The sequence below is a fragment of the Paramisgurnus dabryanus genome, chromosome 3 (genome assembly GCF_030506205.2).
Source record: "Paramisgurnus dabryanus chromosome 3, PD_genome_1.1, whole genome shotgun sequence".
NCBI lineage: Eukaryota > Metazoa > Chordata > Actinopteri > Cypriniformes > Cobitidae > Paramisgurnus > Paramisgurnus dabryanus.
The window spans coordinates 22233002-22305090 of NC_133339.1; the positions used below are offsets into that span (position 1 = coordinate 22233002).

The 72089-nt window shown below is 37.2% G+C and overlaps 1 protein-coding gene and 1 long non-coding RNA gene across 2 annotated transcripts; one reads left to right on the forward strand and one right to left on the reverse strand.

Moving 5' to 3' along the window:
* The first annotated feature begins 1752 nt into the window (after positions 1–1752).
* On the forward strand, positions 1753–3104 carry LOC135733768 (uncharacterized). The gene is made up of 3 exons (XR_010527004.2): positions 1753–1894; positions 2383–2462; positions 2714–3104. It is a non-coding gene; the product is annotated as an uncharacterized lncRNA (long non-coding RNA).
* Positions 3105–20144: 17040 nt separating this feature from the next.
* ngfra (nerve growth factor receptor a (TNFR superfamily, member 16)) lies at positions 20145–56803 on the reverse strand. The gene is made up of 6 exons (XM_065277719.2): positions 56525–56803; positions 51628–51790; positions 42259–42621; positions 32724–32955; positions 32160–32356; positions 20145–23886 (listed from the first exon to the last, which is right to left on the reverse strand). The coding sequence occupies exons 1-6, from the start codon at positions 56558–56560 to the stop codon at positions 23834–23836; spliced, it is 1044 nt and encodes a 347-aa protein (XP_065133791.2). The 5' UTR covers positions 56561–56803; the 3' UTR covers positions 20145–23833.
* Between the last annotated feature and the right edge of the window lie 15286 nt (positions 56804–72089).

Genomic DNA, 72089 nt, shown 5'->3' on the forward strand with positions numbered 1-72089 from the left:
TTTAAATGTGAAAAATATCGAAACTCTTTGTTTATTTTTGAGCACAATGCTAATGGTCTAATCAGATTCAATGGATTATGCTAAGCTACACTCTAAAAAAAAAAGGTTCCTTGAGGTTCTATATAAAACCATGGGGTTCTATACTTGGCCAATAGAACCTTTTACCAAAAAAAGGGTTCCATTTAGAGCCCTTGGAGGGCAAAGAACCATTTTTATTAAAATGGTTCTATAATTCACGTTTGTGACTGAAGTGTAAACTAAAGATTACACAATAATTACAGACCTACACAACTCATTCACAAACCTTTTTGTTTCAATAGGCTGTGGTCAAATAAAGTGAGAGTCAACAAATAGGCTATTCATATTTATTGTATGATTTATTTCCTGTGAGCTTTTTTATGCAAGTTTGTACATTAGCATAAAACTTACAGTGCAGTTTGCGTTTTTGGTGAATAACCAGGTGTTTTCTTTATATTTGTACATTCTATATTGTCAATGTTTAATTTAACCTGAAGGGGCATTTAAAACAAATAATGGCAAAAGTGCCCTCTGGTGGCGTATATATGCGTTGCACCATAAGCGAAGATGAGCCTCCAGACGTGACAGTTTTTTTTTTTTCAAACTGAGGAGTTCGGACTCCGGACCGGCATTTCTGCTTGTTGGTACCCTGAGGTAAGTAAACTTTCCACATTTTTGAAACGATATTACTGAAATATTTAGTATAATTAGTTAATATTTATTTTGTAAGAGGTCTTGTGCTAAATAGTGATAGAAGCTACATTTATAATATTTACCTCAGTTAAAAAATACTGTTGGTAACGTTAAAGCACGACGGGCTTCGTCAACTGTCAGTTATAAAAGCGCTTTTAAATACATTTTGTTCCGGGTTTTAATGAATTACGTTACAGTCCTGCTTTATTTCTTTGTCATTTTAGATTAAATTGCCAATCACAATAAGACAGCTGTGTGTTGTAAGGAGACGAATGAAGCGCGTGGTCAAGGGAACCGGGTGGAAGGGAAATTATATGTAAATGTTTGTCGCAGTTTTACACACATTCCGTGAGTATTTTTCGTTTGTTCTCTGAAGAAAAAAGTAAACTGGTGGCCACAGTTGGGAAATTTCCGCCGGTCTTTATTATAAATGCACGATTGCAGTGCAGCGTTCGTATCCGCAACAAGTCTAGATATGCATGTTTTCTGTGATGCACACAATGAATTAATGTGATGGTAGCTGTTAAGACACTTACATTTAACATTCAAATGTTTTAAAAACCAAACGTGTTCAGGTTTTTATGCGTATTTGGTTTGTGAAGTGTAATTTATGCTTTTTTCCTTCCCCTCACAGATAACCATGGTTAATAAATGGTCCGTTATGACACGTACTGGCTTTAAAATATAAACCCCATTGATGCAAAAAGGTAAGGTGCTTAAAGGGACCTCGTAAACCTGACTTCTGTCACTAATGTTCATCAAAGAGCAAAATAAAAGAAATCTGTGTTTTGTAGCTTTAATGATAATTCTTATGTATTTCATTTAGAATTTAGCATTAAAGACTGTAAAGTGTTTGAGGACTTAATTTAAATTCTGTATATTTCACACTATATTTTATTGAACATTGTGTTTTGAAAAATACATCACTAGTCAATTGCAACCTCAAGTTAATGTAGACTTTAAGGAACTTGTTTGTCTGAAAGTATATATGAATATGAATATATAAAGATTTTGTATTTTAAGATGCTGCATGGAATGACAATGAGGTTTGGAACAGACTTTGTGAAGAACATGGAAACATCTCTAAATAACATGGCCCCAACCATCATCAGGAGTGCAAAAGAATGAAGTAAAAAACATCTCTACGCCAATCTCATTGGAACAGCAGCGGAAACCACAGAAGGTAACTACATCATATGCTTGTTCTTTGCCCAGTGTAAAGTAGCCTTATTTGCATTGTCAATGTAAAGGTTCCAGCACCTATAAATTGTATAAGTAAAAATATGAAAATAATGTTAGTATAAACTTTTTCCTTGCCATTGAAGAGTTAACTTGTTAATAAAGAGACGCTGGCTGAGAAAGATTTAAAGTTTACCCACAAATAAAAATTGTCGTCACTTTCTTCAGCAGAACACAACAGAAGATATTTAAAAGAAGTATGGTAATCGAACAACAATGGTGCCCATTGACCTGCATTGGTTTTGTGTCCATTAAATTGCTACCAGCGTTGTTCGGTTACAGACATTCTTCAAAATCTTTTTGTGTTCTGCTGAAGAAAGAAAGCCGTGAACGTTTGAAATAACGAGTGAGTGAATGAGTTTTCTTTTTTGAGTAAAATGTCCCTGTAATTGATTTCTGTACCTAATGTACAATAATTTTTATCTTTTGTAGGTCTGGTGAGGAATGCTGCACTTATGTTATTGCAAGCATTATTTTAAGAAAATCCCAGCTTCCTTTGCTGTGTAAATAGTGTAAGTATAGTCTTCTGTAGCATTTGAGGCACTTCATTTAAAGTAACATTCAATGCAAATATAAAAATATTACTCTGTTTACCCTTAAATAGCATACAGCTCCACATCAATTATGAGTCTTGTTGGTTCTTGAGTGTCGCTTGCCTAGTTGTCATACTTTATTTGTGTTATTATGGGGTAATTTTAAGTCTATTTGATGGCTTCTGTTAATTGGTAAAAAGCACTTAAAAGGTGAAATGTTTGTTTTACAGGAACCCAAAGGTCCCACACCAACCATAGTGTTCAACGGCTCTCCTGATCCTCTCAAATCTCAAAGTATCAACTTTATAATGGACAATGTGAACATAATATGTGGAAGACATTGACATCACAGGCTGTGGAATGACTGTTTGCGGGTTTTTTTCTCTTCAATGTTCAATACCCTTTTGCCATTAAGCACACAGTGACTTTAATTTATAAAATATATGCTTAAATTTAAATACCTGTACAAAACAAATGTACAATCAACTTGTGTAAATTGTCATTCTATTTAATAGATTGTTCATGAATTGTCTTTAAATGCATTGTGATTTCTTTTCATCATTTCAGACACATAACTTAAAATTGCATATACTGTACAGTATCTTTGTTTATAAAAACAGAAAATGCGTAAGGGAAATAACTTGAACAAAATTTTTGAATGTATAGTGTAATTAACAGTTTAGCTGTTTAATACAGAGATGCAATTTTTTTATATATATCTATATATATATATATATATATATATATATATATATATATATATATATATATATATATATATATATATATATATATATATATATATATATATAAAAATTGCATCTTTTGCAAAAATTGCAAAAATTGCAAAAACTAAATGTTTTGCTGTCTAATACAGAATAAAGAGATGTGATTTTAAGTAATTTTTATAGATTTATATTTCTGTATAATACAATTAATAAATAGTAAACTTTTATAATTTTCTGGATCGGTTATAATTTCTTATCAATAATAAATTCCTCATAATTATAAAGAACCTTTAATGGTTCTAAATAGAACCATCTAACTTTGTTTCAAAGAACCATTTGGGGTTCTTTTTAATGAACCCATTAAAGTGGTTCTATATTGACCCATTTGGGGGTTCCATATATGAAGCGGGTGATAGAACCATTTCTGGTTTGATATAGAACCATTTTTTTTAAGAGTGTATGCTAAAAGTTGTACCGCCAGACCCAGAAATCAGCTGAATGGATTCCAAAACGGTAAAAATCAAATGTTTAACTCTAGGAGAGCTGGAAAATTAGTATTTTTTTAAAAAGTGTAGTGTCCCTTTAAAGCTTTAACTATAGTAGTTAGAAATGTTTCTTTTGTGTTTCAAAATGGGTTTATTATCATTCTTATAAACAATATAAGAATTTTCCTTTGGGGTGAAAATTTCTGTTAAAACTAAACATAGATCGCATTTACAGTATGTTGCTTTTATAACACAACTTGTTAATGAGCAAACATCTTACTGCTGTACAGTGTTTCTTTTTCGAGACAATAAAAGCTTATTGTGGTTGTCATTCTGAGCTGCAGTGTATGCAGAATTAAGCTGTAAACATGTGTGGCTTTAATTATCTACAGACCCTCACTGATGATGACACAGGGGCAGGACTGTTAGTTAGAGGCGCACTGATGACATTAAGAAGGACTGTGGTCTGTGATGTTTCATTAAAGCTATAGCGTGCTAATGGATTCTGATCCATACAGAGCACTCACACAGAGGATCAGGGGTTCAGCAGGTAGATGTGTTTTCCTCATTGAAATCCATTCAAAAGTAGTCATGTATTTGAACAAAATTACTTTTTAACAGATTTTTCAACAGATGGCAAGGACCGAATGGAATTCAGTACTTTTTAGATTGTAGCATTGTATCATTCTTATCCTCTGATCACAGATTTTTCATGACAGCATTTTTGTAACTTTGCGCATGGCTCCACATCTAAAAATGACTGAAAGTTCGTCAAGTATAATCAGGCTTAAATGAGGGGTCAGAGTCGCAATGAAGTGACTGACGCCATTGGTGTTTGTACAGTGTGAGGGAGAGGTAGTGAAAAACATTTACATTTTGTGTTGGGCATTTTCAAGTTACTCGTCCAGTCGGGTAATTAAAATTCTCTCTCACTTGCCCATCCAAACATTCACTTGTCCCGGACAAGTGGACAAGTGTTAATGTCGAGCCCTAGAAATATTAAAGCTGTGGTACAGTGGGAGCTGATATCCATGGCACTGTTGCAAGAATGTCCATGTGCCATTTATTCCAATAATGCCCTGCCTCTCCTTTTGTGTTTTCTGTGAAAGTGGATATACACAATTAATTTAAAATACAAGCATCAAACTGTGAATCAGATTCTGATCTTGGCATTTAATGAATTATCTAATGCACTTCATTCAAAATACCCTATTGATATTCAGCTGTCCCTGTAGCACTTATGAATTGCCACCAATTTGGTCTCAATATGTTGGCTCATGGAGTTTTAAAATTTGTTTAATGGCACTTGTACAGTAAATGTCGCTGCTCTTTTATGAGTCTGTGTCACAGACAGAACGGGAGATGTTTTTGTCTTCCGTGAGAGCTCAAGGACCCAAGGGAGCGCCTTTTTAACTATTCATAAAACAATACACACTGAGCCCTCGGCAATCAGAGAGCACTTAATAGACTTCAGTAGCACTTACAGGGTCACGGCTTCACTCTAAAGAGAGCAAATCACACGGCTCCTCTGTGTTTATTGTTCATGTTTCATTTTTTTAAATGTCATCTATAAATAATGCGGACATTTAACTGAAGGCGCATCATCATAAGGGCCCCATTATTTTAATTTCAGCTGTGGTTGTCTTGTCTTCCAAGCTTTCTTGCATGATATATAATGTCTAAAACATTCATTAGGGTTTGTCCTTGTTTGAAAATCTTCCACTTTGTATATTTACATAATGGTAATTAAATTAACTTAAAATTCATTGTAATTAAAAAAGAGACTTAAAAAGAGATTTTTAAACTTTGGGGGTTTGATAAGCAATTTTGAGCGTCGCATAGTTGTTGGTGCCAGACGGGCCGGTCTAAGTATTTCACAATCTGCTCAGTTACTGGGATTTCAAGCACAATCATTTCTAGGGTTTACAAAGATTGATGTGAAAAGGGAAAAACATCCAGTATGTGGCAGTCCTGTGAGCGAAAATGCCTTGTTGATGCTAGAGGTCAGAGGAGAATGGGACGACTGATCAGTGGCGGTTCTACACGGAGGCCAAGGGTGGCCCGTGTCTCTGTAGACATGTCCCAGGGGTGGCCACCCCGTGCTGACCAAATAAAAAAGTATACATTTATTTTGATTTTACACGCGAGCGCCAAAAGCGGAACTAATGCGACGCAACGTTCTACACGGGCAAATTAGAGCGGCGCACCCAATCACTGTAGCCGCCCTGCGGGTGCTGCTCGGCGAGTGTCTCAATTCGTTCCCAACCTCCCGATGTTGAGAATGTGTATGCAGGTTTGGGCACTGGTAAGGACTCTAGCTCACTTCACATTGGGACACTGTTCACTTGTTCTCCTGTGGCTTGGCTGCTTAAGCGCGTTGTGGGCATTCACAGCTGTTACTCATTAACAACCGGCAAAACCATCATCTCTAACTTTTTAAAGTTTACACATTGTAAAAAGCGCTGTAATTATGCTCTTACATATACGTGCATAAAATTGGAGAAATATAATTAAATGTTACATATAAAAATGTTTACAATTTAAAATAAATATTATTTATATTGATTAGATTGTGGTCCCTAACTGTCTAGCAATGTGTGTTTATATGTAAACTAAAACAAACGTTTGTCTTTATAAAAGTTTGCATTTCATAAAGTTTATTGAGTAGGCTCGCATGCTTTTCGGTTGGGATCTTAAGAAAAGAGCCCAGTCCCCCTTTTGCACCTGAACTCACTCTTGTATTAAATAAATATTTATATGATTGTAAAGTAAAATAAAGTTTACGGTTCCCGGAAAGGGATTAGACTAGTCCTAGACTAAAATAAATGTAAGAGCTGTCCAAACTGAAAACAACTTGCAATGCCATATCTTAAAATACACCAGTGCCCTTTGTTTTGCTTCAAAATGCACACAAGTATGTATAATGTATGTTAAAACTAGTTATATTTCCTAATCAAACTAAGGCCTAGTCCTATCTTAAACTAATTCCTGTAACCACCCCTATAATCTTTAAATATAATTTCTTGCCATTTTTATGTGCCCCTCTGGTAAAACACTGGCCCCTCCTTGGCCTCCCTAGTGAAATTTGTCTAGAACCGCCACTGCGACTGATTCAAGCTGATAGAAGAGCAACTTTGACTGAAATAACCACTCGTTACAACCAAGGTATGGAGCAAAGCATTTTGTGAAGCCACAACACGCACAACCTTGAGGCGGATGGGCTACAACAGCAAAAGACTCCACCGGGTCCCACTCATCTCTAAAACAAATAGGAAAAAGAGGCTAGAAAAATTGGACAGCTGAAGACTGGAAAAATGTTGCCTGGTCTGATGAGTCTCGATTTCTGTTGAGACATTCAGATGGTAGAGTCAGAATTTGGCATAAACAGAATGAGAACATGGATCCATCATTTATTGTAACCACTGTGCAGGCTGCTGGTGATGGTGTAATGGTGTGGGGGGTGTTTTCTTGGCACACTTTAGGCAATTGGGCATTGTTTAAATGCCAAGGGCTACCTGAGCATTGTTTCTGACCATGTCCATCCCTTTATGACCACCATGTATCCATCCTCTGATGGTCTTGAATCTTTTCAAATTGGTTTCCTGAACATGACAATGAGTTCACTGTACTAAAATGGCCCCCACAGTCACCAGATCTCAACCCAATAGAGAATCTTTGGGATGTGGTGGAACGGAAGCTTCGTGCCCTGGATTTGCATCCCACAAATCTCCATCAACTGCAAGATGCTATCCTATCAATATGGGCCAACATTTCTAAAGAATGCTTTCAGCACCTTGTTGAATCAATGCCACATAGAATTAAGGCAGTTCTGAAGGCAAAAGAGTGTCAAACACAATATTAGTATGGTGTTCCTAATAATTCTAAATATTTATATATTCATTTGCTTTGCTCTTAGTAGATCGCGTTGGTCATTATGGAATCAGCTGTTGCACCTGCATTATTTACGTTGCGCTTTTTTAATAAATAACATGCAGATATTACCATACACATCTGTGCTTTTTTGGAATTGCGCAAACCATTATTTTGTCATTAAAATAATGAATGTATGGATTTACTAAGGCATGCAGTAGATAATAGTGTTGAAAAGGTGTGGTCTAGTTATTTTTGCGACTGACCTTATTGCATTATGCATTTCTAGAAGATTCCCGTTCATACACAACATTTTTGGGAGGAGAGAATTTTAATGATTTACGCAACGCGATTTACTACTGAGCCCCTAAGGTGACATTGGAGTAAAAAAAGTCTAAAGTTTAGTTTCATGTGCTCACGCATGAAACTATCGCGTGCTCGCGTGAAACTAAACATGAGCACATGAAACTAAACTTTATTTAATTTTTGCTCCATGTCCCCTTAGTGGCTCCGTAATTTACTTATGTTTGTTCATGTGATATTATTGGTATTTGTGCCAGTATTAACACAGAAAAAAGCATGTCTTAAATCATTTTGCGCTTTCAATAGCTGCAATTGTTGCTGATAAGAGGAAGCATCGCAGAGATCAGAGAGCGCATGGTACAAGGCAGAGGATTTTTTAACATGTGACTGTTTCTTTGTTATGCCAGAGGAACATATAATTCAAAAATATTGTTTGCCAAGCCATGTTTTTTTCTTAGCTTGAGGAAATAAAAAGGAGTCACTAGGAGAAGTCACACAATAGCAAGTGTTTCAAAACCTCTTGTAAACCTTCATTTTTTTGTCCCCCAGAGTTTCATATGGCTTCGTTAGCTGGGATTTCACACCCTGCATTTTCAGCCGCAATATCTGCACCTGCAGAAGCATCGGCTCTGCTTATTTGTGACCCTGAACTAATTTGCTCTGCTCTTGGTAGATTGCGGTGGTCATTTTGTAATCAGCTGTTGCGCCTGTGTTATTTAATTTGCGTCTTTTTAGTAAATAACCCACAGATATTACCACTCCCAGCTGTGCATTTTGTAATTGCGCTCTCAAGCTAATTTGCCCCGTTTAGTAAATCTGGTCCATATTAGGGTAATGATTGATTTTTGGGGCATTTTACCATTATTCAGAAAGGACAGTGAATAATGAGTGGAAGCATTTTTTAAAGTGGAGATTTTTGCATATATTCAGAGGGTTTTGCATTGAAACACAGACAAATTTGTTAAATACCAATGAAATGACTAGAAGTGACATTTCTGAAGAGTCATTTCCTTTAATGCCTAATAACCTTTTCATTGCCATTAAAGTGAAATTACTAAACCTAACAACAGATTAATAAAATAGATTGAAGTAAGTGGCTCCATAATATGCTGATATATCTATATCCATATATCAATGTCTTGATATATCTATATTTGTGTTTATGCATGAATATCAGTCATGTGACCTTTTACGTCATTCCAGTTGCCTACTGCCATCTTGATTACCTACGGAGTACCAGTAGGCTAGATACATTGGCTAGCTTGCTACGACTTACGGATTACTTATCTTTTACTGTCTATGATTTTTACGAATATGGGAAATGGCTACGAAAGACAACATTTCTCACCTCGACTGTCATGAAAAGAAACGCTACTTAAAAAAATATATCTTGGTTAGGGTGTGATGTCTACTCGATCCCTGATGCGTTCTTCCAGCCGCTGTCCGCTGCTTCCGAACAACCACTATTTTACAACACTAAGAAGGAACGACACAACATGAAACTTTGCTCGAAGTATCACCTGGATCTCTACACATGAACGTGAGCATTGAGAACATTGTTTGTGTGCTAAAAAGAAAGGTTTTGAACAACTGACTTTGGCTGTTAGGGTATCTTCTCTCCGTCTTTGCCAGACATAAAGAATCCATCTCTGAATGCAAATGAGTAAATCTCATATGAGGCTCCTTTTTCAACTAGAAGGTCAATATTGTTTTTCACTTGCGACAAAACAACGAATTATCCATGCATTTATATGGAACTATGCTTTGGGAGCTTTCCATCTTCACTCTCCTCCCTCCTTACGTCGCATTCGCAGATCGATACATCTTGACTGGGTAGATGGAGGCGAGTGGACGCCTAAACAACCAAGTCAGTTGTTCAAAACCATATTTTGGTAAACTCTGTGTACACAAACAATGTTCTCAATGCTCGAGTTCACGTGTAGAGACACAGGTGATACTTCGAGTAAAGTATCATGTTGTGTCGAGCCTTCTTAGTGTTGTAAAAATAGCGATTTTGATGCTTACAACATATTGAAGGAATAGCTTCTAGTTCTTTTGCGACCACTTCAGGTACTCAAAATGGCGGAAGACAAGTTTGAGATGTGAGTGACGTCAGCTGATATACATGAATAGAGAGTTTGGATGGATTCAAAATCTAGCTGATGATGTCATAATAGTAAATTGCTCAGAATTTTCAGAATGCCTAAATGTAGAAAGTAAATAATGGTCTGTCTGCTTCTTTGTCAGTTGGGTTTTTTTTCGGATTAAATGCAAATCTAGTTTTTGGTTTGTGTTGTGCACTGTTGTACAAAGACAGATTAAGCAAAGATCATGAAATGAATATAAATGTGCCATGTCTTGTACTGCATGTCTGCATATCTAGTTGCTTGTGTGTGTGCGCGCGTGTGTTTGTTTGTGTGCGCATCGACCAATGGGGCTGTGAATACTACATCTGTTGTTCTTTCTCCAGCCACACTATTCATCAATATGAAGTGAATGGAATTTTTAAACCCTTTAAAAACAAACAAACAAATAAAGCTGAAGAAAAGATGATTTACACCCTTCCATTTTCATTCGCTTCACTTCAATGGGCCTCTCTCTCAAACAGCTGCAGCCAATGATAGGCACAACCAAAAGTATAATGAGATGAATAATAACTTTCCAGGAATTTCCATATCTCATATGAATATTGGTTATGTCAGCAGAGACAATGCATAGATTAACTCGAGCTGAATAGAAAGGCACATCATAAACAGCAAATTGTATGTGGACCATCAATGGGGTGAATCTGATGTTAGTCTCTCTCTCTCTCTCTCTCTCTCTCTCTCTCTCTCTCTCTCTCTCTCTCTCTCTCTCTCTCTCTCTCTCTCTCTCTCTCTCTCTCTCTCTCTCTCTCTCTCTCTCTCTCTCTCTCTCTCTCTCTCTCTCTCTCTCTCTCTCTCTCTCTCTCTTTAGAAATGGGGGCAGGCTGGTGACTCATTCGAGCGAATGGTGTTTTGGTATATGTGGCATGTAGCCAAATTAGAAAACTGCAGAAACATCACAAACAGACTCACACACTGTAGTCGAACACTGTTGTCCTGCACATATAACCTGTTAAAAGGGGTATTTGAACAGCAAAATTTAACGTCACAATATAAAATGATATTGCATTCGAGAAGAAAATATCAAACCAAGTGAATTTATTTTGAAAATAGAATGTGTTGCTATATCTACACAGTACAGTATGTTAATCAGACAGTATACAGTACTGTGTATATATACAGTATTTATGTCTCTGTGCTCTCAGGAAGAGAGTCGGGTTGTGCTCATTCATGAACAGATGGTGGAATCATGTTATGGCAGTCAGTGTTTAAATGTGTGCCAGTGAAATGCTCTGACTGAGACAATGATAGAGTAATAGCCTGCTGTGTATACGTGTGGGTGTGCAGAATTGCATGTGTGTGTATGTGACACTGCTGTCATGAATGTGTTGAACGGGAGAGGAACAGTGGTGCACCTCCTACTGTATTGAGTTGTGGTGTGCTTCCATCTGCCTATCTTTATTCTCCATCTCCTCCCTCTCTCCCTTAATTTTGTCTCTTATTCCACTCTGTCTTCAGTTGGTGGTCCTGTCCCATTTCTCCTGAGGGGCAGCAGGTGGTATATGGTGTGGGGTCTGTGATTGAATGTATTGATTTGTAGACTTGCGTTAATGGTTGCGGTAAGTAGGATTTCTTCCGTCTGCTCCAAAGAATTTCCAGAATATTCCCACTTCGGTTAAGATAAGAAGCTAATGTGTAATAATTGCACTTAATTAATTTAATGTTACACACTCTCTTTCACTAGTTTAATACATTTCAGAGACCATTATACTCCACACTTCAGTATTAAAAAATATTTTATCGACCCTAATAATCTATGCATTCATCAGTTTATTGTAGGTGCATATAAATTAATCTTCCTCTTAGAGTTATTACTTGACCTCAGTGGTGTGTGATTTCACAGCTACATAAAATTCAAAGCAAATTAATTTATGGAGTCATTATGACGTCACAGAGATGAGATTACAGAGCACTATGACCTCAGAAATGATTCGTTTAATGTGTCCCTAAGATATGACATTAAAGAATAAAACTGTGACTTCACAGAGCAATGATGTCATAGGACACAGCTTTGACCTCGTAATTAGTACAGCTTATGGTTATTATCAAATGCCTCCTTTAAGTGTTTCATTCAGTTTAAGATTAAAAGATTAAAAAAATTAGTAACATGGCTTGTATGAAAGTGGTACAGGGGAGGTTGTGGTGTGTAGTTACACATTTGATATCATTGTGTGTAACTCTTTGGTTGTTTTGTGTTAAGGGAATGTTCTTCAAAGTTAAGACACATACCTGTATTTATACATAAATACATTTAGATATCTATAGTATTTTAGAATTCTATTATTATTTTAATTTTGTTCAGGAATGTTTTGTGGTAATGAAATGTAAGGTTTCACAATAATTGTCATTTCCCAACATCACACTTTTTTATTTAAATTATTCTGAACAGATGAAAAACTTTGGAACAGCAAATAAATACTTCAAGCTTAAAAAAAAATAACAGACTGTTTGTTATTGTGTGTGTGTGTGTGGGGGGGGGTGGCTGTGTGGGGGTGTGTGTGGGTGTGTGCATTTACACTATCCACTCTTCATCATTGTGGTATATATGAAAGTATAGATGCCACATTTTGTTAAGTTTTATAATAGATTATCTAAAAACATACCAAATCAAATGAGTATTACCCAGGTGTGAAATTTTACTTTACCACCCCAAAATTGTTTTTGTCCTTCAAGTCTCTTAGTATATTTACACAATATCTCACACCTCTTTCGTACTTCATTCCTCATTCTGTCGCTTTACAGTAGTATGGGCGCCAGTCTTCACTAATACGCAGTATTATGACTTTTATTATGACTCGCTCACATTGTTTGGAGTGAAAACGGATGTCTGACACATCTGTGTAAAATCACATTTTTGTCCACATCTTCCTGTTTCTCTTTCTATCATTAATAATGGCGATAGTTTGTTTACTTCAGGACATCTTGTCCACAGGCAGAAATTTAACATTCCACACTCTTCGTGCCCATGCTTGTCAAAATGAATGTAATTCAATATCAGCAATCTCACTTTTTATGACAACATTAAATGTTTACCGTTTTTTAACTCCTGCAGTTTCGGCTGAATCATTATCTGGTCCCTATTAAGTTTATGGGGGTGAAGGAAAGGGAAGGGGGTGATTTATTCGACTACGGTATACTGTGGTAGCTGCTTTGACTGGCTAATCTAATTGAAAGTGAATGCTGTGAATTTGGAGCTTATCTCTTCCACCCTGCTGCACATCAATGTCTACAATCTTTCTGACAACCATCGGTGTGTAAACCCTTTGATGGATGTGTAAAATAGTCTTGCGCAAGCTTGTTCCACTAAACCACCGGTTATGTGAGTGAGTACAGTATATTAGATGTTGTGCATTTAAGTGTAAGTGCTTCCGCAACCAGTCAAAGGTTTAGACACACTTGTTTCCCATGATGATGTGTACTCAGAGTACCCCTGTCGTGAAAATCAAGTTTTTCTTGTAGTTTATATGTCTATGTGGTGTTTTTAATATGCTTTAAGAGAAAACTATTGCAAAGTCATTATTCAAAACCATTGCTAAGTATTTTCTCCATAAAATTTGAGGCTTATTCAGGCAATTTGTAATCACCTTGGATGTAACCAATCACATCATCAAAGTTTAATGAGTGGATAAGTAGTTTGAGCCATAGATTTTATGAATTCCACATAGAATCGCCTATGAATCGATTGCAGCACATCAGCTTCAGCTGTTAAAATAAGCGCTAAAATGCGCAGTTTGCATATGCATTATGTATAACCGTAATTAGCATTTATGGGCCCTATCATACATCCGGCGCAATGGAACGCAATGTAAATACGAAATCGGCGGAACTGGCTTTTAAAGGGGATAAGAGCTGAGACGGTCATCGGTTAATGGCACGTTACGCCCCAAAACTCACCCATTACTCATTAAGAGACATTGGCGCACAAACCATTTTTCCTGTCGTTAAATTAGCAAAAGTGGATTCAGACACGCCCATGTGTGCTTCAGACAATGCGCTTAGATCATAAAAATAGGGCCCTATGTGTCTGAAATCTATTTACATCTATGTTCGAGGTGGTGAAAAAGAGTGGAGGTGGAGATTAATTTGCTAATTGATATCAATGGTCCAGGATGTGTGATTGAGTAGAGGTGGGGACTGATTTGCATATTTATAGCGTTGCATATACTAAATGAGGCAAGGGTGTAGAGTTAAATTCAAGCTGTTTTAAAGTGTGAAGAAATTACTTTGACAGGTAAATCTTTCATATATGCTATTATGATGCTCAAAGATGAGTTTTAAGTGATAAAATAGTCGACTATAGGGGGACTTTAAGTCTTAAATCCTTGAAATTAGTTATGTAAATGAGTATAAGTTGCGATCACATTTGACTTCTTCGTAAAACTTGTATTTTAAAGAGCACAAATGGTGCGATTCACGATTTTACATTTCCTTTGGTGTTTAAGTGTGTATTAGTATATTAACGATATGCAAAAGGTACAAACCCCAAAGTAAACAATGACGCAAGATATCGTCTCCAACATAAATCTTTTTTCTTGGACAAACAAAAAACACACAGATTGTAGGCAACAGTTTACTTCCTGGGATTGGTGATGTAGAGAAGACCGACATTATCATAATTCCTCCCGCTTTGGACTCACAGCCTGTAAGTTAACTTCTGTTAGCATTGCATTGTGAGCGAAACTTTTAAACATGGTAAAGAGCGTCACATATCAGGCTGATGTCAGAGGTATTCAGGCCAATCACAACGTACAAATTAGCTGACCAATCAGGGACACATAGCTTTTCAAAATCTACAGTATGTGAAAATAATGTGTTTTATCCATAAACCACGCAAACACATTAGCCCTATTCGGACGGGATTAGTTTTACAGGGGGACCTCTGAGAGAATCGTGTTTCTTAGAGGTCTTCTGTGTTTTAAACCTGTCCGAATCGGCCATGCCTGTGTTTTTCGCTGAAGACCTCCGTAAGAATTCCAGAGCAATTTACCTACTGTTTTTCGCCGAACTCAGAGGTCCTCTGAGAAATTGAATCCCGTCCGGATGCAAATGTCTGTGTTTGCCGGCAATATCTTTTGAAAACGTGGTTAATTTCGTGTTTTGGCCAACGTGATCTGCCGTAAGGTCTTACTTATGTGCGTATATTGTATTTCCTTAGTCCCATTCATTCAGATATGGAGGTTTTTTCGCATTCGACAAAATAAAATAATTAAATCAAGACGAGCTGAATATCAAACACCGTTAAGACTGGCCACTGTAATATCATTAACGTTATAAGAAACTCTGTTCAAAGTTGTTCAACTCCGGAATGGTAATGTTAATTAATAAAGATAATAAATTGTTATTTATCATTATTTCTTCATTTCTTTGGGTTTATTATAAGCAGACAGTAATATAAAACACGTAGGCTAACGTTACTTTAGTAGGATTTGTATATTTTATTTTGATTTGTTCAAATTAAATTAATAAATTACATTTTCTGTAATAATTTTACATTTAAAGCAAAATAATAAACATTACAAACACGCGTATCCAGAGCACGTGCTCTTCTGCAACGCCCAAATGCATGAAACAGACACTCCCATCTCTGGAATAGCCTGCATCATTTTAATCCCGTCCGAATCAGTACATAAAATCACAGATGTCCTGGGGTACAAGTTGAAACTCAAACGTTGTTTGGAAAACTAATCCCGTCCGAATAGTGCTATTGTATTATACCAAATACACAAAATAACAGTGTTATTTATCAATGACAAGTGCTCTTTAATAAAAATAAACATGTTTTTTGAAACTGCTTAGTTGGATACAAGGGAACAAGTGGTTTGCATGCTTCTTTAATATTGTTTGAAAAGCATCTCATGAATACCTCATGATGTTGGTTAAGAGAAAAGAAACCAGTGTGCAGAGTTAGGATCTAGCCAAAGGGTAGCCGCTTTGAAGAAAAAAAATATGTCATTTTGATTTACTTGACATTTGCTGGGCACTGCATAATTCACACATTTCAATTTGTTATGTTTGTTATGTTTAAAAAAAAAAAGGAAAATAGTTAACATATAGAACGAGTAGGTGTGATCAGCATTTGATTGACAATGTCAATGTTCCTGTGTGAGTGTGTGTAGCTTCCCACAGTTGACGAAACTGACAGAGTGTTTTGAAATGCCTCGTAATAAAAGTGAGCTTTCATTGGGTAACAGCATGAATACCGCTGTATGGTTGCAGTGGGTCAGGGTCTGGTTCTAATGAAGCATATGGATGTGTTTTAGCGTTGTGGTTTGGCAATCACTTGGTCCAAACATATTTTGTGGTCTCTCTTTTTCTGCCCACTCTCAAGCTTTCTGTTATTTTTTTACTTAAAACAGTTCTAACTTAACGTTTTTTGTCAGACGTTCTTGAAAATGACTGGCCAGTCAATAGTTTAATGATCAAAAATCTGGCATAGTTTTTTCCCAAAGACGAATAAACATACTAAATGTGTGTAGTGTTACTTTTCATCCTTAAATTCACAGCCCAGCAAATTTCATATCGTTGTGCACACTGAATTTCATGCACTGTTCTCATCATTACTGGAATGTAGATCTAAGGAAGGTTGTTCTGGTTCATGTATAATGGCAGAGTCTGGATTTGAGGCTAATATTAGTGGCAAAGCTTTTTAGGACCATAGAGAGGTTGAACTACTAAAGACGTATGGTGCATGTCTGCTTCCCAGGGTATTCACATGACAAATCAAAACATGGTTTGTAAAAATGTAATTTTAGATATTTTGTTCTTGAGAAAAAGCATACTCAGTATGCATCAGAACAGGCAGTGCAACATGTTTCTTCCCAGTATGACCCCACTAAACCCATAAGCAATTAAAAGGGACAAGATGTGAAATAGGGGTTTGCGGGGCAAAAACTAAAACGGTGTTAGTTGTAACACGGACTGTTTACATTGTTGCACAAGGTTGAGCGTTTTGTTGAGAGTTATTGATGAAGGAGTGTTTTGGTGGCATGTAAGTAATTTTTTTCATCATATGTTTTTTTTTTCTAAGTTGGGTGTGTAAGATACCAAATCCAATGCTAAGTCATATTAATCAGTGTCTTGTTGACTAAAACATAGCATCGTTTTGAAATATGTCTGCAGCTCTTAACAACTTTTTTGTTGGGCTTGAAAATATTTTGACCCAGCGTGGTTAATTGAAACTAACCCCTCAGCACTTACGATATGAAAACCGCTAACGTTAGCGTAATTCTTGCCATTGTTTTAAGAAACACACAAATGATTGATGGCTGGCTGCCAACAAAATAAATGTGCATGTCTTATCAAAAATCGTATGTCAAATTTATTTTTGTTCATATCTTTAAAGGGGCCATGGTGTGAAAATCTGACTTTTTCCATGTTTAAGTGTTATGATTGGGTCCCCAGTGCTTTTAGCAATCTAGAAAATGTGAAAAAGATCAACCCAGTAACTTAACCCAGTAAACCATTCTCTACAAGCACATGAAAAAATAGGTCGTTGAAATATGGCTCTCCTTATGACGTCATAAGGAGCTCTTATTATAATAATACCACCCCTTAATCTGCACCATCCAACCACAGCACTGCCATTTAGTGCAGAGAGAAAGAGAGAGAGAAAATAATTTACATCACAATTGAGTTTCAATTTCAGCAAACCACCATCATTGTGATCAGTGTTTGAATTTCATCAGCTCATTTGCATTTTTGCTCACACCTACAAAGTGGCAATTTGAATATGTAATAATAAATTATTTATATGGTATTTTGAGCTAAAACTTCACATATGTGCTCTGGGGACACCAAAGATTTATTTGACATCTTAAAGTCTTGTGACATGGCCCCTTTAATATTGATTGAATAATAGGGCTGTGAATCTTTGGGTAGACTGCGAATCGATTCGATTCACGATTCAAAGGTTTCCGATTCGATTCAAAAACGATTTTTGCTAACCAGAACGATTCAATTCGATTCGATTAGCAATAAAATTTGATTTGATTCGAATATTAACGATTCTGTTCTATAAATTAGTATACATCTGCATCTGAGCAAATAAAAGAAATATTTGGGAAATTCATGACCATTTAATAGATTTTCATTAACTAGATTCAGGACTTTAGTTTAATCGCTTAACTTCTTAGGACTCAAAATACATTAAAGCAAGTAAACCAAGAAAAATAATACTACTTCTACATATTCAATGCACCATAAACGTTTATTGTAAACATTGCATACATTTCCTGAACATTTAGGAAATACAGCAAAGTGTGTAAATACAGCAAAGTGTGTAAAGGAGTAGCACTTCTCACGTCTGACCCTAAAATACTAGCTGCTTTAAGTGCAGGTATGTCTATCTTAATGGCATGGCATCTGCGGAGATGGTTGCTAATAAGGTTCGTTGTATTTCCAATGTATTTTAACTCAGATTTACAATGTCTGCAAACTGCAACGGACTTCGGACAGTCTTTCAATTTACTTCGTGAAAACTGAAGTAATCCCAAACCTTTGATCTCATGTTGGCTGGTGCGTTGTTCTCCTTCGTGTCCCTCCATTTGTGCACTGTCTGCTGCGTTTATTCAAATGACAGCAAACAGGCGCGCCGCAAATTGAAGAGTAGTGACGTAATCCACTGCTCATTTTACGTCGCAGATGTAACTAATTTAAAATTTATTTATATATTTTTTATTATCCATCATATTCGTTATATAATCACGATTCATTCGATTGTTAAATATAAAATCGAAACAAACGATTCACGATTCAAAAATCCAGGTTTCAAGATCGATGCATATGCATCGGCAGGATTTGTAATCGATGCATCGAGAAAACGAATGAATCGTTACACCCCTATTGAATAAGGTCACGTCAAAGATTGAAATCATAATGAAATGAATGGTTAAAATCAGACTTTGATGCTCATCATCTCAGAATTTGATTTTTGAAACTGTAGTATGGTTATTACAGACTGGGTCACACAAAAAAGTTTTGTCATAATTGTGCTGTTTTTTCTTACATATTTAGACATTTGTATCCATTTATAATTGAACTATTATTAGAAAAGGGCTGGATGAATGAACAGTGTGGATACTTGTCTATTATAGACAGATATATAAACAATATCCACTTCAAGTATATAGACGAAATAGTATTGAAATATTTGCCTGCAAACTTAATTTTAAGCAAGTGTTACAACTAACCCCCTGCCTGTTACAATGAACTCCACCTATGGGGTAAGTTGTAACGTTTGCACTTCTGTAACGTTTGGCGTAATTGTCCAAGAATGGTAAGTACTAGAAACAAACTCCAAATGTTCATTTGTAGCAGAGATTGTGTGTTGCTTGTGTAAAAATATAATTAATCAAACTCAAATATTTTTTGAATGATTGAGCCAAAACCAAAAAATGTTAGGTTGTGGCCCGCTCTCCCCTACTGTATAAAACCCCAGCTATTTATTGTTTCCTACATAAAATCATCCTAAATGATGTAAAAAAACATTCTGTAAAAATATACTCTTGATATCTTCATATTGACTGAGTAAGGCCGTGTCAAATTTCTAATTAAATTTGAAATCAATGACTGAATACATCAATGCTCCTAATCTCATTATTAGATTGTGACTTTAGCCTGGATTTCACAGACAGGATCACAAATGCCTGATGCCATATTTACAGAAGTATTTTTGTGGTTTTTGTGAATGATGAAAACACAGGCCGTTTTGAAGCAGTCGTATTTGGTTTTATTTAATAGACTTCTAAATGCTTTTATTTCTTGTTTACATAAGTTTGTCATAACAACTCCAGGTAAAATGTACACAATGCATTGTACAGCATGAATCACATACACACAAGTGTCAGGTCTAGTGAGAACATGGGAGGGTGATTTCCAAAAGCATCATGTGGTGGTTCTTCATATGATATAATCTCTGTTTTAGCTAACAGTTAATGTACAATCCCTTGTCATCCATATCAACATATTTGTGAAACACAGCGCTATGAAATATTGCCACTTTTTATGATTATGCAGAACATTTTATAAATGACATTGCACTGTGACGTGAATGCATGGAATGGTCTGATGAGCACTAAAAGTAACATTATAGGACACCTTTTGTGTTTTGGGTTACAACTTTTTTTTATATAGTACAGGTGTATCATATACAGTATGTGTCTGTTTATTTTAGGCAGGACAATAGATAAAATTCACCTGGATGTATTTTACCTGGATAATGACATACTGTCATACTGTAATCTTTATCGACATGTATCGCATAACAAAACAATAAAAACGAAGGGCGAAAACTATCACATACAATAAACACAGAACATAGCTCAGAGATACCTGATATAGTCCACAGGCACTTTCTGGTGATGGACACTATTGAGTGCTATCTATTTTAAGTGCTACGAAAGTAAGCGGTCTCTATAAAATACTGCTTTCAAAGAATACATTTATTTGAAATTATACAAACGACTGTTTATAAAAAATAAAGAATTACTAAAGGCGGGTGGAGAGTTTTAGTATTGCAAATGGTACTTTCACTTTCCTCTGATACACACTTGGTGGAGATGCATAACCATTTCAGTGGATATTTTGATGCAAGGGCAGAGGCTTTTATTTATGGACGCTTTGGCACATTCCAGGGAATTGAATCAAGAATCAATCCACTTGTTTACTTTCCTTCGTTGAATTGTTTTAGATGCTCGCTGATTGATGCTTAGACGCCCTTTGGATGCCAAGCACAAATCGTCTGGGTTATATTAGAAACAGGTGATAAATGTCTTGTATTTTCAATCCATCTCTCAGAACACATCAGAAAAACAATCCATTTAGCATTCTAGGAAAATATAGCCATATTTTGAATATAATTCATATCAGTACGCAGGTGCCTGAGAAGCATCAATCACTCAGATTTTCTACGATATTGTCACCACTTGATGTTTGCTAACCTATCTGCTCTGCATTAAGATGCAAGCGTGGGATAGACACAACCGGATTGCCGAGATACAGAGATCTGATCTTGATCTTGTCAGGTTCTCTCAAGTAGGCTAATCTCAGAGAAAACATCAGTGAAGTGCCCCATGAGGAAAACTCTGAACCTATAAAGCGCATTAAACGCTAGCATGCTAGCACCTTCAGAAGCCAACGATTTTCTGCACAGTGTGATTTAATAGAAAGCACTACGTCGGGGAGATGCACGCTACTCAAGCGTTACAAAACGTGATGTCGACAACCTTCCTGCCAAAAAAGCAATGTATAGATCCACTGATCTATACATTAACCCATTGTAAATCAGTCCGTGACTGCCACAAAAGTAATGGACCTGATGGAAAGTTTTGTTGGTGACATGCTGGTCAACTTACTACTGCATCTTTAAGGTAATGCTACATTGTCAACCAGCTACCAACCACCTAAAATCCATCTGCCATTTCCAGAACATATCTACAGTATCAGTTTAGGATGGCTATTCAAACTATAGATGTAAAATTCTTATTCAATTCAAATATTTGATGAAATCAAATCAAACAGTGATTTCCTGTAGATATATCATTGATAGCAATATTACTGCATTACTGAGTGCAGTAAAGCACGGTCAGTCCCAGAATGGAAAGGAGCTCCACGGAAGGGATGCCGAGCAGAACAGAGCCCCGAGAGAGTAAGCCGACTGTGGGGAAGAGAGACTGAAACCTTCAGGGGTAATTACCAGCTGCCTGACAGGAATGTCTCACTAATGCCTCTCATGTTTATTCCAGAGCCTGGCAGTAAGCACATTAGGAATGCAACGAAAGACAGTCCATTAGGTGTTGTGTGTGTGTGTGGATTCCCTCTACGTTGGTTCCCTAATGTCTATTTACTAGCGTAATATCCCAGTGGATGGAAAGAAAACAGGAAGAAGTGAACTATTTTTAGTACTTCTGGCTTTGGGTCGAATGTTTGCATTGTTTAGACCTCTCGTGATTTATTTTAAAAAAGTAATTCAATTGCGTTGATTGCTACAATACTTCTGTATTGAAATCACACTTCACCTTTAATGCAAGTATTTAATATGTGTCTATTTTTCTGCTGAATTGGCGACAGGTCTGCCCTGTAATTCATCTAGTCCAGGCCAAGGACAGTGGGGTGAAACGGCTCTCTTTCACATTCTTGTAACATGAATATGAGTGCTTCCAGCACTGGACTGCTGAGACGGCTGTGTGATTCAAACCACATTACAGCATCTGATGCACATGTCTGTTCCTCAGCATTTATGGAATGAATCATTTAGCAAAGAAACAGCCTGAGAAAAAAACGTGGTGACAAAAAAACAAGAGAGAGAATGAATCATTACAAACTAAAGTGGGAGTCAATGAATGAATGAATGATAAGAGGGAAAAGGTTTATAAAATGTAGTGGAGGAATCCTAATTGGCCCCACATCTGGAATTGGCCCTGTATTTATTCCTGATTGGCCAATGAGTCCCAGGAACATTTCCTATCCAGTCAGGTCTTATAAATCAGTATAATTACTGAATCATAGTTTATATGATAGCCTTTGTACTTAAAGATACACATTTGCAACAGCATTTCGTAGTAATAAGTGGTACTTTAATTTTAAGAAAAACATTAAAATATGTTATTAAAATATGTTTTTTGTTTAGTATTTTTGTTTAGTAGATCATTAGGGCAAAATTATTGGCTCAGTGATTTTGAGTATATAGGAATACTAATGTAATAGGAATACTATAAGAATTGTTAAATGGAATGTGAATTTGGAAATTCCTTATAATGGCCATCTCTATTCAGGACAAATGATCACACACTTTAACGCTTCCAGCCTGAATACCAAACGTCGGTTACCTCTGGATGGTCTGAAAATGGTTGTGGAGCTCAGTATTTTGTTCTCCTTTGTAATGATCCCAGTGTTAGTCAGCGTTTTAGTTCTCAGTTCGGTTCTTCTCTCTGTTTTTATTTTATTTTTAAAGAGCCTACACTCACGAAAAGAAACCTACACTAGCATGAGCAGAGGAAGGCATGAAACATGACACGCTATGTGCGTGTGTTTTTATAAAGAAGTGGCTGTCGCAGAGAGTGTGAAAGGGAGAAAAGGAACCAGAGCTATGTATAGATCTGAGTCATTACTTTAGTAAAGGTCAGCAAAATGTCACAGGCGCGAGATGTTGCCCATAAACGCTGACCTGAGATCAGTTGCTTTCAAACAGCAGTTCCGCGCTAACTGCATAACGCGCCCACTCTCTAAGTTTTAAAACACACATGGAAAGAGCTGAATGAAAAAGTTCTGATTAAATAAAAGGCATTGATGTTAAAGACATAATCTATTAATACTTCAAAGATAAGGCAAAAACAAAATCCTTATTAAATCAAGCAAAAGGCCCCGGGTGGAGGAATCATGGTGCAGTTGCTAAATTACGTGATATCCGTGAAACTCGTGACGGCCGTCTCTACATCCTCTCTTAAGCCAAAGAGATCCAGAGTTCGTGTCACTGGGTCACGGTGAAACATTTGCGAAACCCCGTAGACTTTAAACATTCAAGTTCGTGGTTGCTGAGGTTTGAACTGGGCTTCGGTATACATTACACTGCAAACTCGCTTTGGGGTTGCTATGTTTATGAAGTGCTAGCTACTTTAGGCCAGACTGTTGAAGACATCTCCATTGGTGCAGATGACCCGGCCTGTCAAAGAATTGTCTGTGCTGGGTTCAAAAAAGTCTTGGCCTCCCTGGCCGAACACCCATTATGGCTTCGCTCCTCCTTTCTCCTCCTGCTGTCATTTCCTCCACTCCAACCTCTCGTCCCACCTTCATCATTGGTCACGTGACTTTCTGTTCCTCACCAGTTAGGCCTGAGGTGGAGGAGTGTCAGGCTGAACCCCTCCGTCCACTCGCACCACTAGAGAAAGAAAGAGAAAGAAAATATTAGTAGCGGCATACCCATGACTGTACTTGTACTTGTTGTTTTTGGGTTCAGGGGTGGTGTTAGATGCTCCAAAATATATTTTATAAAACCATAAATGTTTATCAAAATATTTCTAGTTTTACAAAAGCAGAAAATTGAATGTGTCTAATCGGACGCATACGTCAAACAACCACATACGGTGCATTCAAGCTACAGTATATGTTTAGCAGTATTGCTCTACCATCTGAGCTACAGGAACACATGCTATCAATTTAATAAATTGATAACTATTTAATAGAATCCTTTTAATTATTTAGTCTTTGAATGGCCACATGAAGCAGGCAATATAGAAACAAGGCCTATATATTCCTGGACATATTAATTCTTAGCCGTGATGTGCATTAATCTGACAATTTAAAGAGAAATCTCTCTCTCTCTCTCTCTGCCTCTCTCTCTCTCTCTCTGTCTCTCTCTCTCTCTCTCTCTCTTTCTCTCTCTCTCCCTCTCTCTCTTCTCTCTCTCTCTCTCTCTCTCTCTCTCTCTCTCTCGAAATTAAAGGGCCAAGTCCAAATGGTCCTCTAAATACATACAGCTTTCATTTTTAGGCAGTTTGAGGCAAACAGGCTCCCACTGCGCTCCCTGATCCCCTCTGCCTGCCCTAACCATTTAACTGCAATCACTACTACATTCAGCCGGAGACACAAATGCCTCATTTTCCCACTAACCCTTCAATCTGTTGTCAATTGTGAGGTGCCATGGAAACAGTTCCGGAATGCTGCAAGTAGGCTTTGAGTTCTGAGGTACCGTTTTGTGTCTGGACCAATTCAGAGCTATGCCATTTGTGCAAAAAACAACTTCTCTGTCTTGTCAATGACATCATTGCCTATAAAGAAGATTCACTAAAGATCCTTTGGGAAAACAGAGTGTACTGCGTAATTAGCACAATTTAGTCCAAAATTGCACGTATTTGCTCGTAGAGGTCAGAGGTGCCAAGAGCAGTCAATTGAAAAGCTGGGACTTAAATCCAATGCAGTAGACTGAATTTGTCTTAATGTTAAATGCACAAAGCAGTCTTGTCTATATCTGCCTCTCTCTGCCTATCTGTCTGTCTGTCTCTATCTGTCTGTCTGTCTATCCATGTCTGTTTATGTCTGTCTGTCTGTTTGTATATGTGTACCTAGCTGGTGTGTACCCCCCAAAATTAAAACATTTTTCGCTCCTTTTCTTGTTTTCATCTTATATATATGACATTCGGAGTTGCTTTCTTTTTCTTTCACCTGTGTTTTTTTTTAAATCAATATATGTGTTTGTTAAACCTTCATATGAATAAAAATAAAGTTGTCATCCGAAGTCGGGGGGGGGGGGGGGGGGGGGGGCGGATGGTCGGTGGCTGGGCAAAAAAAAAAAGCACAAAGCACTCTAAAAATTCTGGGTTGTTTTAACCCATTGTTGGGTAGAATATAGACAAACAGACATTTAAATTTACCTATGTTGGGTTGTTTTAACCCAAAAAGCTGGGTTGTTTCAACTCATAGGGCCAGATTAACTAACAGCTTGCGCCAGCGCAAACCATATTTTTCTCGTTAAATAACGACTGTCAGGATTAATTAAAGATGTGCAGTGGTTAATTAGAGCTAAAAAGGTGTGGTCTAGTTATTTTTGCGACACCTTAATTAATACATTTAATAAAACATAAACATTTAAATAAAACATTTTTAAATCTAATTGTGATTACGTGTGATTAGGTTAATTAAAAATGTATATTAAAACGTATTTAGTTCATATGTAATTCATATTTTATGACACATATCCGGTACACGCTTAAAAAATTTGGGGTAATGAGCATAGGTAAGTATAGCTTTTGCAGGCAGCCAATAAATGTACAAAAATGAACATACAAATTTCAATACCAAGACTTCATGTTTTACACAGTGTTGTACTCGAGACCAGCTCATTCGAGTCTGAGTCAAGACCGAGTCCAGAGAGGGTCAGTCCGAGTCAAGAACAAGACCAAAAAAGGTTGAATCCGAGTCAAGGCCGAGTCCACATAAAGTTGGGTCTGAGAAAATTATGTGTAGTTCCACTCTGTGTTTTAGTGCCTTATTGTCTTATTACCACCAGTCACTGCGCACAAAAAATCACCAATCACTATTCGTGTCAATTTTACATCAGTTTAAAGAAACAGTAATATATATTTTAAAAGGGACTCATATGGACTCGAGAATAAGTCCGATTCCAAATGTATTCGAGTACTAGTCGAGACCGAGTCAAAATGCTCACGAGTCCATGACAAGACCAAGACCATTAAAATATGGTCTCGAGACCGAGTCCAAGGGTGAGTCCGAGTCTCGAGTACTACAACACTGGTTTTACGGATCAAAACAACAACAACAACAACACCTCAAATTCAAGTTTGTGAACGTTATTAACACATATGATGCGGGGTCCAAACGCAGAATTTTGCTTCATTAGGTAAGGCAATGGCTTTTTGTTATTATTGGCTGCCATGTCAAATCACCCATACACTATGTCTGCTTCACTTTCTAAACGTATAGCTTTTTCTTTTTTTAAAAAATAAATGTATGGGGAGCATTTATGCTTGAAGGTTGTTGCTACATGGCAGGAGGCACTTTGGAGGTTTTGGAAAAAAATATTTAAATTTGGTTTCACATTGTAAGATTCTGTAGGGACAGACCGCGTTACGTCATAAATGTGAGAGCACAGCCTGAATGAAAACCTGCAATGCATGTCCCGCCTCCAGGCGTTTCTCATAGGTCCACTGAACTAAAACTGACATTGATGAGCTTGACACTGCGTTTAAAGCACGATGCTGCAAAAGACGTCAATCTAACTCATGTTTATAAAGAAAAACAATGAAATTGATGCGAAGTGGAATCCAAAAAACACGTTCTGTGTCAGTGACTTCTTAGCCTTACCCTGAAGTTGATTCATCCCCTGCCTATGCTTATAGATTCCTATTAGAAGTGTCATTGTAAATATAATTTTCCTTTCTTTTATATCAGGGGTCCTTTTGGACTGGGGGGTGCTGAGGTGCTGTTTGAACAAAGTGCTGAAAATCCTCCTTTGCGAAATGTTCGCCTGCCCATTTAATCTTAATAATTAATGGTAAACGAACTTGGCTTGCTGTTCTTGAAGGCACTTCAAACCTTAGGTTGGGCCCCAAGTTTAAGTCACAGAAGAAGAAAAAATTATCAGTGGAGGAGATGAGAAGGAGGAGGGATGCCAGAAAAATTGCGGCTGGGCACGGAGGCACGAAGGCTCCAGTTTACCATACACTCTAAAAACAAACGGTGCTATATAGCACCAAAAGTGGTTCTTTGCCCGTAATCATAGAAGCACCGTTTTTAGTGTTTAGTAGCTATTACGTAGCTATACGAATTATTTTCAGGACGTTTTTGCGGTGTTTGGGGACCTCTGTTTTATATTAACCTAGGGAGTTAAACTTATTGTCTGTGGTAATCGAGAGCATCTAGCAGATGTTGTTGGTAGCTTTACAGCAAAAAAAATGCTTTTGTCTCATGAGAAGGGATTATCAGCAGGTCTGATCTCTCAGGTTCTGCTTATAAGTTTGTGGTGGCACATGTGGCATAGTGTATGTGATCCCTTTTGAGAAATAGTGCACACTGTACATGGAAACGCTACGTTCTTGTGTCCCCCGAGAAGCGTCCTACATTTAAGTATGCTTGGTGGGGTATGTGGTATTTTGAAATCACATTCTCTGGGTCTGCAGAGGATAGTTCTGATCATGCGACTGTGTTGTACTGTAGCACACAGCAGAGAGAAACAGATGGAGAAGAGAGCATGTGCGTGTAAGAAAGTGTGCGTAGGCAATAGCAAACATCATTTTAACATTATCTGCTGATACGCTTATACAGTAAGGGGTCCAACAATAATCTGCACACAATAAGGCACCCAAACAATAGACAATAGACTGTCTCTGACTCATTAATTGTTTTGTAATGTAAAAGAAACACCCACATACAGAAAGAGCTTTAACTGTACCAATGTGAATTGTAAAAAAGAAATGTATCTTAAAGGGATAGGTCACTTTAAAATAAAAATACTGTCATCATTTACTCATTCTTATGTTGTTCTAAACCTGTATGAATTTCTTTTTTCTGATGAACACAAAAGAAGATATTTTGAGAAATGATGGTAAACACACAGCAGATAGTGACCATTGACTTCCATAGTAGGAAAAAATATTTTGGAAGTATTGTGATAAATGATGAAGAAAATATTTTGATAAATGATGGTTAGCACAGTTGACGGTATTCATTAAATTCCATCATATTTTTTATTCCTACTATGGAAGTCAATGGTCACTATCTGCTGTGTGTTTACCATCATTTCTAAAAATATATTTTTTGATGAACACAAAAGAAAATAAATTCATACAGGTTTAGAACAACATGAGGATGAGTAAATAATGACGGAATAAAAAAATGTACATTTTGTTATCACCTACTGGTTGTTGTGTCAAAAAAAGTATTAATTTCCTTTAAAATGTCTTTATTTGTGTTTCATACATAAAAGTCATGGGTTTAGAATAAGGATGCGTAAATAATGAAAGCAAAAAGTTGTTTTTTTGTGACCTATTCCTTTAAGAGAAGAGCTCTTTAGCGTACAGGGCTTGAAACTAAAATGTGCTGACAGAAGAGGAAATGGGGGATTTAGATGGAAACAAATTTTGTAAAGTATATTTGTATAAGAAATAGAGCATGAAAAATTGCCATTGTTGTTTGCAGACACGCGCTTAAAAGCACGAAAAGAATCAATATTGAGTTTTAAACATGTATACACACATAGTTTAACTCATTTTTATATGATTTTTACATTTTTAACACAATTTCTGATAAACGTTAGACAGTGTGGAGAAAGAAAGAGAAACTGCCAGATGTGCAGTAAAATGTAGGCCAGTAAGACCACAAGTCCCTAAACCATAGACTATATTAAATATTAAATACCCTTCACATCCTTTAAATGTACTCATCCATTCATCCATCCATCAACCCACCCGCTAGAACTGAATCTTGTGAAGGAGAGATACCAGAAAAGGACAAAGATAGAGAAAAGAAAGAAATATTGATATTTCAGAGCTAACTGTATACTGCAATCTGCACTGGGACATTTGCAAGGCACTGACACAGCAGATTTACCCAAACTAATAGAATTCTTTGTCATTCTTAATTGACAGCATCATACACCAGAGACCAGGTTAACTAAACACAAAAAAGAAAGGAAGTGCTGATTTTACAGGCTTATATTTACTGGTCTCTTGGGTGCTCCAACAAGTTGTCCCATTAGTGGCCCAGCTATCTGTTCTTAAAGAAAACAAACACACCATTTTTTGAACACACCACATGGGTCATCTGGAAGTATTAATGGCTTCCGGCGGTAGCAGCAGCAGCGAACTTTGAGGCTGATGCTTATTAAAAGCTTGTTGGTACATCAGAAAAGCAGTCGGTGGTGCTCCTGTAGGTCTGGGCCTGCGATTCTTCCTACAACACCTGCTAATGAGCCATTCTGGCTGTCAGACTGTCCGACCAGCGCATGTTACTCATGCGGTACAGTTGCATACTGCACACAACACTGGCTGTATGAAAAATTGTTTGGCTTCTATACAGTAGATGTGGAAGTAGTTTGTGAATTAAGTTGTTTATTTAGGCACCTGAATGTTTTAATAAGCATTTGAAATAAACTAAACACTCAATTTGTCAATGCTTGTCAATGGAAGTTTCTTACTGGGACCATACAGCCCAAAAAAGTGAATTTATAACATCAGTGTTTTCTATAAAACAGACTGATCTTGTTGTGCACTTATTGATGTCAGTTGCTGTCAGTCGAGTATCGCTAAATCAACTTTTTTCAGACAAATCTGTCTCTAGATAACACATGAAAACAAAATGAACTCTGGTTAGTCACTTTACATGTTGACAGTCCTTTCTAAATCGGTATTTCTTGGCCAGAATTGGTTGCAGTTGGAACCAGACTGATGTCTTGTAATCAACTGTCTGGCTAAGTAGGACTACATAATGAGCCTTTCCTAAATGATTTGGAATTATCAATGAAAATTACATTTTACGTCATTTACTTGGAGACACATGCTGTAATGGAGAACCGAAGCACAGAGCATTGATCGGTGTGTGTGGACACCGAGGAGAGACGAGGAGAGCACTGATGTGTTTTGATCTGGCGCCTATGTGTTTACAATATCCATGTGTGAGAAAAAAGGAGAAGAGTCTGCCAGAAAGACCCGATGGAACAATAACACCTGTTCAGGCTGACATTGTTGAATTGTGTGTGTGTGTGTGTGTGTGTTTTATACTGAAAGCATCTGCTGCTACGGTCCTGTGGGACATCAAGCAGACACTGGAGAGCAAGTGAATGTTGATGAAAAAATACAGAGCGTAGAAATGGACTTTAGAGAAAAGGCATGTGGATGAATCATTGTGTTACAGTAATATGTTCTTGCATCAATGGAGTAAAAAATTTAATTGTAAAGGTATCAAGAATCTAATGAGAATTGCTATTGAGATTATAAAGAATTGTGATGATGACAGTTTGGAGCAGAAATCAGCTAAATTAGTAATTTGAAAACTGCAATGATTTGTTTCTTGCAAGGATTGTTGCTCAAACCTTTGCACATTTTAGCTTGGTTTCAGATGAGCTTTAATCTGCATTCAAGAAACCTATCCAGACAGGACTATTACAGTGAGGTAACTTAATGCCCTTGGCCCAAAGAAACATTTACAATAAATGCAAATGAAATTGCTGCTATTTATTTATTCATTAAGAATGTGCTTTTATCCAAAGTGATTCGTTTGGGCACATGCTCATTCTCCCCCTCCCCTCTCTCTATCTCTCTCAAACACAGACACACACATTTCTGACCTCTTTAATATTGGATAAATTATAGATTATATTAACCTCCATTTGTATAGTCTACGCAGGTTGCATGTTCTGTGTTTATTTTCAGTATCTGTAAGGCTCATGGTTCATCTTTGCATTATGCAGCATATTCTGCTTACTTACAGGAAGAGATCATACTGTATGACCAGCATGTAAAGCAACCAACTATAATCTGTTTTGTTTAATGTAGCATTTAGAGATTGGAAGCTTTAGATTCTCAGTGAACTGACTGTGGATGCTGCTCTGCTGCTGTGCATATACGACGTGTAGTGTACGTAAATGGCATTAGTTTGGGATTTTTTTATATAATTTTATACAAGCAGTGTTTTATACATTCAGTGCTTTTCAATCCTATACTGCATATGCGCCGTGAAGATTTTTGACATCCTGCACTCTACACCATGTTAGGTCACTTTGTTGTTCAGCTTTGGTAGCATCCTGTCTCCTCTCATAGCATCAGTCCATGCAAGGGTAGTACAGGACTATATTGACTGTCTCGTGGCTTTTAAATATTATTGAAAAGCGCACTTGTGATTTTGAAGGTTTCTCAGGAATTCGTGGTTTACATTAAGGGTTTTTGCGAGGGTGCATGTAACTTCTCGACTCGAGAGTTCGTTTTAAGATCTGAGTGATAAGACAGGTCAGCACCTAACCTTACATGGTAATGCAAAGTAAATAAGATTGAGTCGTAAAGAAAGACATGAGAGTTAATGGGAAAGGATGAGAGAGATGCCAAAGATCTAGGTGAGATATGAAATGTTTATGAGTTGGTGTGGCGAGACAAATTCTCCGCCATGTTGGCTTTTAATAAAAACTATGTACTATTAAAGAGAGGGAAATATATGGCATCGCTTTTCTTTTTTAGTGATGAGCAGTGTTGTGGGTTACGCATTACAAGTGACGTGCATTATGTAATAATATTAATTTTCTAAAGTAACGAGTAAAGTAATGTAAATGTACACATTAGTATTTGACTTACTTTTTTTTAAAGGAACAGTTTGAGTCAGATTGCAGGCCCGAGCTTGACCTTTTAGCAATGGAAATACTGTATGCAATTTCTAAATGCAGAATTTCTCAGTCATAAAAACACCTGCAAGGCCTGAAAGAGATCAAGCCTCAGCCAAGTAAGGAAAAAGTAACGCAAAAGTAACTTTAAAGTCATGTAAGTATTACTTTCCATGAAAAGTAACTAAGTAACGCAATTAGTTACTTTTTTGTGGAGTAACTTAATATTGTAATGGATTACTTTTAAAAGTAAATTTCCCCAACACTGGTGATGAGGAATTTATATATGTAGTGTTTTTGCATATACTGTATGTACTGTTTAAGGTTACCGATCTGCTCCGCCGCATGGAGCTGTGTGTGGGCCTGCGCCTGTGTCTGCGTCTGTGCCTGCTGCTCCTGCAGACTCTGGCTGTCCACTGAGATCCCGCTGTCACTGTGCAGCTTCTCTCCCTCTGGAGATGGCGTCTGATTGGCCGTCGCTGCGCGATTATTAGCCGCCTGTTTATTTTGCTTGCAGCTGTTCCACCTGTGAGGAGCACGCAGATGGATGCGCAGGCAGCGGAAATGAAAACAAAGAAAATCATCATCAGTCTCATTAACATAACCTGTCACAGAAACACATATACTGATCGAACATGAATATTTCATTATTATATTAACATTTTCTATTATTATATTATAGACGATATATAAAATCATACTGTATTAATAATATCAATCTCTGTTTCATTACAGCCCTTTTGGTATTGTAAGTCTAAATTGTGTGTGCCTGGGTGACTGTGTGTAAACAAGGCCTGAATATTTCAGCACCTCTCACAGTCCTTAAGCATTTGTGATCTCTTAAGTCTTTCAATCTTTCTATTTCTATCTTTCTAGAGTTTTTTATCACTGACCTCTTAAAAATAATGTACGCCAGCAGGCCAACCACAACCGCGGCCAGGATTGAACAGTAGATGGGGATCAGGTTCTCGTTGAGCCCTCTGCCGATGAAGTGAGGGTTGCTGGTTTTGGGTGTTGTGGTGTCCCCTCCAGGGCTGGGGCCCCATAAAATATCCAGATCAGTTAAATAGGGGTTCAGCTCACTTGAGGAAGGGGTGGGGGGAACATAGGTGGGAGTGTATGGATCTATGAAAGAGAAAGAATGGGACAGTCACATATATGTAAGGTTTTTTGTTTCTTTTAAACATTTCTTCGAGGTTCTCCAGGTTCATGAGTTTGTTTCTCAGATCCGTTTGGTCTCAGACTTTTGGTGTACATAAATCAAAAATGCAAATAGAATAATCAACTAAACCTAATGAGTCACGAAGCTTCCATTGACCAATAGCTGTCTGAAGGGTGTTATATGATATATTGCCCTCCACACCCACAAAAGGCACTATTTGTCTTTTTATCTGTCTTCCTCTCTTTATTGATTCAATGCATAATTTATACAGATGCACCCCCAAACCTGTACACACACACACACACACACACACACACACACACACACACAGACGTGCACGCAAGGACTATTGTATATTTTGGAACTCAGATAAATTCTGTGGGTTTTATAGTAACATTATGATATTTTCTGTCCACTATCCCCCACACAAATCTGTTGACATGATTGGATTTACAGCAGAACCTAATATGGGTCATTTTGAGGCTCACAAATATTGTTTTACTATAGTTTTTTGGACATATATAAGCTAAACCTCTACACACACACATGCACTCTCGAAAACATTTCACTTTTCTCAAGAAAAGGTTCCAGGGTGTTACAAAGCTTATTCAAATCTTTCATGGCTGTGAAACTGGTGGTGACAGGTTAGATCTGACTCAACAGGGGTCTTAGATTTACCGTGACTATAGAAAATTCAGCATATTCTTCTGAACTTTTCCAGAACGTGTGTGTGTGTGTGTGATCGGTCATGTTTGAATAATCAAGTCATAATGAAAGTGATTTAGGCATGAGCTATTTAATAGTTAATTAAAGAACATTGTTTTCTGTATTGGTTAGCAGATAAGCTAGATCAAATGCATGCACACACACTATCATTTATTTATCCGTCACAGTGGGCATATTCCTGTGTCTCTGTTGTTTTTCTATCGAAATTGCTATTGATATAACTATATGCTGATATCTAACACGCATACAAACCTCTCTGCATTTGTTTTATTATTCATGTAGCGTTACTATGTTTGTGGGAACATTCATCAAAATCTGTCCCACACACACACACACACACACACACACACACACACATTTACATAGATAAATAAGGACATACTAAATACTGCTGTTGCTTAGGCTATTTTTAAATGTTAGTGATTCACTTCCTAGAGGAAAATGGTATTGCTCAGTGTTTACTCTTTCATTACTCATGAGATTGGCAGAGAAATAGAAACAAATGAGACAAGTATTTACATATAAGAGTATGGATCTGTAAAATGAACATATCATACAGGTAAAATAATCTGAGTTGGGGTAAATTTGATCAGAAATGTTTAAATTCTTATTAAAACCTTCAATAATATTCTAAATTTGGATTTTGCAGAAAAGTTTCCTTTTAATCTAATTGCTGTCTGGGAGAAATTATTGAGATATTAAAGAGATCTCACCTGTAATATTTTGTTTTTAACTTTTTCACGAAGAACCATTTTTGCCTGAATAGTAAAGAACCTTTAAAGGGGATATGTCACAATCATTTTTTAAGATGTCAAATAAATCTTTGATGTCCCCAGAGTACACATGTGACGTTTTAACTCAAAATACCATACAGATAATTTCTTATAACATGTTAAAAGTGACACTTTGTAGGTGTGTGCAAAAATGTGCCATTCTGGGTTTGTCCTTTAAAGGGACAGTAAGTAGGGTTTTAAGTGTTTTATTAATCAAAATCAACGTCTTTATTCATAAATATGCCCTTACAACGGACAAGGAGATCAGTGATTACATAACGGCTACCGTAGTTGCAACACGCATTTGGAAAGGCGAGGTGCTAGAGAGCACTGTTCGTTTGAATGCAAAATACAATTTCACCACTAGATGGGGGTAAATCCTACTTATTGCCCCTTTAACATGCAAATGAACGGATGAAAGGCAAACACTGATCACAATGGTGGTTTGTTGCAATTGAAACTCAATTGTGCGGTCAATTATATCAATTCTCTCTGCACTAAATGGTTGGATAGTGCAGATTAAGGGGCGGGTATTATTATAATAAGAGCTCCTTCTGACATCATAAGGAGAGACGAATTTCAATTACCTAAATTTTGGTACTTCTGAATTTTTTTTACATAAACCATGTTTATTTATAAATCAATTTCTACATTATGACAACCCTAAATGTTTCCAAAAGAGGTTATATTTAGCTAACTTCTGGGGAGACCTTTCAAACATGTGGGCATCTAAAGACACTGCAGTTCACTCGTTCTTTCTTGCGTCTGTTTTTTTTTCTTTTTTTATCAGTCTCTTTCACTTGCTGTCTTTCCCTCAGCTCAGTAGCTGATAGTTTCCGCAAGACCTTTCCAAGCCCTATCTCTATTCGTCAATCTTTCTTCAAGAAAAACGTTTGCACTTTTTAACATTTTCTTGCACACTCTTATTTTTTCCCCTCTTTCTCTCTGCCAAAAAGAAAGCATAGATACAGATATAAGGATTTGCTTTCCTTGACTGAACTTAAAAACCTGACTAAAAAAACTAGTTTCCCATTTATTGGGCTGAGGCAGTAAAACTCAGCCAAGCTAGAGGTTAACCATTTCAAATTCTTCTTTTTCCCAACTCTTTTCTTTCTTAACTGGGCGTTTTCAGGACGAGTTGCCAAGTGTAAAGTGCTTGTTAACCCTCAGCTGGGCGCCTTCCTTAATGAGGGGTCTTTATTCTCATCCTCGCATGGTTCTGTGTCTTTGCTGGGGAATTTAATGCTTATCTGGCAACCTATTGAAGGTTTATTATAATGGTCCTCTTTATCTAAGAGTAGACAGACTCTTGAACGCCTGAATCTATCACACACATACTATCCCTTATTCTCTCCGTGTGTGTGTGTGTGTGTGTGTGTGTGTGTGTGTGTGTGTGTGTGTGTGTGTGTGTGTGTGTGTGTGTGTGTGTGTGTGTGTGTGTGTGTGTGTGTGTGTGTGTGTGTGTGTGTGTGTGTGTGCGCGCGCATGTGTGTGTGTGTGTGAACGGATGGGTGGTTAAATGAACAGAAGCTTTGCTGTTAAGTGCTCTGATTAGCTGCAGTAATTACACTAGCAGGAGGCATTAGCACACACGCAAATATGCACTCACGCAGACACTTATTAAACAAGAGCGTGCGTTGCTTTTCTGAGCATTTGTTTAAGTGTGCATATGCATGTATGTTTCTCCATGTTTACATTGTGAGTGATGAGAAAATGTGAGGTGGTGATTTCGTATGAATTCATACAGTGTGAATTGTGCAAGCATGAAGGTCCACCCATAACCCCAAACATAATAACAAAACAAGATTAGAAAAACAAATCTGTATAAATTTCCATAAAATTGTGTTCGATAATCCGGAGCAGAAGTCAAACTGAAGTCACTTCGCTTACATACTCTGATCTGCCTCCATGTGAGTGTATTAGTAAATGTGATCTTCCAGCTTCAATAGAGGTCACAGATTGAAACCCGAGCGTAAGACACTCCAGCGCTTTTATCGATCCAGCGTAGGAAAGGACTCAGCACAACTCTCGCTCACTGTCACACACATGCCACTTAAATCCGGTTGTGATTCACCATGCATCACGGACCACCAGTGTAGAGGCGGATTGGTCATTCTGTCAGATGACTACTGTATGTGTGCCTGTGGTCATTTTCATGAAAGAGCTTGTTTTTAATATGCATCCCTCATCAAAGGGCACATGGATGGCTGACCCACCGACAGATGGACATGAAAGGGTCAGAGAAACACAGACGGAGAGAGAGAGATGGGTAGAATAAAGCTGTAAAGGTCACGTATAAGGTCAATTTATGGATGGTGGTGTGTGGTCGAGGGTGGTCGTCTATACAAGGACTGATGTGTGTATGTGAGATGTGGCGGGAGAAAGCTGCTCTGTGCTAACTCACACTATGTACATAAAAAATAATCATAGCCATTCTTCAAAGCTATGTTTAGAACTGATTTGAGAAGGAAACCTAAAATTGTAGCTGCAAACTATTAGCAATTTACAACTACAGTAAACATAACATAGTTAGTCGTTGGTTTACCATCCACTATAGTAAAATATGTTCCTTGCAGAATATTTTTTTTGGCTCAGAGGATTTCTCCCCTCTCTCTCTCTTTCCTGTCCTCTTCTTCCCTCCTCTGTCTATCGTTCTCCTCTTCTCTTTCTCATCTCTATGTTTTCCACATTCATCTCCTCTCTTGTCTTGTCTGTTCATTTCTACTCTCCTTTCTCTCCTCTCTCTTCAATCCTCTCTCCCATTTACTGTCTTCTCTTCTCTCTTCTTTCCTATCCTCTCACTCTCTTCTATGCTCTCCCTTCTCTCTCATCCCAGATAAGATCAAAGGCAGATAAGTGTTGAAACTGCTGGCAGTAAAGCTGAACATGTGTGCATGTGTGTGTGTCTAACTCACAACACTTACATGAACTTTATGATTTACGGGTTCCATCTGCACATGTAGATTTCTCATCTTCTTTTGTCACACACACAGTATAGCATATCTAGTCAATAAATTACTAATCACTGTGCTAGTGTATTTACAAAATAGTAACAGATAGATGTATTATTTAAAGGAATAGTTCAATAAAAAATAAATATTATTTACTCACCGTCATGTTGTTGTAAACCTGTATAAGTTTCTTTATTCTGTTAAAAAGAAGATATTTTGATAAATAATGGTAAGCAGACAGTTGATGGTACCCATTGACTTCCATAGTAGGACAAACAAATACAATGGAAGTCAATAAGTACCGTCAACTGTTTGCTAGCCATCATTTATCAAAATATCCTCTATTGTGTTGAACAGAATAAAAAAACTCATACAGGTTTAGAATAACATTACGTTGAATTATCTTTGGGATGCCAAATGAGGCAAAATACATTGAAATACTCGAGCATTTACATTACACTTGCGCTGACATATGATACACTTGTGCTCATACAACGAAGGCTAGCTGGGGTGTGAAAGCTGTGTGGTGTATCAAGATACTTGTGCCAGACAGTACCAGTCGTGGCTTTTAGCCTCTTGGTCAGTGCGGCCGACTCTCTTGTCACACCCAAACACCGGTTTGAATCCTGCTAGAAACAGCTTCAAGTAGATTCTGATGTGTTTACTGATATTGCTTTTAGGGCTGCACGATAAATCGCATGCAATATCACGTGCATCTTGTCAGTAATGCCGGTTCCTTGATTAGTATTAAATCCCCAACAGCTGCTTTCAGATGGCGCGGCATTAACTGCACAAAGCCGTAGTTCACTGACAAGCTGGGCTATATCGCATACACAGTGTTTGGGGAAAGTTACTTTTAAAAGTAATGCATTACAATATTAAGTTACTCCCCAAAAAGGTAACTAATTGCGTTACTTAGAGGCTGTTTACACTTGGCATTAACATGCGTTTTCGTCGATCAGATCACAAGTGGACGACGTTAATGCCAGGTGTAAACGGTGTTCAAAACGTTTTGAGCTCGTCCACTTTCGACCACTTTCAACCACATCCAGAGGTAGTCGAAACCACTTTCGATCGGATCGCTTTGGAGTTGCAGTTGTGTGGTTGAATGTGTTCAGATTTCTCTAATCTGAGGTATTAAACACAAGTTTTACGTCTTTTTTTGACTTCTGGCGTGAACATATGGTGAACAGCGCTATTTTTAGCCTTTCATTGATAAACCTAAAGCGGCTGATCTCCGTAGTTTAGTTTTGAAAGCGTGTGAAAGTTGCGCGATCCTATTTCATCAATTGCGCTGAAAATTCATAGAAAGCTCTTACATACACACGTACAAAACACTGTGCAGCACGTTTACTTGATAAACAAGCAGTGGACTCCGACATAATATTAGTTTGCATCCATATAAACTCATAATTACTCCCGCTCGCGTTTGAATGACAGCAGAGAGAATCGCCCACCGTCTCACAGATCATCCCCTCACAGTATTCAGGACAGAAGCGGTAGAAAGTGGACAAAAGAGACTGAATTAAATACCAACATAATGTGTCTCTCTCGTCCACTTGTGATCCGATCGATGAAAACACATCTTAATACCAAGTGTAAACAGCCCCTTAGTTACTTTTCATGGAAAGTAATGCTTCCGTTACTTTTAACTTACTTTTGCGTTATTTTTCTTACTTGGCTGACGCTTGATCTCTTTCAGGCCTTGCAGGTGTTTTTTATGATCGCAAAAATGTAAAGCTCTGGCCTGCCATCTCTGTTTCTGTCTCAAACTGTTCCGGCTCAGGCGCACAGAGTGCGTAATTCTATGTTAATATGTTCAGTTTAATTCAATGCATTATTTTATTTTAAATTGAATTAATTAAACTGAAAAGTAACTCACATTACTTTTTTTAAAACAGTAACTCAATTAGTAATGTGTACATTTATAAAGTAATGCGTTACTTTACTCGTTACTTCAGAAAAGTAATATTATTACGTAATGCACGTTACTTGTAATGCGTTACCCCCAACACTGCGCAGACATATCGCAGGTGATACGTCCGCGATAATTAATGCGAAATTGCCCCGATTGTCAGTGAACTACGGCTCTGTGCAGTTAATGCCGCTGAAAACAGCTGTTGGCGATTTAATACTAATCAAGGAGCCGGCATTACTGACGAGATGCGCGTGACAATCACGTGCGATTTATCGTGCAGCCCTAATTGCTTTGCTTTCTTTAGATAGAACAGCCCTGCACATGTAGTTCAACCACATGTATTGGCACTAGTGTTGGGTGTAAGTAGTTACTAAGTAATTAGTTACTGTAATTCAATTACTTTTTCCTTGAAAAAGTAAAGTAAGGGATTACTTTTATTTTTCCAGTAATTTAATCAACTTACTTCTGATGTAATTGAACTAAATACAGTGTATGGACTGTAGATCAATTATAATACAATAGTGAATTTAACATCAAAATTTATAGTCTGAGGTTAAAATGCATGTTTTTATGTATCCTTCTCACTTTACATACTTTGGTGAGTTAATAAGAAGCAAAAGAAGTTAAGTTTGGTTTCCCATAACCATATTCCTTTAACTCTTTCCCCGCCATTGACGAGATTTTCCGTCTTTCCGCAATACCGCTATTATCCACCAGGTGGCGCCCTTCCGCAACTTTTTAAAACCGGAAGTATTGCCCTATGGCAAGCTGCTGCATGTCCGTTTCTGTTTTAAAGATCACTCTGAATGGGATCTCTGTGAAAAGTCCGTCACAAAAATGGAATTATCTCTGCTTTTTGCTCAAAATATGGTGTTTTTGCATAAACCTACCCATATTCAAAAGCTGATTGCAAAAGAACCACTAAAGGTAGGATGAAACGTTTTTTTTTTGTTTGAAAGCAGAGGGTCTGTTCTTTCATTTGGTATATTGTATGTTTATATATTTAAAGAAGAACATTTTCTGGAAGGCATTAAACTTTGGTGAAAATCATGAAAAACGCTGGCGCTGGCTGGCAACTTTTTTTAAAAACGCTGGCGGTGAAAGAGTTAATATATCACCAAGCCCTAAAACTACACTCTATAGGGTTGTGCACACCAAAACTTTTAAACACGGCTGAAAACGCCTGGAGGAATGCCAAATGCCAGCTGTTTTTCAGCTGAGTGCCAGCTTTCTTGAGCTGAGCGCTTTGGTAGCTGTGATACTTCAGCTGTGAGCGGGTTGGTTGTTGGTAATGTTCTGCCCCTCCTCCACTGTGATTGGACGGTCGTGTGAGAACTGACATTGATGAGCGGAGCTTTTCACCCAAAGTTAAATATTTTCAATTCTAAGCGCTCACCGCTGAGTGCGGAAAAAGTGCAATGGAAACAATTGAAAACATGCGCGGGCCGCGGGCATAAAAGCTTTGGTGAGCATGCCCCTTAAGAAAGAAAAAAAATTGTGTTATGTTTTAACACATTATGTGTCATTTTGTGTTGATTTTGTTTAAAAAAAAAAAAAAACACAAATTGTGTTAAAAGTAAGTTCAAATGATAACACAGAGATATGTGTATTCTGGGACAGCGCATTTAGTGTGTTGTCCCTAAACTAATACTGATTGTATTGTTTTAACACATCCGTTCTAAGGGTGTACTCTGCTGAACGAACCTTTAGACACTACTCTCCCAATGTCCAACACACACACATAAGCTAGATAGCTAAGACTGACACAAAAACCTAAACTAACACATTCAATTCAGTCCTCCTCAGCAGAAGACAAAATGACCCTCACACGCACAAACGCACAGCCTTACCGCCCAAGTGTTAGCACACTAATCCAATGACACGGTACATTACATGCCCTCTTCAGTCATGGTAACAGAGCCTCCTCTATATGTGTGTGTTTTAAGAGGTAGAGAAAAGGCCGTCACTTCATTTGCTGGCTACCACAGGCAGTGTTTCTGTAGTACGGTTTATCTGTTTTACAAAAAAGTGTTGAGTTTGTCTGTGATTACGACAAACTTTCATTAAACCTAAATTCCACAACAAATTGTTCAGACTTTAAATTCTGATTGGATGAGCTCCGGTTGTAAAATTATGATAAACGCACACCTGTGCACAGTTAGGTTAATGAACTATAATACTTGAAAGAATGGCGACCTGTTTATTTTATGAACTTGCAAAACATTGGCACCACAGGTGTAAGTGTGGGACGGATTACTTGTTTAACCAGCCAATAACCGGCTGGACCGTTTTAAAACATACTGTAACTTTTTGCAGTTTAGTTCTGTGCTACTATTGGCGCAGTTTTTTGTTTGCATGTGTCACTGGGATTGACCTATTTGACCGTTTTGACCTCTATAACTACGGGGCCTTACACAGAATAACTGCACGCTGACCTTGTAACTGCAAGGCCACAAGCAGACACATGTGGAAATGACCCAGAATGATCTTTAAACACACGGAGGAAAGAAAACATTATGCTTAATACTGAAGAATTAGCTGATGAGTGTGTGTGTGGGTGAGAGAGAGAGAGAGAGAGAGAGAGAGAGAGAGAGAGAGAAAGATCATATATATGCTAAAGAATATCTGGGCCAGTCTTTTCCATATAATGTCAAAGGATATCTTGTTAGTGCTTTGATGTACTGTAATGTGCCACATGCAAATGCAGGGGTGTTTTTGGAGGGTAAAAGTGTCTATTGGAGATGTTTTTATTAATAATTAAAAAATAATGGGGGGTTTTGATTACTGGGGTGGTTACTGCACCCCTGGAACTTACAGCCCTAAAATAAATTATTTCTATTGAATTGCCCCATATGTTTGTCATCCACCGGCATGTGTGCATTTATGTGATTTTCTCACCATGACACACGGCATCTGCTGTAGGTGTGCACTCTCTTATTAAAGTCTCCGTCTCCTCTTCGCAAATGGTGCAGGGCAAGCAGGGGTCCAGTGAGCTGACTTGTTCGGAGTAAGTTTCATCTGTACACTCCTCACAGATCGTGTCGTGATCGTATTCGCAGCGCATCATCACGCCCTGACCCTTCGGACACACGGTGCAGGGTTGGCACTTGCCCGACAGGCTGTCCATGAAGTAGCCGTAGTTGCACACGCACACTGCGTCGTTGGAGTCAGTGCATGGGGTCTGCATGCGCATGAGACCTGTGCATTCATTACACACCTGGCACTCCTCTGTGTGACTGTAGACTTCAGAAAATGTCTCACCTGGACAAAGACAAAATTAGAATGGCACAATAAATCATTTTGTATTTGTTATTCTTATGTTATGCCTAAAGTGAATGGTCTCTATCCAGCGTCATTGTAAAAAGCTTGGACTTAACTTTTGTGTTCCACCATGAATGAGAAGGAACAACAGAATTAGTGAAAGAAAACATAGAATATATTAATAAATATATAAGATAAGTACATTTTAGGATGAACTATATAAAAAAATTATAATCAAGAAAAGAAACTGTGCTGGGCATCTGTTAAAATGGTGACAACATTCATTTTATTGTGTTACAGAGATCTGCGTGCACTGTTTGAGTCATTGGCATTGATTTCTGTGTGCAGAAAGTTTTAGTGCAGTGGCGTTACTGTACTAAATCTACATCTATTCAAATGACTCCTGGGACAAAACAGATACTTTATAAAGTACTTAAAAATTCTGAAATACTGCAGTCCACAGGTAAGATCATTAGAGTCGAGGTTTGGTTGGTTAGTATGGCCCTATTACCTCTGCTGGTAGATGCTGTTATTGCACCTGGTTCTGGGTTTAGAAGGCAATCTTTTACATTGACGACAATTCAAGCAAACAAAATACATTTTTGCAAGTAATTTATAAATCTCTGATGCTTTTGTATAATTTAATAGATGTTTTGGTCAGTGCCTAATGCTCGGTTAGGGTTTAAGTTAAGAAAAATATTTTCCCATATGAGCGTTTGAGCTTTCATATGAAAACAATACATTAATTTTGCATGCTTCCACTGAATACAGATGGAAAATTATTGGGAATCTGTAAATTATTGAGTAGGTTTGTGTGTAGCGATGCTTCCGGTGAACTTGGGATTGGAACAAATAATGTGTGTGAGACGGGCGTTTTAGATAACACAGAGTTTGAAGGGTTTGGGATGTAATCCTAGCTGAGGGGGGATTTAAATAACCTTCCCTGGATTTTGTGTCAGTTTGATAATAGAAGGAGGAAGCAAGAATGACAATAACAATTTGTTGTTGCCTTTTTGTACAAGAAAGAAAGAGGAACCATTTTTTTTATGGTTTTTTGGTAAACCTAGTTGTTTTAAATGCGTGGTCATGACAGCTGTTGATTATACGCTGTATATGAGGTCTAACAGATGTCTCTAATAACTCATTTGTGTCAGCCAGAGAAATATATAAATTAGGGCTGTCAATAGATTAAAATATTTAATTTCATGATTTCATGAGTTAACTCGCGATTAATCGCAAACTAATCTCACATTTTTATCTGTTCCAAATTTACGTTAATTTAATAATTTTCCGTTTTTTAATACTCTAATCAGTATGGGTGTGGACAAATATAAATGCTTTATGCAAATTTATGTTACACCAGCCTGTTTACATTTTCATAAGAACCATCAGCCATTGTTTTGTATATGAATTTTCCTTTCAGAAGACCATTTTGTCTCTCCATTTCCGTTTTCTGCTGCATCATTTGTGAGCTGTGCTGACAAATTAAGTCAGATGAGCTTATTTTATAAAATTAGAGTTTTATATTTTGACATTCATTCAAAAAACTTCAAAACAATGCATGACTTGTTTGTATCTTCAACCTGTTCCCAGTGTTTGAGAAATGTCCAGATATGAAGATACCAAAGTCTGCACACAAACATAATTTGTAATAAACTTAAAGCTATCCACATTCATTTTAAAGCTCTGTATTTACTGTCATTTTTTCTTTTTATTCCTCTTTTTAGGGGAAAGTGAATGGGAACCATGAGCAACCGGGGTAAATGGGTGACCATAGCTGTCCCTATCCCTATTCCCTTTCATTTTATGTGAAACTGAAATTATACGCTTGGACATATGTTTCGTGACAGACAGAAAGTCATATGGGTTTTGTACATGAGGGTGAGCAAATTAAAGGTTGAAGTCACCTTTTAAGTAATACAATCGTCCTTTGGGTTTTCTTGTCAAAATAGAGTGTGAAACATTCAGAGTCGCTTTCGTAAATAAAATTTGAAACCTGTTCAGACTAATTTATGTCCTGCACTTAATAGATCATTACCATAAAAAGATCTGTCAAATAAATCTGGGCTGTTGTATTGAACTGTTCCACCTTTATTTTTGTAGTAGATCCAAGTTTCAAAAGAAAGCATTGTGAACAGGATGTGAAGTGGATGTCAAGCAAAGCAACAATGAATCTGTTTCAGTTCCACACAAACACTTTAAGACAGGTTCTATACATAAGATCCTTTATTGATATACAGCATAAACCCATATTATCTAACTGTGAAGCACTCGAAAATGAAAAGCTCAAATAGATATCCGCACATTTAACCAAATGTCAAAATCAGCTAAACTTATCTCTGTTTTTTAGACTGATCCAGTAAATCTGACATGGAAGCACAAGCATCAAGCCAGAATACAGAAAATACAAATAAATAAAAAGTGGTGCGTGACTCCCTTAAGGAGAAGGATTCAAATAACCCTACTTGCAACTTCTCTTTGTCTGTGTTCTTCTAATGTTTTTATTCTCATAGCGCTAAATAAACAAACGGACAATCTTTATTTGTTTGCTTGTTTGTGATACAAACAAAAACACTGAACTCGAATGAATGCAGAATAGTGTTTTTGATTCAGTATTGGGAATATTTTACTGCTTACTGTGCACTTACCCGAAGGAACACTGGGAAGCTCAAATGTAAATGCAGCTAAACGCCACCTCCGTCAAAAATTAGATAATGATGTTAACTGAATGGTCTTGGCACGTATTATACATTCATCAAATACTTTTGCATCAAATCCGCTAATCCTGGCCTCAAGCCATTTAGAAATACCAGTTTGTTGGCAGAATCCATTAAGAGCCTGATAAAAAATGCTCATTTAAAACATCAGATGCACTTAGAGGGTTTTACATCTGAGCTTTTCAATTAGAAAGGCAACGGTAAAGTTAATTATAAAACATCTGAAATCTCTAATAAAATCCTATAAACTCACTAATGAAAGGACTAACATGCCAATTGCATGTTCCTACCAGGAGAATGATTGACTGTTTTCTACATAAAATCATCCTATGTAAAGAACTGAGTAACTTAACTCTTTCCCCACCATTGACGAGTTAACTTGTCAATTAAGAGAAAACTCTTCCCAGCCAATGACGAGAATTTCCGGCTTTCTGCAATACCGCTATTATCCACCAGGTGGATAATTCCACAACTTATAAAACCTGAAAGTATCGCCCTAGGGCAGATGTCTAGGGGTATGTCCATGTAAGTTTTGAAGATCGCTCTGCATCTAATCTCTATCAAAAGTCCTTCACAAAATGGAATTATCTCAGCTTTTTGCTGAAAATTTGGTGTTTTTGAAGAAACCTACCCATACTTGAGAGGTGATAAAAAGAGAACGTCTCGGTTACTGGCACTGATGCTCGGCTTTCTCAGCAATAATATAGCTGATTTGGTGTTGTGCACCTGCTGCTTGAATGCGCGCCTGGCGAGGCGGCGCCAGCATTATGCAAATACCAGTATGCCAAGTTCATTGGCATTTTGTTAGTTTCTCGAAGTAGGAGTGGTTCCCAATTCGTCGGTTATGAAGTGACGTCGTAGTAGGATGAAACATGTTTTTTTTTAAAGCAGAGGGTCTGTTCTTTCATTTGATATATTGTATGTTTATATATTTTAAGAAGATTTTTGAAAATCATGAAAAATGCTGGCCCTTTGTGGCAACTTAAAAAAAAACGCTGGTGAGGAATAAGATTGAAATCAATGTTGAAATCAATAATAAGATTATGAGACTTTAGCATGGCTTTCACCGACACAGGGTCAAAGATTGTTTAACCAGCAAATCAGGTAATTCATAAGTTGACTTAAGGGCGAGGTGTTTCTCTACCTGTCGTATTGTGATCGGAAGCTGTTCTTGACATCTAATTAACAGTAAATAACACTTAACATTCTGTTCCTGTCATGTTTGCTCTTGTTGTGCAGGTGATGCTTGAGCTAATGACTTGGTTACCATAATCAAGGCATTAGCGACATACAAAACAACTGCTTGAACATGTTGTGCAGCTTTCTGCTGCATCTGTCTCTTGACACGTCAGCAAAAGCAAATATGCCACTGGTTTTTATTATCCACTGGAATGTACCTCCGATTCTCTGATAGTAAATAATCTTTTGTTGGTATTGTGTTTTATACTTTCACACACACACAAAGACACAACAAATGATATTATTTTTAAGAGCGTGCATGTCTCTGGTCTATATGAGGTGTTGTGGATTATGGGTAAACATATGTGTCATGTGATTAAAGCCATGGTAAGCCATAAAAGTGTCAGTTCAGTCAAATAGCCCTTTCAACCCATCTGTTTGTTCTCTCTCTCTCTCTCTCTCTCTCTCTCTCTCTCTCTCTCTCTCTCTCTCTCTCTCTCTCTCTCTCTCTCTCTCTCTCTCTCTCTCTCTCTCTCTCTCTCTCTCTCTCTCCTTTATTAATTATTAATGAATGAATATGACCTTGTTCTGCTGCGGCTATTTTAAAGATCAGTCCATTTATTTTCCATCTACTACTAGGCAATATAGAAAAAAATGATCTCATTTTGTTGGTATCTATGTCTTGCCAATTAGTTCAAAAGTCTTAAGTAAGAAATAAAATACAGTAAATATCTAGTTACTTAATATTATTCATGTTTTATTTTATGAGGGAAATAAATGGGACTGTCACTGTCAGATCTGCTTGTGAACGCTGTAAGTCGCTTTGCATAAAAGCATCGGTTAAATAAATACATGTAAATGTATCTTCACGTAATTTCATTACATTTCAGTCTGCTTTTAAGCCCCCAGGATTTTTGCACTCCTATAAGATAATTACCTTATCACACTGTGCGACATGGATAGTTTAAACTTGGGTACGACAAGCATGTAGACTTTACGAGGATGACACGGAGGCTTCGATGTCTGCGTCACACGTTAGCGCTACGTCACCAGCATGCGCTGGTGGTAAACAAATACCAGTACGCAGGTCGTAGCAGCAAACACACTGTGCATTGATCATGCTGAATTTCTGACACTGTCAGAAAACTTTCGTAGGCTAGCTTTGGACGCAAAACCGGAAAAACGGCCGTCTTTGAACCTCTTTCACTGTACGACATAGGGCCACCGATGAAGAGCCACGATCACAGAAATTGCGGCGATTGTTTCATGATGGCAATCTCTCGTCTGGGACAGGCAAAATCATGCAGTGTATCCCAGGTTTTAGAGTTTACTTTATCCTTCTCGTTTGAGTTTGCCTTTTAACATGTCCTCTTTGTAGTAAGCAAAAACTGTTGTGACAGTGATATGCAGTAGATGCATTCGCCCGTGAGGAGATCGAACCATCAGACGCATTCACCTGAATTCGTCTCTCTACTGATTATAAACAGACACATAAAGCGCAACATTAACTAAAACAACAGGAAAGAGCCCAGCCCACACAAAAGTACTAATTAGTTTATGTTTACACTAAGTACTAAACAGTTTGTTTTAGTTTGATCACAGACTATTGTTTTTGTCAGGAGAGTAAACGAAAAACCTCAAGCCGCCTCAAAGTTGATGTTGTTCAAACCCGTACGACTACCATTAAACTCAAAATGTGAAGTAAACAATTTAAAAGGGCCATGTTTAAGTGCTATGAATGGGTCCCCAGTGCTTCTATCAACCTAAAAAACATGAAAAAGATCAACCAAGTAACTTAGTTTTGGTAAACCATTCTCTGCAAACATGTGAAAAAATAGGTCATTGAAATTTGGCTCTCCTTATGATGTCATAAGGAGATCTTATTATAATAAAACCGCCCCTTAATCTGCACTATCCAACCACGGCACAGCCATTTAGTGCAGAGAGAAACAGAGAAAATAATTCACATTTCAATTGAGTTTCAATTGCAACAAACCACCATCATTGTGATAAGTGTTTGAATTTCATCAGCTCATTTGTATTTTAAAGGACACACCCAAACCGGCACATTTTTGCTCACACCTACAAAGGGTCAATTTTAATATGCTATAATAAATTATCTATAAGATATTTTGGGCTTAAATTTCACATGTGTACTCTGGGGACACCAAAGATTTATTTTACATCTTAAAAAAATGACGTGGCCACTTTAACTGTTCTAGATTATTTGTTTCTTCCCACATGGACTGGAATTGTAAAATCATTTTTGGTGAGCTTAATTCATTCTTTTAAATTGTGCTCCAGCGATCAACCGAACATCAACCTAGTGACCTCCAGCGATAAAACTTTTGATAGTGTAAACAAGGCTTTACACCATGCAGCTAGCATCTCCCTAAAGTTGTTATGCCTTCAAAATAACCCACAAACCAGCCAGGTGCATAAAATCTTTCTTTCTGAGCTCGTTTTCTGCTTGGCTGTCACTTCTTGGGAACTGTACGGATTAATGTTTTCACACTATGCATGTTTGCCAGTATTTCACTGGCACATTCTGTAAAGCATCTTAATACCAAACGAAAAAAGAACATACATCCATGCATTCTATTCATCTTTAATCATAACCATATCAGCATTTCTGCATGGTTTTCACAAGTTGATCGGTATTAAAGAAACAGTCATACTAATAAGGTAACAAATCAAAGCTGCATGGAACAGTAGAACGAGCGGTAGAAGACCAATAAAACCAGCAACGGCTCCAGTTCTGCTTAAATGTTCAGTAGCATTAACCAATCTCTTCATCTCTCTCTCTCTCTTACTCTCTCACACTCTTTAAAGGCTGTATTAGCCTCTGTCTGGATGGGTCAGATCATCTGATATCGCCTGTGCTTAAATGCATCATTATCTAATACTGGTATATCCCAAATGCCCATCAGTCATTAGTCCGCTCTGTCTAAAACAGCACTCTGACTGATTCCAGATCAGCACTGCTCCTGCAGTCCATACCGGTATATACAGTACTGTGCAAAAGTCTTAGGCCACCACCACCAGACATGTTTTTCAAAAGTTTTAATGTCCGTCCATATTTATTTTTCAATCTATTTTATTAAGATACAAACAGAAAATACAGGAAATATGTACAAAAAAACATTTATTTTCAGGACTAATGTCTTTAGGCATCATCTGTGTTTAGTGTGACCTCTCTTGGCACTTACACATCTGTTTTGAGCAGAATGGAGTAAAAAGACTAATTTCATTAAAATTAGAAATTAGGATTTCATAGGCTTAAGAGATCCTGTAGTTTTCTGCTATTGTTCAAGTAGAAGGGAAGTTTACTTTAAAAACTTGACACATCAGTTTACCTTTTATACAGTTTTTAATACTACATACACAATTCCTGTATTTTCTGTATGTATTCTATTAAAGAGACTGAAAAACAATTAAAAATGATCACTATAGCATTGCACAAACAACAAATCTAATTCTGGCATAGTGGCCTAAGACTTTTGCACAGTACTGCATAGTATAATTCACTTATATTTTCTCTTTTTTGCATTTTAGTCGGTTCCACATACTGATACCGGACTTAAACCTAATCTTAAGGGTGTATTTCATGCATTCTGACTTATTAACACTGTTTAAGTTGTGTCCTCATGCTAAACATAGGCAAAGTATCAAAAAGCAGTTGGAGAGTTCTGTGCCGAATGCACTTCGCCAGGGTTCATAAAAGTTTCTGAAAGTTTTTTCCGATTACAGGAACTGCTTAAGACTTAAGACTTTTCGGAGATATGAAGGATGTAATACTACATTATAGGTACTCCAGATAAACATCAGATATGCAGAAACAGCGTGTGTTTAGGGGCGCTTTAACTCTTACCCACATTAAGTACATGGATTTACCATGTTGCTTTAAATACACTGTATGTCGATGTACTGTAAAATAAAGTGAAACAAATTACTCTGTATATGAAATATGATTTCGATTAAGTTTCTTAAAACATGTATATGAAAGTGACCTTGGCATTGGCATATACACTCTTTTTTAAATAAATCACAGTAATCAATGAAATGATCGAGCGAGTATGTGATAGATGGTGGGCTTATTTGTTATGAAATGGAGGCTGAGATTGTTTGTGTCATTCAGCTTTGTAACACACACACTGTGATGTGTGTTTGTGTGTATATGGGTGTGTGTGTGAGGGGATAGATAAAGAAAAACGGACATCTAAATATTTCAGTGGTGCTGATGGATGCATGTGTCTAGACTGTGTAAAGGATGAGGGGACGAGCAAGGCTGTAAGAGCTTTACCACAAATAAAATGGCACAAGGATCACAAAATGGGACAAGCTCATTTTTTGTTGATTCTGTTGTTGACAACGAATGCAGGTACTGTTCTAATATTATATTCACTGTCAGTGATATTTATATCCCATGCGGTTGAAAAAAAACAAAAAAGCACCGTTTAGGTTATTGATGTAAAGTGTCCTGTCCTGAAATATAAGACGTCCTCTATTTCAGGCATGTTGTCCTAAGTGCTCCATAAAGCTCATGAAGGACTCGCTCGTTTTTCTTACTAAGAGAATAAGGATAGAGTCACTATACTTCAAAATAAGCAGCGAGAATTGTTACAGAATGAATAAAAAACTCACTTAATTCCTAAATGTGTATTCTTTTTTCTTATTTTAATAGTTAAAGGTCTAGTTAATAGAAGATCTTTGGCATCAGTACGATACTGGCCTCTGGTATCCCAGCTAGCACCTAATGTCATCCAGGTAAGGTCATACTGTGGTAAATACTTTTAAAAGTATTATACCCCTAGGGCACAGTGTGTCTCTATTGATTTGGTTTGATCCATCCTTGTCATTTCTCTCTTTTTCGTTTTCTGTCTAACATCTCACTAACTATGAATCTGATATCTAAGAACATTTGGCCTTAATTAAAGCATCAAGCACACACACAAACAGCAGCTTCTACACCGTATCCAGATAATTGTGTAATTACTCTCAGCTGTCATACAGATGAGTGTGCATATATTATTTTGTGTGCACATGCGTGTGTGTATACTGTGTATGTGTGGGTATTCCCATGGCTATGAATATGAGAGGTTGTACTTACTGTCCAGGCATTGACTGCACTCGGTCTGTTTGGCCCCACACTCTTTGATCACTCCCTCTCCTGGTGGACACTGAATACAGCACTCGCCACTCAAAGTGTACTTCCCAGATTCACACTCTTCTTCTGCAGCTCGCTCTAGTTTCGAGCCAAACACCAGCCCCAGCTATTGACAGAGAGAAATGACAGGAATGTATTACTTAATCACATGGAAGGTCAGATGTGTTTCTCGTCTGCATAATCCCATTGTTTACCCATAACAGATATTCTGATCATTCTTTAAATAGAACGCTACTGTAGTAAGAAATTGGGGAATTGTTATTCATATAGTTTGGAGTAACATAGACTCTATTTTAACTTTGCTTTATAGCTATTTTCTCAGCTTTAGGTGCATAGACGGAGTTTGGGGGGGCACTGTCCTCCAGACCAGAGTCACTTATAATTTTTATGAGCTTTTAATTAAATAAAAATATAAGAATTCATATTTTATTTGTCTAAATTCATTTAAAGGGCACCTATTTCATAACAATGTTATTTTGTGTATTTGGTTTAATACAATATGTCTGTGTGGTTTATGGTTAAAAACACATTATTTTCCACATACCGTACATTTTTACAGATTTCACTCTCTTCCTGAAACGCACTGATTCATGTAAAAAAAATCTTTAATTTGAAAAGCTCTGTGTCCCTGATTGGCCAGCTAATCTGTACGTTATGATTGCCTGAATACCTGTGACGTCAGCCGGAAATGTGACGCTGCTTACCATGTTTGAAAGATTTGGTCACAATGCAAGGCTAACAGGCTGAGTCAAAGGGGAGGAATTATGATAATGTCGGTCTTGTCTACATCACCAATCCCAGGAAGTAAACGGTTGCCTACAAACAAGTGTGTTTGTTGTAGTCCAAGAAAAAACTTTTATGTTGGAGACGATGACTCCCGGCATCGTTTACTTTGGGGTTTGTACCTTTTGCATATTGTTAACATGTACTAATACACACTTTCACACCAAAGGAAATGTAAAATCGTGAATTGGATAATTGGTGCTCTTTAAACCATATTTAAAAACCATACAGACGCACTCTATTGTTAATCTCAAATTATTGCAGTACCCTTGTTTGCCAGTAGGTGAAACTCCGCCTATGCTTAGGTGTGATTTTTGTTATTTTACTTTTTACTAGTTGCTATAATCAATTTTTTTTATGTTTTTCTTTCTTTTTTGGCATTCTCCACAACATTTGACACCACCTTTAAAGGGGACATTTCACAAGACTTTTTAAAAATGTAAAATAAATCTTTGGTGTCCCCAGAGTACATATGTGAAGTTCTAGTTCAAAATGCCACATAGATAATTTATTATAGCATGTTTAAATGTTCGCTTTGTAGGGATGAGCAAAAATGTGCCATTTTGGGTGTGTCCTTTAAAATGCAAATGAGCTCTGCACTAAATGGCAGTGCCGTGGTTGGATAGTACAGATTCTTCTGACATCACAAGGAGAGACAAATTTCAATTATCTATTTTTGTACATGTTTGCAGAGAATAGTTTACCAAAACTAAGTTACTTTTATGATCTTAATCACATTTTCTATGTTAATAAAAGTCCTGGAGACCCAATTATAGCACTTAAACATGGAAAAAGTCAGATTTTCATGATATGTCCCCTTTAAAACATTTCAGATTAAAATAGTAAAATCACAAAATTACACTGATTTTAAAAGAGACACCAAATTGGATTATATTTGCATAAAATTTGCATACCTAATTGCCCTTGCTTCAGTTTTGCATATCTAATTGCAATGGGCATTTATTCAAATTGGTATGTATTTTAATTGTTATTTCAGGAGGTGCCCATCTAAATTTAGACTAAATAATACTTAATTTACCAGTCCTGCATAAATATGGAAAATTGGAACAGATTATTTGCATAATGCATGTTACATAATGTCTCATAGCCATTGAACTGCTTCTGCATGTTTGCTGCACATGGACTACAGTCTGGTAACAGCTGCATCAGAACATATTGGGCTGATTGCATTTCACTGGTGTGTCCAAAAGCAGGGGTGTGTAAAGCAAGATGAGCTGGGAGGCTGGAGTTATACATATGTCTATTGTATGTCCAGCTGTTTCACGCATACTGTCACGGGTACGATTACACATACTTCACACGTTAACGGTCTCCGAAACCGGGATCTTACAGACCCTTTTTACACAAGACAGCCATTAGCCCTACCCTGATCTCACACACAGCCTCTTCCCATATGGGCTGCCTCATCCACGGGTCCTGTTCCGTTTGTTAAGTATTTACAATAACCCGGGGGGTTATAAACATCCTTACACAGGTGTTTATGGGAATTTCTGGGCTTGGAGGCAAGTGCGTGTGTTTAAAGGGACTTAGAGGCTCATTACTGAGGATGCACCGTTCACTTTGTGCTAATTTACTACTGCTGTTCATCTTTCTCTCTCTTGATTGGTTCAGTCACATCATGTGCTCACATTCAGTGCCGAAATGCTTTTGAAAGGTTTATGTGTGTATGGAGCACACAAAAGGCACCTCACATTTTCAGCAGCATTGGTTTCCTCTATATTTTACACGTATAGGGGTTTAAACAAATTGCTTCCATAAACCTTTAAGCCTTTATCCAGCCAACTGTGAAACGAATCAAGACATTATACACTTTGATTTGCAGCACAGTACATATGTGGAAATACTATAAACCAATCCCATGATGCATCTCGAAACTGTAAAAATGGATCAATATAAAACAATTGGCTCATAGTGTTGAATTATTACATAGATCTTTACAGGAAAATCTTTTCATTGAAGTTCACAATGGTTTTGCAAAAGTGTATCACCACTTAACAATTTCTGGGCCCATAAAGGCTTTGTTTCGAAAGATTTATGTTATCGCTAAAAAATCTGTTTCTCTGTGGAGGCAATATGTAGGATTTTTTTTTTTTCGCTTCTGTAACCCTGCTGTGCTCTACTAAGAACTGAGTGGGCCTTGTAAAACAATTTCAGTCTGATATTGCAGTGAAAAGAAGCGCAGGTTCATTCATTAACCTGTGGATTCCAGAGTCATTCAAAAGACACATTCACAAACAAGCATGCATGCACACACACATTCACACACAGGGTAATTAAACTCCCTGCACATTTTCTCCTTGCATTCATTAATGAATTAGCATACATTCTGTCTCTCTCATTCCCTCTCTCTCTCTCTCACACACACACACATCCTTAAATAGAAGCCATACAACAATTGTTAACAATTATGCATAATTCGACGACACCATCTAGAGCCACAATCAAAGTAAAGATAGGAAACCTCTCATTCATCATCTACCTTCAACACACACACCACCTTCACTCTCTTTGCCCTTCGCGGCCTCCCCATCTTACCCTCCATCTCTTAGCCACATCCTTACTCGTTCTCATTCAGAAACAGATGCACTGGTACAGCGGCCAGCTCACCCCCTTCATTTACTCTCTCTCTCTCTTTCTTTGCTTCTTCCTTCTTTTTCTCTCTCAATTTACATCCGCTTGAGTAAGCGTGCCGCTGAGTTAACTTGGCAGGCTTTAATGGACTCCCTACTATAAGCATACCCAATGCTTAACACATCTTAGGATGTGTGTGTGTACTGTGTGTGTGTGCGTGTGTGTGTGTGTGTGTGTGTGTGTGAGGTCTGGACCTTATCATTGCTGTGCTGTTGAGTGATTTGCATTGCACCTGTCTGTAAACGCACTGTTATGCACCCTATCAGGCTTACTGTCCAATTAACAACCACACACAGTTGCGAATGAGCATAATACCAGGAAATATCAAGTCTAGACAACCTATGGCCTTATTTACCATCATCTGGGTTGTTTCTGTCAGCGTCAGATCTCTTGTTACGTGCAACGGGGACGCGGATTGCGAACAGTTGCGCGTCTCCAGACGCAGCTTCTTCACTGACTCTCTGCACCTGGATGAAACTCAATTGCCGGCACCGTTTGCCATTTTCCAAATCAGATTATTGAAAAGAGGTCACGCGGTAATTGTGTTTAGTCAAGAGCGTGTGCGTGTGTAAATTGATTTGCTTCGTGTTACAAGAGACTGGAGGTGATGCGGGTCACAAAGGGCTTGAGGTAGGGGACCCGAGGGTCACATCAGTCGTCAATCAGTCGCATCCCTCATAAAAAAAATGTGCTATGGCGAGTTTACGCCAAAATACAATTTTTAAATTGTATTTTAAAAATACATTAACATTTTAAGCACTTTCATTTTTAAGAGTGATGTTATTGTTTATGATTTACTGTTTTTTTATTAACATGCCGCTAAAGTGTAACACCGCGTACATTCTTGTAAAATATTTTTGATGAGGCACAATTGCACAAATACACAACAGTAAAACAAAAATAACAGCATAGTTGTCATCTATTCTTAACGCACATTAAAACGTCATAACATACAAAAATAGGCTAAACGAAGTAAAATAAATAATATGTGAGCCATTAAACCGGTCAAAATCAACGAACCATAGGCTGATGTAGCAAAGACAACTCGCTTAACTTGGAAATTAAAGTTGGTTACAGTTAGTATGTCAAGTACTGATTGATTGATTGATTAATTGGTTTAAGTAATATGTAGAGTTGAATGTAAAATTATATTTAAAGCTTAAAATGTTAATAAAAACGAGCGTGACACCTGTTCTCCAGAAACCGTGCAGCTGAGATTAGTCATCACAACCAAAAAACTGAAAACAAGTTCAGTTGTGTCCGCAGGCGCACTTCAGATGCGCAAAAGGAGAAACGGAGCACCACGAAGGCTAAACCGGTTCGCCAGATGTCTCACCTGTATAGCCTACTGACAGAAACCCCGCGAGAACAGTGACTGATGTAGACTGAGGTATGCAACACTTACCGCTCCACAAATCAAGATCCACATCAAGGTCTCCATGTCTGATAATTTCCTTCCTTCTTAAACTGTATATCTGTAAGTGTGAGTCATGAAGTGCACATCAGCCCTCCGACAGTTCATATTAGGTCCATGCAGGTGCTGGTGTCGTGCATGACTGCTGTCGGGACTTCAGGACTATACGGAAGCGCGTCCCTTCGCTCGCGGATGCGCGCCTATGCTGTCCTGTATTCCGCACTCAGCGCTGTCCAGCAGTGCACTGCGGAGGAGAGAGTCGTGCGCGCAGAGATGAGGGGGGCACGAGTGCTTTCAACCCCCCCCCCCCCTCCACCTCCTTCTCCTCCCCAAAACACACTCTCCCTTCTTTTTCTATATCTCTATTCATTTACGAGAGGTACACAAATATATCGCATCTCTTTAAGACTTTAAGAGTGTTTTTTTTATAATATTTGCCGTCGTTGCAAAAGATTATTTTTCCATTAAAAAGCTCATATCTACATGAGCCCTGTAACGCCACATTTTCTCTCGATAAACACATTTTATTTTATTACTTATTTAATTATTTATAACTGTTTGATATAGGAATTGTAGCAATTATTTTTATAGAGTGCTTTATTTTTTATTTTTTATATTAATTATTTTTATTAGGGCCACAAAAACAAGAGGTATTACTTTTAGTAAAAATTTTAACATTAGTTTTTAGAAAACAATACTTAAATATTAGCACCTTTAAAGTATTACATGTTTTTAGAGCTTTCCTTTAAAATTATTTTTTGTAAATCATCGGAGCTGATGTCTATACTGGGCATGACGTCACGGGACGGGTGTAATCAAACATACGCCACAGGAGGGCGACTGCAACCAGTGACTCACCTACAGTATGTGAGATATGGGGCGTAATAATGCCATAGTCGGTTAAGTGCCAGCCAGGGATGAGATCTTTTTACGATTTTTTCCTTTTCACCTCCATTCTTCTAATATTTTCCCCACCTGGTCAGTGTGGAAAAACCCCTGTTGTAAATTCCATGTGTGCGTTTAAAAACCATTTATAAAAGTTTAGGGTTACTCATTCTCCATTTATTTATTTATTGTTCACATTTTAGGGTAATAGTAAACTCACCAAAACTGTGTATTTACAGAAATATATTCATGTGAATTATGTGACTAACATCCAAAAGAAGTGTTGCATCCCAAACTATTACATTCTAGCTATAGCATCTTCAGGGTAGTCACCTTTTACCTAGAAAAAATGAATTTAGAATTTTATCAAACTTTCTAAAGTCTCATTCTGAGATGCTTTTCAAACAAAGGAATTCCCTAGCCCCATACACACACACAAACACACATTCTGGTTTCCATGTTTTGTGGGGACATTCCATAGACGTAATGCATTTTATACCATACAAACTGTATATTCTATTCTCCTAATCTACCCCATTCCCTAACCCCAACCATCACAGAAACCCATCTCCTACTTCACATTTTCAAAAAACATAATTTTGTTTGATTTATAAACTTGTTTCCTCAAAATGTCCCCACAAGGTCACAAAAATACTGGTATTCCTACAACGTAGTAATTTCCAGGTAGACACACACACACACACACACACACACAGGTACATATAAATACACAGGATTCCCACGGGTCATGGAATTTCTGGAATATCATAGAATTTAAAAGGGCTTTTCCAGACATAAAAAATCTGGGAATTTGATATTTTTTGTCAAAGTCATGGAATATCAGGGACTGTTGTTTGTTGCTTTAAATTTGAGTTTCCATTTATCAAAATGTAATCCGCTTGTTAACTTGTGATGTAAGGAATACCATTTCTGGGTCCAAGCCTCCTCTGACTACAATTTAAACAGCTGTTTATTAGCACTAATTTATTCATTTCAAGCATTTAGGCTAAATTTTTATAAATGTACGGTGTACACTACATAAGTGGTTCTCAAACTTTTTCAGCGTGCGGCCCCAAAGAAAATTTATGACAAAAAACAAACAAAACAAAGTTGTAAAACATAACATTACAAAACGTTCAATTAGTGCTGTTGGTAAGTAAGTCTTTTTTAAGTTTAAATACAGAATTCATGATAAATTAATGTATTTTATAAAATGTTATAAAAATGGGGCCCCCTGGCACCATCTCACATCCCACCTGGGTTGGGAACCACTGCACTACATTATCCAGGCTCACGGCATCCTGGACATTGGTCGTGGAACTTCAGCTTTAGTCAGTGAAAGTCAGAGAAAAGTCTGGAAATTTGACATTTGACTTATGTGGAAACCTGTAAAATTCAAGCAAACACATAAAAATATTTTACATATCATTAGAAAAGTTTTAGTAGTGACCATAAATGTTTGAACAGTTGGCGCATTTTAATAAAACAACTTTGTTTTGCAAGTGAATTCAGCCTACTATTTTAAGTTTTGACTTGTGATAAGTTTAGAAACAAGTTGAAATCGTTTAACTTAATTTGTTAGGTTAAAGTAACCTAAAAATATATATGTTGATTCGAAATCATTTTTTACAGTCCATGCTATGTGTGTTGGATGACATTAACCCATCTCAAAGTCAGACATAAGTTTAATTTTAAAACAGTCTCACATCAACACACCTGCACAGCTCCTGCTTTTTCATTTATTTGAATGTTTTTCTTTTCAATAACATTCCCTTTGCTATTTTAGTCCATGTATATTTAATAATCCTGTGAATGATGATGTTAGTCTGTTAAGTTGTACACCTCTTGCAGAAAGTGCTGAGGGTGATGAGCGATGATCTTTAGTGCTGATATAGGCGTTAAAGGTAAACTAGATCTGTAACATCAGCTCACTAATCCATTAAAGCAGAGCAGGAGGTTTCTTAAAGTGGTCTGTCAATAGTAAGACATAGACTGCTGACTGGCATCAACTGACATCTTAAGATCAGATGACACTGGGATAGTGCTCGTAGAAATGAAGATGCTTTTGACAGTTGACAAAGTGTTACACAAAGATACCAACGATTCCAAATATCTCTCTATCAGTTATTGACACCTGCAGCGTTACTTTGAAATTGTACCTTGGGAAACAAGCGGGAAGGGATAGGGTTAATGCTTTTAAATTTAGAACTTACAGATCTTTTGATTTATATTATCATCTGTGCTTCTGTAGCTCAATTGGTAGCATAGCATTAGCAACTCTAAAGGTCATGGGTTTAATGCTGACAAGAATTGATAGCTTGAATAGATTGTAAGTTATTTCTGATACATGTAAACTACACTATGATGCTGTAAGTCATGTATATTCTGTATATTCAGCAACATGGGTTCATGTTGCAAATCGGAACCTGTTTGTCATTGATTTGTTCGTATATCAATAAGCCCACATCCTTTATTTTTGCACACACACACATACAGAAAGAGAGAGAGAGAGAGTGCTGAATTAACTCGCTCTGTGAAATGAAGGCATCACAGAAAGAGCTTTGTGATCGATGGATAACAGACGGGTAATCAGGAACGACAGCTTGTAAAGATCAGCCTATTTTTTCCTACTAAAGGAATTAATTCACCCTGGATAATTAATTCAGTCAGGATAAAATTAAATCTGTCAGGAGTTATCAATGCTCTATAGAGTTACATTGGTTAGAAACATAAATTAACATCTTAATACTGATCCCAGTATTATGAGCTGTAATTATATGACCAACTGGAAACTGTCTTTGTATCATTTGGCTTTTGTCTTTATGTTTCACTTTTACAATGAAACACAGGTTAAATTGCTCTGGTATTATTGCAAATGACGCACTACAGTCAGAAAAGACAAGATATATGCTTTTATATCCTCTCCAGCTGTTACTCGTGAATTGTTTTGTTGCATCTTGATCTTTAAAACACTCTTTTCTCTAAAGAGGAACATGTACGTGCAGATGAAACCCTATTACATTCATTATGGGAGATTACATAGCCTAGAAATCTAGACGCACCCTAGCGGCCGCAAAATATATTTGCTGCCAGGGTTTAGTCTAGGCACTCACAATACACTTAACAGCTCCAAAAACCAAAATTTGGTCAGGCCAATCACATCGTGTGTAGCGTCTGTGGGGCGGGCTTAACATGATGACGACAGAGCTGCGACGGTTCCTACTTGAAAACTTCGTTCTTCGTTGCTCTGATTGGTCATAGCGCTATCCTATTGCGTGCAGAGGCATTTTGAGGGACAACCTTTATCCCGCCCCTTGCATTGAGCCGTTTGTGTGAAGAGTTGATGTAGGTCTGGCTAACCAGGCTAGAGATTACATGCACCCATTGCCAAAACTGAAAATAGTACCCAACCATTACAACTGATCTCCATCAGTAATGTATAAATAAATGGTGGTATAAATATATACGAGTATAACCGTGAGAATCCAGCCATCTGCCCTGGATCAGTATCAGGGTGATTCTCACGAAACCATTGAAACACCACGACACTAATGATTTTTTTATAAAATGTGTAATATAGTAATATTAAAAAGCATCAGAATTAACACAATACTGTGTTCTACCTTGCACAATGTGTGATTTCAACATAAGAATTTATAATTTGTCAATTTTATCTCATTTTCTGCTGAAATTCTCATTACCGCAATGTTTCCGGCTGTGTTTGAACATGCGTTATGTTGTAATTTAATCAAATTAACACAAAAATATTTAGAAAAAAAATAAATGGATGTTTTGCTAGACTCCTTTAGATGACAGAAAAAATATTTACTGAATATTCATGTATAATAATAATGAAGAAAAATTTGGAAAATGATGTGTCCATGCCTGATGTTCTCATCCTCCGCAACACTTTTTGAGAACAGTTTAAGCACACATACAGAATTTTAATAAAGTTTGATTTTGAGTGACCAAGCACATGGAGCAGTTACTTCAAGATGGCTACCAGGTAAGATCATTTTTTTACAGTTAATTTGAAATATTGTCTTGTCAGAATGCTTGCACGACATTTTGATTATCATTACCGCAACAGATGCTTACTCACTAAAAACAGTTGGGTTAAAAATAACCCAATAAATAACCCAATGGTGGGTTACTATAGCACCGACCCATTGTTGGGTTATTTTAACCCAATGCATTGGGTAGAAAGTTTTACCCAATTAGTTGGGTTATGAAATAACCAATTTGTTGGGTTATTTTTGCAATGCTGTTTTAACCCCATTATTATTATTATTATTATTATTTATTACTATTATTTGCTTTATAAATAAATAATTCAAAACTTACAAATACATTTATAATGCTTTAATTTCATTTAGTCATTTGCACCTGCATTTAAATGTATAAATACATACATAGAAGCATAAATACATACACACATACATACATATATACATACATAAATAAACAAAAACATAAGAACAAAACAAATCTACTCAATCTTATCCAACTAAAAACTGCTTAAAAGCATAGTTCACACATTTTGTCATCATTTTCTCCCTCTCATGTTGTTATAAACCTGTATATAAGTCTTTACTTTGATAACCACAAAGGTATATTTCAAAGAATGTTTAAAAAATAAAACCGATCATGAGCCCCATTCATTTTCATAGTATTCTTTTTTCCTACTATGACAGTCAATGGGGCTCATGATCTGTTTGGTTTCAAACATTACTCAAAATATCTTCCTTTGTGGTCATCAGAACAAAAAAATGTGTACAGGTTTGTAACGACAGGAGAGGAAGAAAATTATGACAATTTTCATTTTTGGGGGAACTGTCCCTTTAAGCAGGTGACAGTGTGTTCAGGAAACATCACATGGTACAAAATGTATTGTGTGTTACAGAAACTACTTAACAGTAGTGAAAGGCTTGGGATACTCTGTATAAAATGTAAAAAAAATATTAAAGCACATGTCAACTGCTGGTCTTGCTCCAGGGCCATGCCTCCCCACGATAACAAAGGCTTGTGATTAGTCAAATTCATCCCATAGGAGGACATGGGGTCTTCGTCATACCTCCTCCTCCAAATACTGAATTATGTTTGTTTTCTGACCTGAAGACAGAATTTTCACAATGTAAATATGCACACATAAACAGGTTAAAAAAAACAAGTGTCATAAATGATACTTACAGGTTGCAAATTAATAAATGTTTGCTTTGCCTCTTGGTACTGTAGGAAGGCTGAACCATCTTGCTGGCCATTTTGTAAGGTTTTTAATGCAACATCTCCAAGAATGTCTACATTTAAAGAAAAGAATAATTAATTAAATCTCAAAGCAAACACATCTGGCACGCTGAATAAATACTCTACTTTGACAGTAGATGGCGCTGAATTGCAAATTCAACCGTTACCGGGGTTACAGTAAACAGTACGTGCAGGATTAAACAGCGCTTTATCAGGGATTATACTGAAGTAAAACGACAATAAAATGCCATCGAGACATTTCTTAAGACATTTACATTCAGAATCACATTTATATTACAGCTCTGTGTCTATAACACAGACCGGCTAAAAAAATATTTGGAGCAAAAAACAGCCGGTTGCATCCCTTACAAAAGTTAAAAAACGGTTTTTACTACACTTTAAACAAAACAACATTGTCTGTTACAGAAAGCATGGTTAAAGCAATATGACAATCAATACGCCATGAAACTAACGTTATACTACTAAAAAAAGAAATGATTCATTTTCGTAAGGGACCATGCTGTTGGTGCTGTTTAGTATTAAAATAAATTGCAATGTCTCTCTACGTTTATGATGGCTTAAAAACGCGTTTGGCATCGATAACAGTTAATGAATGGAACAGGTGTAACGGACAAAAACTAGACAGCAGCGTTTTTGTACACTTATTTAAACGTGACTGATAGTTTACTGTGTGTTAGAGCTTAAAGACACTTTGTAGCAAAATAAAACATTACACAGAGATATATATTTTAAAACGTACCTCTCGTGTCTGTCCGCACTCAGCAGTCAACCGTTGAAATTCAAAATGCGTGACGTGAGCCCGATTTTAACCCAACTCTCTGGGTTGTTATGGAAATAACCCAATACAAGCTAGGAATAACCCAACAGAACAACCCAATACGTTTAACCCACCTATTGGGTAAAACAAATAACCCAACGGTTTTTAGAGTGTATTAAATGTTAATTTCATTAATAGAAGCATAATACTTTGATTTTAAATGCATGTGCAGAATCTCCAAATTATGTTCTTTCAGGTTTGTCATGTCATTTTGAAAATATGTCAGTGTTGATGTTTTCTGACTGTTGCGGTAATGAGATTTTTTAGGACTAATTTTTTAAATTATGTTACAAAAAGTGTTAAATGATAAGTAAAAGTGTTTAAATTAATGTTCCCATTTACTCCAGACTTTGTTTTTCAGTGTCTGGTGGGAAAAAAAGTAAATTTAAGCAATTTTTACATTTTCATGCTTGACATTTTTAAAACCAAGTTTTCGTGAGAATCACCCATCAGTTGCTTTACCCTAAATCAGCAAAGGAAAGTAATAATGTATCATTTATGTTTTGCCAACATGTGTATTCTAATCTAATCCAAGCAAACATAATCTTAAACTGCATTCATATGCACTCTGATGTATATCTAATGTAGCATTCATGCACTTCTTTTAATACTTTCTCATCACAAATCAACCCTATCAGTGTTTCATTCCCAAGTTGCAATGTAGGTCAATTGAGAGACAATGAAAGAGCAGAATTAATTAATATAATGAGAGATGCTACTGCGCAAGGGAAACTCAAGGGAACGTATCGCAGGTGAGCAGTGTCAGCAGATTTTCCATCACCTGATGAAAAGCCCTGCAAATACCCTAAGACATTGTCATGCTTATGCACATATTGGTTTGTAAAACAGTGCATGCAGGATGGCACACATGGGTCATTTTGAAAAACATCCATTTGAACTGTCAAAGCTAATAAATCTTCACTAACATACATGCTGTTCAGTCCAGGACACGTAGAGAGGCTTCATATGCTTCACTCTGGGTTGCGAGAGATCTTTCATCTGTTCGGTGCTTCATGTTCATCATCAGTTTATAAAACGCAAGCATGTGACTTCCCCAACCCATGCTGAATCATAATGAATCTGCTGAGTATTCATCTAGTTCAAACTCTGCAAGCATCGCTATATTTGGCTTTAGAAAGGAGGTTATATTAAACAATCAGCTGACACTGTCTATAAGCAATTAAGACTGTCATGCCATGTGTACACCAGAATTTTGGAATGCTTAACACTTTCAACACGCAGAGTACAAAGAGACGAAGTAAAAAAAACACAAAAGTGGCTCCAACGTTCTCAGTGCTGCCTGTTATAAATGATCCACCATACAGATGTTGAATTTCTCTGCCCAGAATGTTATGCTTCTTTGATTTCATCCATATGACAGACAGATCTAAAACATGCTGACTCCAAGATACACTCTCAGAAAAATGGTACAAATGTTGTCACTGAGACAGTACCTTTTAAAAAGATCATAATATGTACCATATATGGCGCTTTTCCATTGCATAGTACTCCACGGGTCAGGTCGTGTCAGCTCACCTTACTTTGGCTTGGTTAGCTTTACCATTTAGAGTTTACTACCACTTCAGAGTAGGAGAGATTGTAGGCGTGTCATTATATATGCGCTGCCTACTGCTGTGACATCATATAAAGTGGGATCAAGCATCAGTGGAATGCAGTGTTTCCCATACATGTAGCCACAAACTACAAAGAAAACACTGGTGGGTCTAAATCCAGATTTAGAAGGTGTCCAGCATCAGAATTTTTTTTATTTTTTGCACATATAAGATTAAGGTCTGAACTTAATATAACCATTATTTTTAGAGGATTAAAAAAATATTTCCTATAGAATTATTTACATTTTTTTTGATTTTCATTATCAAAAATTATTATTACCGCAACATGATATTACATTAAATATATGCATTTACATACTCATGTTTGGGTAATGAGAACTAAAAAGTTGTCTAGGTACTATGACAAACAAAATTTCAACTTTTATCTGGAGAGAAAAAATAAAAACTGCTTACCTGGTAGCCATCTTGAGTGTCACAGTCAATTATGTCCCTTCCAACTATTTTTTTTTTAAATGTTAGTTCCTTGAGGGCTTAAACAATGATTGAAAATTGTTGTGGAGGATGAGAAAATTGGTCTTGGACACTTTTATATTCCTTATTATTGTCTCTACATTTACCAATGATCACCAAATACCACATGTTTCTTTACTGTAAATGTTTATAGTATAACATGCACTGAAGCTTTTTATTTATAAGATTTTTTTATTATAAATATTTCCATGTCAAAGAACCCAAATCCAGTCACGGACACGCTACGGTAATGAAAATCTTCCCCTTAAATGTGGAAAAAACAACAAAATTGGTTTGTATGATGTCATTTGAAATCATGTGCAAAATACTACGAGATGTTTGTAACTGTATGTTTCTTATTTTGATAGCATTTACTTTTTTTATCAAAATGTTTCATGACACCTCATAAGTCTAATTTCGCGAGAATCACCGGATTCTCAGCCTGTGGATGTTTTTCATCGCTAAAAGGGAGTTTGGGAACTTACAGCACAGATGACAACAGGTTTGCTCGAGACAGCACATGCACGAAGGTAAAGCTTATCTTGCATTAGCAATGATGCTGTTAGTGACCATTCTCACGAACCAATCAGTGATCTACACGTCAAGTTTTAGTATCAGCACAGCTCACTTAAAACCCCAACTGAGCTGGTACTACAAAAAATTATCAGGTACTGCGTACTGCAACCAGTGGAAAGTGTCCGCCCCAGTGACCGATTTTGTACCTTTATATTTGAGAGTGTATCGTTCACTTTATCAGTTTTTATAAACTTGCAGCACAAAAGGGTGACTAGCAGCACGCCCCTCTTTAGCATGTTACATGAGATCTGTCGTATAGATAGCACAAATAGTGCAGGGACGGGATATCTGCCAAAGTTTAATTTGCAATGTTTGTTCAGGTTCCTAACTATAATCATGACCACTAATAAAAGACTTCCGGCTGCTTTGTCCCTGCAAATCATTTTCAAAGTGAAAGAGGAGTGATGCTTTTAGTTCATGTGAATTCTCATATGTGTGCATTTAAACCTGCCACATGAGACGGAAGATCACCTGCAATTGGTTACGGAAAAAGAATTAGACTTGATGAATGTGCGGTCTTTCACAAACTATGTGTGTACGTCTACGTGAATGGAATTCGGCCAAGCTGCAGGAGAATGGGGGGGGGGTGCATCTTTAAAGCACATATATTATTGTCCCTTTTATCCACGTTGTTGATCATGCTGTCCATGCATGTCCCCTCTCACGTCTGATTCATTGTATTGCTTGCAATAAATAAGAAGTGAAGAATGAAGGGAAAGAACAAAAAGGAATGGACTAAGTGATGAGCTGATCAAAGTCACATTGAGCTATAAAATACAGGTAGATGCTCCACATGTCACACCCCTCTCTCTCTCTTTCTCGCTCTCTCTCTCTCTCTCTCAAGTTTGTCCAGTCACTGCAACTCATTACATACAGTCTGATGAATTTCTGTGCCTCTTTTGCTTTGGAAAAGAAAGCGGTGTACACAGATGTTACAATAATGAATGTCAGTGCAGGCGTGCAGCAGAAGTATTTTTAGCCGTACATGTGATTTCCTCTCGTTTTGATGAGTCTGCTTGAAAAACGAAGCCATATTTCTGACCACCTCTAAAGCTAAACAAACAAGCGTTTCAACAAAACATGATGAAGTCATACTTCAGTTTTGAGCATGCAATCTTAACTATCAGCAAAACACTTTTGTGTGGATAGGTAGTATTGCCTGTTGACAAGTCCATGTATTTTGGATATTGGTCCCCAAAATGGAAACACCAATATTTACACATCAACCAGGTTGTCAGCTGCCAGGTTCCTGAGAGTTTTTCCAAATGTCTGACAGTCTGACCCCAAAGGGTCCCTAAGGTATCTTTACATTTTTACATATATTACCCAGACTGCATTAAATACGGGTTACATTTGGTACTGCTTTTGGTCACCACTTCTGGATCTTGAAAAAAGGCCTGTTGATATTATACAGGACAACATGTTGAAAACATCACAAGCCTTTGAGTTGTGCAAATCATTATTCTGTTTCTTATGGGATTACATCAGCTACAGCATATTGGTTCAATCCATTACCTTTAAACTTGCATCCATTGTGTATCGCTAATTATTTGGCCTTTGCTTGATGATTGGATAAATGGTTTATTATATATCCTGTGGTATCTTATTGCATGACTGAAACTTCACGCATGACATGTGGTCTAGTAATATTAGTCATATCTATCGCGTTCCGGATCGTTTATTCTCAATTTGATCCATAAGGAGAATACGCACACACATTCGCAGCATATGGTACGGGGAGGTTTTTTTACTATGGTGAATTCTTGCGGCCCCTCCAAGGTCATCAATTCCGATTGTAGCGAGACGCATATTGAGAGGCAACATCAAACACACACGGGCCTCTTTACAGTGTAGCATAAATGATTATTTATGATTGCTCTTGCACAGAATCAACGTTGTGGACCTTAACACAACCATGTCAGGATAATATACCGGATAGAATTTTATTTACCATCTGTTTGCTGTATCTTTGCTTATGAACAGGAAAGGTCAGATGTTTTAAACTGTCACACACAGACCTTTGAAGATACATTAGTGAGGACCTCTTAAAGATGCAATAGTTCTAATAACAAGATAATGATATTTCCTGTAGGTATTTTACTGAATCTCACACAATCTGTTAACATTATTAGGTTTAAAGCAAAACTTAATTCAGGACCTAATGAGGACCACTTAGGACATCCTTAAAAAGTCAGTTGTTAGGCTATATTTAAGGATATTTATTGCCTATGTCAAGGGGTTTCTAAACTATTTTGTCAGCCGGACCCCTTTGACTTAAATTATTGATGTACCACGACAATGGCGGCCAGTGACAGCTCTCTTCCGAGGGGCGCGAATTAAAAATATGTGTTCGGAGTGTCATGTGTGTTGCTCATCATGTCAAAATATGTCTTTGTTGCATCATGTGAATCATGTGCATCATGCGTCTTGTCAAAATAAGTGCCTGCTGTACGCGCGTCAAAATAGTTTGTGATAAAAGAGACGCTCACGTTCCCAAAATACTCGCAAGACACTCACTTAAGACTAAACTCTGATTACGCATGAGGTTAAGGGAGTATCTGGCAAACGTGAGCGTCTCTTTTATCATAAACCCTTTGGATGTGTGTGCAGCAGGCACTTATTTTGACATCAGACATGATGCACATGGTTCACATGACGCAACAAACACATATTTTGACATGTCGAGCCACACACATGCATTGTGCACCCTCGAAAATGAAGTCACCGGGCGGCATTGCACCCTGATTTAAAGTATTAATTCATTATTTTAATAGCACATTTGCATGTTTAACTTGAAAAACTTTTATTTTTCATCTGTTTTAAAGTTTTTATCAGTAGTATTTTACATAGTTATTGTTAAAATTACCTTTTATTTGGACACATATGGTACATATCTGCCCATTTTGAGTTTACAGTTTCGGATATAATTGTAGTGTTGTGTAAAGGTCACGTGACATGCAGATTAAAAATATTATATATATTTTTGTTAGTGTTTAATACAGATTTGTATTATAAAATAATGACTTACACTTTATGATTTAATTAGAATTAATACATTTTTTCATCAACTCACGAACCTCCTGCAATTCCCCTGCAAACCACTAGGGGTTCGTGAAGCTCAGTTTGAAAAAACCCTATGAAATTAAAAAATATTTGGTCCATAGTGGTACCTGTAAACAGAAAACAGAGACATTAGGGTCCAATAAAGCTAGCAGTGGATTCGGTAAAATGCTCATCATTATCAGACCAATTAAAACACTAAAATAATTAACTTCTGTATGTCTGTGTGTGTTGTGAAAGGGAAATGTATGGAGATAAACCTGCGTGACCTTTATGACCCATGTAATATTAAAGGTGAGTGGTCAGGTGTAAGGTGTAGCAGATGATGAGGTGAGAAGGTGTGAGGGTCAAAGGTCACACTCATGATGTTTGAACAGATGATATGTGCTGCATATCCTTGGTAAATGTGCGACTTTGACTTTTCAATGTAAATTTCTGTCGCCATGTGTTGAAGTCCATGTGTGCCAAGATTTGTTTATCTGTGCAAATAGGCATGTGTGTGCATGTGTGGTCTCTGCTTGTGTGTGTGTGTTCGTGCCTGCGGTCGCAATACCCCCTGCTGGTGGAACAGAACGTGCAACACAGTTATACACACCATTAAAACAATGAGTCATAGGACTGCAACAGAAGGATTCCATAGATTCCAATTTTATAGTTGAAATAACAGTCTGTATTGGCCATTTGCATGTCTTTTGATCATCAACAGCATGTTTTCATAATGGGTTATATACATTAGGGGTGTCACGATTCTCCAAATCCTCGATTCGATTACATTTTCTATTCTAAGGTCACAATTCGATTAGATTCTCGATTTTTGCTTTTTTTTAAAGAACAGGTTGCTATGCCATTTCTAGACTAGACTTTTATGAAATATAATATCTGAAATATAAGTATAGATGCCCTGCCATGTTAATCGTGCTGCCAGTGAAAAAATATGGTACACGCACATACCTTATAAAACAAAACTTCCTGTGAGATGAACATCCTTCAGTACTTTGCACCTTAAAAACGCGCTTTTATTACCGTCAGACGAGATTGTGAGACTATACCCCAATAATTAATGTTTAAATGCTGTTTTCATAACTCTTAAACAAATGAAATAGGTTGTTGTGAAACTTAAACAAATCGCAGTTCAGAGAAACAGTGTGGCAGCATCAACGATTCCATTTTTTAATTCGAACTTTGAGGTTGTGACTTCATTTCAGTCGAGTTCAATTAAAAATCGAAGTTGTGACACCCTTAATATACACTCTTAAAAATAAAGGTGCTAGAAAGTTTCTTTGCAATGGCATAGAAGAACCATTTTTGGTTCCCCAAAGAACCTTTAAACATTACTTCCTTACAGTAACCTTTTTCCACTACAAAAAAACTTCTTTATATCAAGTATTTCATTTTAATTTTGACTTGTTCAAACTGAAGCTTCAACTTTATTTTACTCAGTATTTTATCACGTTTACAGTTTTAGGGGGTTTTACAAGTTCAAGATGATATTCTGTTCAAATTTTCCTTTGACAGTCCATTGTCTTAGTCTTTAACACAGTATTAGAATTTTTTTTTTAAATATGTACCTGCTGCCTAATGTAAAATTACAAAAAAAAAATTATTGTGCCCGTTATTTTGCGGTACAGGTTTTTTACAGATTTTTTTACAGTGTTAATTTAAAATTACAGAAAAAAAATGCATTTTTATAACACGAAAAATTTCTGTAATTTATTGTGCCCATTTTTTTACTGTATTTTCCAGCACCTCAGCTGCCGGAATTTTACTGTTTTTATTCTGATTTTTTTTTTACAGTGTACCCTTACAAAAAGTACTGCTTTGCATCTAAAGAGTTCATATTAGTACCTCAGAGGTACATATTGATACTAAATCTACATATCTGTACCAAGGTACATATTAGGATTTTTTTTAAAGTACCACCCCAGTGATATCTGGAGTCAGAGATGGGGACTCGAGTTTGAGACTCTGACTTAAGTCGCACACACAGTGACTTCAGACTCGACTTGAGACTCGTCCTCAAAGACTTCAGACTCGACTCGGACTCAAGCCGCGCGACTCGTGAACAATGTTTATTTTTAGGAAACGTCTGATGAGCTTCCTGTCATACCCCTCCCTCCGTTACCTACAACTTGCCCACGACGTAACACGTGACGTATCTTCTCCGCACGCGGCCGCGAACATACATGTCGACTGCACCAGCTGCTGTGACATTCATCTGAAGCTTTGGGTAGTGCTGTGACGGATCCGCGGTTCGGCTCGCATGCGATTCGCGGATTAATATGCAATTTAAATAGGGTAAGTTTATCATTAACGTGTTTCAAAGGCTTGCAATTGTTTAAATGGTTAAACAATTTAACCGCAAAAAGGCGCTCAAGTGAGCAGATTTCTGTACACACATGCGGTTAAGTGTGTCCGGTCCAGCTCCAGTCAGGTCCAGAGTTGCGCTACTTTGTGTCATATGTAGTTCATTAACATACATTCGCTGAATAGAGCAATGAAAAACAACGTAACGTTTTTATGTGAAGCGACTGTCTATGCTGCATCTTCTTCCTGAAGCGCTGTTTGGAATTCGCCCTCTGCATGTGTGTGAGCACGCGTTTAAGTGCCCTCAGTAGTGCACATACAGAGAGAAGTGTTTCAAAAGTTAAGCCAACATAATATCTTTCTTTTCTTGACAGGGCACACACACACAAAATGATCTCACAGTTTTCTTTTTCTAATAACATTTTTTTTTGTTTATGTCTTAAGAAACCAGTCTGGGCTTATTTGTTCTTAAAGAGACAGTAACCTCAATTAGCCTACTTAAGTCTGTGTCATTTATGTTAATCAAACAACCCAAGACAAACAGAAAATCACTTCTATTGCTCTA

Coding starts and splice junctions, on each gene's coding strand:
- ngfra (XM_065277719.2), bottom strand. CDS start 56,560: ATGGAGACCTTGATGTGGATCTTGATTTGTGGAGCG. Junction 42,622..51,627: donor GTGCAGTCAATGCCTGGACA/GTAAGTACAACC, acceptor GTCTTTGTCCAG/GTGAGACATTTTCTGAAGTC. Junction 32,357..32,723: donor GCGTACATTATTTTTAAGAG/GTCAGTGATAAA, acceptor TGCTCCTCACAG/GTGGAACAGCTGCAAGCAAA.